Source organism: Nelumbo lutea, chromosome 8 (genome assembly GCF_056320005.1).
Source record: "Nelumbo lutea isolate HS-2025 chromosome 8, American lotus-T2T, whole genome shotgun sequence".
NCBI lineage: Eukaryota > Viridiplantae > Streptophyta > Magnoliopsida > Proteales > Nelumbonaceae > Nelumbo > Nelumbo lutea.
The window spans coordinates 14390719-14457973 of record NC_142691.1 but is presented as its reverse complement, the minus strand read 5'-3'; the positions used below and the strand labels follow the sequence as shown (position 1 = coordinate 14457973).

Genomic DNA, 67255 nt, shown 5'->3' with positions numbered 1-67255 from the left:
AGCCATTCTCGCAATAAACAGCGGTAAGGCGATTGCAGGCTGTCACCGGTATTGAATTCTGATGTAACCGTTTTCGTCCACGTACCAATGTTTTGTGATGTAAAATTTTTTGGCTAAGTACCTCGTTATTTGACCCAGTGGCGGCGTGCCTTAGTGATGAGTTACTTGGTAGTGAACTGCCTACTAGCGAACTGCTCGGTGGAGAACTGCCTGGGGGCGAACTGCCTGGTGACAAACTGCCCGATGGCAAACTGCCTGGTGGCGAACTGCCTGGTGGCGAACTGCCTGGTGGCGAACTGCTTGGTGGCGAACTGCCTGGTGGCAAACTGCTTGGTGATGAACTGCCTGGTGGCGTACTGCCTGGTGGCGAACTGCCTGGGGGCGAGCTGCCTGGTGGCGAGCTGCCTGGTGGCGAACTGCTTGGTGGTGAACTGCCTGGTGGCAAACTGCTTGGTGATGAACTTCCTGGTGGCGTACTGCCTGGTGGCGAACTGCCCGGTGGTGAGCTGCTCGGTGGCAAACTGCCTGGTGGCGAACTGCCCGATGGCGAGCTGCTCGGTGGCGAACTGTCTACTAGGCGGCCAATGACTTAGAGAATGCTGGAGCTCCCTGGTGCGGCGCAATCCGACTGCCCTCAGCATGAGGTGGTCTTCTTTCCTTTGTAGGCTGCGGGAGCTGAGGACCTGCGAGAATTTCATCTTTTCCTCCTCTTTGTAGGTGGCGGGAGCTGAGAGACCTACGAGAACTCCATCTTTTTCTTCTCTTTGTAGGTGGCGGGAGCTGAAAGACCTACGAGAACTGAATCAGAGGTCCCGGGGGTATTTTCTCGATGGGGGCTCTCCGACGCTTAAGTTAGCACTCTTATTGTAGAGAGCTTTGAAGATAATATGAGAGAGCTAGAGAGTAGGGGTTACTTCCCTTTTTTCATCCCCCTCCCCTTTGCGGGGTGAGGTCTTTATATACCGGAGTCCTCGCGGGTTAGGTGGGTGAAAAGCCTCCAAACGGTAAGACTCTTCGCATCCTGTCAGAACCGGGGTACGGTGGTGAACTCCTCGAGGTCGTTAGGCTGGCGCTTGTGTCAGGCGGCCAGGTCGGCGCCTGGGCCGGGTTGTCAGAGGGGCGCCTGCGTCAGTTGGCGGGTCAGTGTGTCTAGGCCAGGTCGTCAGGTTGGTGCCTGGGTCAGTCGGCGTGTCAGTGTCTAGACCAGGTCGTCAAGATGGCGCCTGTGTCAGTCGGCGGGTCAGTGTCTAGCCAGGTTTGTCGGTGGGCGCCTTATGGGCGGCTTGGCCGGATCATGCACTAGGTTGGTCCAGGTCGGCCAGGTAGCGCAGGCCGCACGCCGCACGTGCAGGCCGTGTGCAGTTCACGCAAGGTCGCGCCAGGCCGCGTGCGGGTCGCGCCAGGCCGACCCGACTGGTGCCCGGGTGGGTCACCAACTTCGTAAGTTTGTTGGCTGGGTATTTTCCTAGTTGTCACGAGGTGCCACGTGTCACAATTTCACTAGAGGGCCAAATCTACCTTCATCAATAGCCCCCCACTCCCGAGCTGATAGTAACTCAGCGAAGGGAGTAGATTTCTTTTGGCCCGTAAGTCGATGAGCTAGTAAGTGCTGATTCAATTACTAGTGTGGCCTGTAGGCTTTAGGAGCGACTTGTAGTCTACTCTTCTTTGACTTTTTCCCGTGCTGGAGAGGCGACCGGGTCTTTAGTAGTAATGTGGCCCGTAGGCTTTGGGAGTGACCAGTGGTCTACTCTTTTCTAACTTTGCTCGTGCCGGAGAGGCGACCGGGTCTTAAGTAGTAATGTGGCCCGTAGGCTTGGCCTGCATCAACTTCGTAATGCCGGTCACCTACTCCTACAAGAAGCTACTAAGGGCTCGACCTTCGGGGGCAACACTACTAACTTTAGGTTGCCAGCTCACACGGGAGCTTTTCAAGGCTCGACCAGTAAGGGCGCCTATGTAGTCAGTTGGCCGCCATTCCTCGAAATCATTTCTTCTTATAGGCAAGCCATGCTCGCAATAAACAGCGGTAAGGCGATTGCAGGCCATCACCGGTATTGACTTCCATACAATTACTCTCAACTGTAGCTTGTTGTGGAGATCAATGTTGCAATATTTGAAACTGTTCACAAAGCGTTGTAAGGTGCTTTCTTGGTCGAGATGGTTGCATGCCAAAGAGGCCGAGTTTTGGAGATTGGAACGAATTTGTCATTTTTTCTACAAGAAGACAAGAGTTGACATTTACTGCTTCAGGTTACCGCTTCAGATTCGTTCTCTTTGGTCATTGGCGTCTCTTCCGTGCCGTTCTTGTACCCGTGGGTGCTCTCAGGCACAGCAGCTCGGTTGATCAAGAACTTCTATAATTCATCTTTCTTTAGAAAATCACCCAAGTCCAATCCATCTCCTTTGAAAATCCTCTTGGTGCATCACTTTCAGCTTTCCCCTGCTTCTATGGGAAGATGACTATTCTAAGCCACTAGTTCTGGGGAGAATAGCGTTCCTTACTTTGTTGGATCTCTTCCCTTCAGTGTCCTCCTGTTGGATTTTAATCTCATAAGAGATTAAATCCAATGGGTTTGATTAGTCAATTACATGAGAAATTGCACCTGCACAATTGGTTGAAAAATCAGTTTTCTCTTACAAAAAAAACCCAGTTTTGAACTTGTCCCACATTGGATAATTACAAAGTTTGTTTTCAGTATTTCAATAGGAGTTGATTTACACTCCTTAGAATTAGTAGTGGAGAGTATGGGGATTTGATACTGTGTAACGCGCGCGCACGCGTGTGCAGGCGTGTGTGGCGCAATGAGGCGCTTTAGAGGCGCACTTTGTGCGCATCCGCGTGGCTCGCGATGGGTGGCTCTGGTTTTGGTGCGTTGATGACCGTTGATCACCGTTGATGAGATCAATGGTCACGATTCGATTGGGTGTGATCAAGAGGCACAATTCAAAGTTAACAGTCACCAACTATTAACAACTTTTTTAAACAATCACAATATTTGAAATTGTGACTATTCAAAGTGCCTTCTCTAAACCAGCACCTACCTTTTCCTCATACCTCTTCACAAATTATTTAAGGAACATGAATCAGACTCCAAAACACATAATTTCAAAATTCACTATCTCTCTCTCTCTAAGTCCGATCTACTACAGTCTCACATAAGGTTTCTTTAGAGACTCTTCAACTTTTCTGGTTGCAGATTCTCGCCCAAGGCTCTGTTGTATCCTGGGAATGAATTTGCCTGTAACCCAACAGCAAACTCAATAAAACTGAGTGAGAGCAAATAACGTTCTAAAAACAGTGTCTTCAAACGCGCCTCCTGAACCCACTAACAAAGACTCTGAGAAACTAAAGAAGGAAAGAGCAAAACGGGAAGAGGACTCATTTCGGTGCCGATGACACATACTGAATGCCTTATCAGACTGGCTCTACAACTTCTACAAGGAACTTACATCTCCAAAAGAAATCTGGAAGGCCCTGGAATTCAAATACAAGGTGCAAGAAGCAGGTACGGATAAGTATCTTGTTGCAAAATACTTTGACTTCACCATGAACGACCATAAACCTATACTGGAGCAAGTTCATGAACTACAGGTAATAGTCAATAAAATTCGATCCCTTAACATCATCCTTCCAGAATCTTTCCAAGTGGGAGCAATCATTGCCAAACTTCCACCCTCTTGGAAGGATTATAGGAAGAAGCTTCTGCACAAGGCTGAAGAACTTACCTTGGAGCAAATTCAGCAACACCTTCGTATTGAAGAAGAGTCTCGAATTAGAGACAGTAGGGATAAGTCCCTGACCGGTATGCTGAATTCTAAGGTAAATTTTGTGAAAAACGGATCGAAAAAGACTAACCCTGCATTACAAGTAAAGAAGAAGGATGAGAACTTCAAAAAGAGCAACAATAAGAAAGGATCCTACTATGTTCATGGAAAGAAGGGGCATTATGCCCGAGTCTGCCGACATCGGAAAGGCAAAACCAAGTCTGCAAACATGATAGAAGACAATCTCGTGGCCATGATTACTGAAGTCAACATGGCAGAATCGTCTTCTGGATGGTGGTTTGATTCAGGTGCCACAGTCCATGTTTGTAAGGACAAGTCCTTATTCAGGACATATGAAGAAGTGACTGATGCCATGAGGTACAGATGGGAAACCAAACATGTGCCAAAGTTGTTGGAAAAGGCAGCGTAGAGTTGAACTTCACCTCCGGAAAAACACTGACTCTCCTAAATGTTCTCCATGTTCCTGACATTAGAAAGAACTTGGTCTCAGTAAATCTTGTTTGTAAGAGGGGATTCAAAGTTGTATTTGAATCCGATAAACTAATCATATCCAAGAATGGGATGTTTGTTGAAAAGGGATATGGTTGTAATGGTATGTTCAAATTAAGTATTAATGAAAGAAAAGTTTCTACTTATATTGTTGATTCTTTCTCTTTATGGCATGCTAAATTAGCACAATTGAATTTTAAATCCATAAAGAACATGAGCAAACTAGGTATAATTGCTTACAGTAATGAATCAACTGAAAAATGTGAAATATGTGTAAAATCTAAAATGGCTAAGAAACCTTTCCCTAGTGTTGAGAGAAATTCTCAACTTCTAGAACTAATCCATTATGACTTCTGTGAACTCAATGGTGTATTAATTAGAAAGGCAAGAGATACTTCATAACATTTATAGATGACTTTTCTAGGTACACCTATGTTTACCTTATGAGAATTAAGGATGAAGCATTTAACATGTTTAAACTATATAAGACTGAAGTTGAAAATCAACTAAAAAGGAAAATTAAAATCCTTAGAAGTGATAGGGGTGTTGAATACTTTAAAAATGAGTTTAATTCTTTCTGTGAAAAATTTGGAATAATACATCAGTGTTCTACTCCCTGTACCCCTCAGCAGAATGGCCTGGCTGAAAGGAAAAATAGAATACTTACAGAAATGATAAACTGTATGTTGTTAAAAGCTAATGCACCCTTAAACCTGTGGGGGGAAGCGCTCCTAACAGCCTGTCATTTACATAACAGAATTGTTTCTAGAGTTCATAACAAATGCCCATATGAATTATGGACATGAAGAAAACATAATTTAGCATTTCTAAAAGTGTGAGGGTGCTTAGCATATTATAGAGTTCCAGATCCTAAAAGAACCAAATTATAACTTAGAGCTAAGAAAAGTATGTTTGTTGGATATGCAGAACATAGCAAGGCCTATAGGCTTCTAGACTTAGAGTCCAACATAATAATTGAAACTAGAGATGTTGAATTCCTTGAAAATAAACTGTGTTATGAACCTATAGAAAATGAATCCACAAAAAATGACAGAGAAATTCAGATCTCAATACCTGTTGATAATAATGAGACTGAAAGAAGAAATGACACAACTATAACACCTACAATATGACTTAGAAGAAGTCAAAGACAAAGAACAGAGAAACATTTAGGTTCAGATTTTATCTCTACTCAGTTAATTGTATTTTTGGTTGAGGCTGATAGAGAGAAGAATTTAAATAAAATACCCATTGTCCTAAACATTGAAAATGATCCAAAAACCTATAGTGAGGCCATGACCTCTAGAGATGCTGCCTTTTGGAATGAAGCTATAAATGATGAAATGGATTTAATAATGTCAAATAACACATGGGTACTAATAGATCTGCCTCTAAGATCAAAACAAATAAAATGTAAATGGGTGTTTAGAAGAAAATACAACACTGATGGAACTATACAAACTTTTAATGTTAGATTGGTAGCCAAATGATTTAGTCAAAAGGAAGGGATTGATTACTTTGACACCTATGCACCAGTGGCTAGAACAACTTCTATTAAAACACTTATAGCATTAGCATCCATTTATCACTTATCTGTTCACCAAATGGATGTTAAAACTGCTTTCTTAAATGGTGATTTAAATGAAGAAGTTTACATGGAACAACCAGAAGGATTTGTTCTTCCTGGAAACGAGAAGAAAGTTTGTAAACTGGTTAAATCACCATATGGATTAAAACAAGCACCTAAACAGTGGCATGAGAAATTTGATTCTTGCATTCTAGCTTTTGGTTTTAAACATAATAGTGCTGATAGATGCATCTACTCAAAATTCACTGAAAATTATGGAGTAATTGTGTCTTTATGTGGATGATATACTTATTGTGGGTACAAATATGGTTGGCATAAATGAAACTAAAAACTACTTATCCTCTGTTTTCAAGATGAAAGATTTAGGAGAAATAGATACCATCTTGGGAATAAAAGTTAAAAAGCATAGTAGAGGCTATGCATTAAGCCAATTACATTATATTGAGAAAGTACTTGAGAAATTTAAGCATTTAGGGTTTACAGAATATAGCACGCCATATGATTCTAGTATAAAGCTAGTAGAAAATACTGGTAGAGCAATTGCACAACTTGAGTATGCTAGTGTAGTAGGGAGCTTGATGTATGCTATGCTTTGTACCAGTCCTAATATTGCATTTGCAGTAAGTAAACTCAGTCGGTTTACAAGTAATCCCGGTGTAGAGCACTGAAAGGTAGTTGGGAGAGTTCTTGGGTATCTCAAGAGAACCTTGGAACTTGGCTTGTTTTATTGTGATTATCCAGTTGTATTAGAAGGGTACACTGATGCAAGTTGGATTACCGGTAATGGAGATAACAAGTCCACATCTAGATGGATTTTTGTCCTTGGTGGGGGTGCGATCTCTTGGGCATCCAAGAGACAAACTTAATGTATCTCACTCGACCATGGAATCTGAATTCATAGCCTTAGCGGCTGCTGGAAAAGAGGCTGAATGGATTAGGAATTTATTATTGAATATAAAACTTTGGCCTAGTCCTATGCCTCCAATTTCCATTTACTGTGATAGTGAGACAATTCTGTCAAGGGCCTACAATGGTATTTACAATGGTAAGTCCAGACATATAAGTCTGAAACATGAATTTGTTAGGCAACTGATTCAAGATTGAGTCATCACTATAATCTATGTGAGGTCAAGTAAAAATATGGCCGATCCTCTTACCAGGGGTTTAGCAAGAGAATTGGTAAGAATGACAACCAAAGAGATGAGATTAAAACCTTTTACTTAGTCACCTGTAATGGTAACCTAACCTGAACTGAAAAACCATCAGTATTGGGTTTAATGGGTAACAACAAGTTACAACAATGTGACTGTTAGCACTGACATTGAGAAATTTCCCATCACAACATAAACAGTGATGTCCGTTATGATGAGAGGTTGAGATAAATTCTTAATGAAGTTCTGAAATGTGTCAAATAATGGAGCACATAGTGGAACTTCACCTATATGAACATAGAAGTGGTGCCGCTTCTCATGAGGGTTTGGGTTTGCTCTCAGGATTGTTCATGAAACCAGGAAAGAAGCACATGACCATAACAGTGCTGAGCAAAATTTGAAACTCTTATAGAGACTGAACATTTTTATGTGTATAGGTGTCTCCGGTCTGTCTTGAGAGTAGTTGGTTTAAGGTCTTACCACCAATAACTTTGACAAGGCTCTGAGATAATTATACTAACAAGAGGTTTAAGTTGATAAACACCTTTTGTATGCATAACTGTGTCATAGTAGTTTGGATTGAGAGAGAACTATGTAATTGATCAATCAATGTGGGGGGATTGTTGGATTTTAATATCATAAGAGAATAAATCCAATGGGTTTGATTGGTCAATTAAATGAGAAATTGCACCTGCACACTTGGTTGAAAAATCAATTTTCTCTTACAAAAAAAAACCCAGTTTTGAACTTGTCCCACATTGGATAATTACAAGGTTTGTTTTCAATATTTCAATAGGAGCTGATTTACACTCCTTAGAATTAGTAGAGGAGAGTATGGGGATTCGATACTACGCAATGCGCGCGCACGCGTGTGTGTGTGGCGCAATGAGGCGCTTTAGAGGTGCACTTTGCGCGCACCCGCGTGGCTCGCGATGGGCGGCTTTGGTTTTGGTGCATTGATGACCGTTGATGAAATCAACGGTCACGATTTGATCAGGTGTGATCAAGAGACACAATTCAAAGTTAACAGTCACCAACTGTTAACAACTTTTTTAAACAGTCACAATATTTGAAATTGTGATTGTTCAAGGTGCCTTCTCTAAACCAGCACCTACCTTTTTCTCATACCTCTTCACAAATTATTTAAGGAGCATGAATCAGACTCCAAAACACACAATTTTGAAATTCACTATCTCTTTCTCTCTCAGATCTGCTACAGTCTCACAGAAGGTTTCTTTGGAGACTCTTCAACTTTATTGGTTGCAGATTCTCGCCCAAGGCTCTGTTGTATCCTGAGAACGAATTTGCCTGTAACCCAACAGCAAACTCAGTAAAACTGAGTGGGGGCAAATAACGTTCTAAAGACAGTATCTTCAGACGCGCCTCAGAGCTTCTCCTCTAAAGTTACAGTGACCCCATCTTCCCCAACACCTCCCAACACTTCCACACACAGAAAAAGAAGAAATCTGACTCCTCGCCATTTTCTCAACAATTGATTCATGTGGAGATATCATTTCATCGTCATAAAACTCAATTCATGCCACTGCGAGGTGTGTGTTTCCATTTCTTTTTCAAAGGATTGGCGTTATTGGCACGAATGCTTCTTTTTGGACTAGATGATTTGATTATAACAGAATGCTTTTATTTATTTCATCAATTCATTTTTGTCTGTTTTTTCAAATTTATCTTCTATTTTTAATGAAAAACTATTCATGTATAATAGGTAATGTTCTTCTTTTGAAAAACAACTTGAATTTGAGCTTCAATACATCTTAAGTGTCTCTACAAAAATTGCTTTCTCTTGTTGCGGAGAGATTAATCAATTCTAATAGTAATGTGGAGTAAATAAGAGGCACTTCGTTCACCATTGATCTTGCAGCGAACTTTATCAGTAAAAATCATTATTAATATTGACTTCAGACAAGGATGTTGGGTATGTTGAAAATCAGCAACAGATAATATAAGGGTAGAAGTTTTTCACGGAGAGAGAGAGAGAGAGAGCACGAATGTGAAAGCTGCTATTTGATTAAAAATTGGTTTGGATCAGGCATATATCGGGACCGCTGCAACTTCCAACAGAAAATCGGGGCCTCGTTGAAAAGCCCCGGTGATAGTTGATATCAAGTAAAGCTTTGAAAAAACTTGGAAACCAGGGGTTTATTATCAATTGGGTTTTATTTTGAAAAATTGACAAATACTAAAGGGTAAATTCAATATTTCTTTCCTTTCATTAGCATTTAACGACGATGACAATTGTCAGAAAATTTAAAGGTACCGCAAGACAATAGCTAAATAGTAAGGGTATCGTGCATCAATACACTAAACAGTAGGAGTAATTTAAGAGATTTACCCTTAAATTAATTTTTGATGGCACTAGTATTGATAGCCCAGGGTCGTCCGGAAATGAGGGAGTCTTTAGAAATGTTGAAGGTTAGATTGTAGCTTTATTTTCTAGTCTTATTGGCGAGGGCCGAGGGATACTCAATTAATGTAAAAGTCCAAGTTGTACTAAAAGGAGTAGAGATTGCAAAGGACCTAGATGTGGGACATTTGATAATTGAAGGTGACTCTAAGTTGGTTATTAGGTTGTTGAAAGAGCTGAAAACTGTATCTTGGTCCTATAGGGGGATATGAGAAGATTCAAATGGTTAACTACAAATATAACAATCAGAGTTCAATAGGAAAGAATATCAGCAAATGGAATGGCAAATTTTCTAGTCATACAAGGGGTACATGGGAATCAGTTCTTTTGGGCTCAATTGTAAGCTTTGTAGTTTAGTTTAGAGACTGCACCTCGCGCCTCATTGTGGGAAGTTAGTTGTATGCATCCTTTGATTTGTGATTTTTAATTAATAAAATTTTTATTATCTAATTTGGGATGGTTTAATTTGAGCCTTGGTTTATAGTAAATTGTCATTTGTTTTGTTAATTTTGATTTGCCCATGACAAGATGTGGAAAGATATACTAATATTGAAATGTGTTCTCATATATTTGCTCTATAGGGCTTTTTGACATGTTATTCCTAATACTCCTAGTTGCTGTTATTACTGAATCTAAGAAGGTTACTTTTGAAAATTCTGGAACTTTATGAGTTGTTCTCCCTGTACCCATACTATCTTGGGAAGTTTTTGAAGTTACAGAGTTAATGGTATATATAGTTTCATTTTCACCAAGTATCACTCTTTTTGCAGCTCATTCTTGTGTTGTTGGATAGTTTATCCATATCAAGTGTGGATATTCTTGACAAAGATCTGACCTATAACCTCTTGTTGGTCATATCCAGGATCATGATGGATGAGAATGGTGAGGTGGTTGCATGTGTACTCGAATGTATGGCCTATTTCCTACTTTAAGGTGTATGATATTTATTAATAGTTAGTCTTACTTACAATTTCCTTGTACAAGTTTTGACATTAAGAAAACATTGTCAGTGAAACAACATAATGGATATCTTGTAAATTATGTAGTGAGGTCCTTCTAATCGAATAATATTTTATATATGTTAGTGAGCTATGCAAAGGTGCGGGCTCACATTTCCCAATGAAAGAAGTGTAAACCAATGGGCTTTTTTTAACCCTTTTCTTTTGATCTTTTACATTCAAGAGTCAATTTCATGTGGAAATCATAGGTCCTCTTCTAGTTCTTGGTAGTAGCATTGGTTGAGTAATTTCCTTCTTGTCAATTATGAATGATACCGATTATGTATGTATCAACTTCAAATTTTGGATCTTGTTCATATATAACACCCAAATGAAAAAGAGGGTATTAGTATACCTTTGGGGAAAAAGGGTACTATTGCAAGAAAAAGAGAACTTTCTTGTTATCTGGTTTTGATGCCTTCTTCATTGTTATTTAGTGATGTCTTGACTTCTGACATTTTTCTTGATGTTATGAATCATTTCAGGAGTTCCCCTCTATCAGGTTTTACATCTCTTGTGGCCCTCATCTTTACCTGGGTGAGGTGGCAAAGGTGTTTCAACACCTTTCTATTGCTTAGTAATATACCTCTAAGTTGCAATGGATTATGTTGTGCAAAAGGAAAATGTGTAATGTTCTCGAAAAAAAGTTACATGTGAAATATGTTCTAAAGTTGGAAAAGCAATTATGTTCTTAATGTAATTTAATTTGGAATAGTTCTCTTGGCTTAGATAAACTTTATAAGGATTGTTAAACTTTGTTAGTGAAAGCTTCTTTGATGATTGAATTGCAACTCTTGATGGTATCTTACATGTCTTTTAGGATATCTTGGAAAATAACATGCTTTTTCTTAAGTAGTTTTTTTTTTTCAAATTAGGTGTTTGCTTTTAATACATAAACATTAACACACATACAAAATGTTTAAATGATCCAAGAAATTAATTGAAACTTGGAAGCAAAGCCCTAAAGTTTTTGGTTTTCTTCTGTCAAATTAATTGAATAAATGGGTGCATTCTGGAAAATGTAGGACAATTCATGTTTCCATGCTAAAGAGCTTTTGGGTTTTCACCCATAGGGGATAGAAAGTACCTGAATCGTCTAAGACCCAAAGGAAGGTCCACAACAACATTTGGAACTCCAATAACTATAGGCATGAAAAAGATCCTGCTTTTTTCATAGGGTTGAGCTCCAAATGCTAACTGGGTGATGGAAGAAACTTTACCCAAGAGTTGCTCAAATGCTCAATGAGTATGTGAAGTTGAAATTGTGCTCCATCCTAACTGGTTCAGTAGAAAAGCCTCTAAACTCTCCCTCACAATGCCCTCTTCTCTCCTTGGCAACAATGGTTTAATTTGAGCTTATTAGCTTATTGTGTCTTACTTGTTAGTTATAATTGTTGCAATACATTTATGAGATTCAAAATTTGAAGCAAGAAAATAAATTGATTACAAAACAATATCTTTAGACTCTCAAGCATGTCATGGCTTAGCTTTCTCCATAAAACAATAATACAAATTACAAAATCAGCATTTTTATATCAAAGTTCAATTCTTGAGCCTTATGTTATTTGAGATGTAAATATACAAACACACCATTCATGTATCATATAAATAAATAAAACAATGTTTTTCAATAATTATTTTAATAAAAATTAGATATATGCTAAATAGCATAGAATATACCTTGCTTTCTATTTCAAATCAGCAATCTGGAAGTGAGAAAGTCTACTTGTTCCATACTTTTATCTACTTGTATGAAGATTTCTTTGAATTGAAAACAAAACCACGGCAAAAAATCCTCTTAGTCCTGAACTCACAAGTAGTGGGCATCTCTAATCTCTCACACACTTAAGCTGTGTTTGGCTTGAAAAAAAAAAGTAGGGAAAGGAAGGGAAAGGTAGGAAATCCTTTACAAACCTTGTACAAGTTTTTCTGCCTTTCCATTCCTTTCCTACCTTTTCCTTCAAACCAAACATAGCCTTACTAAAAGTAAGTCCCTTGTAGTATCAATCCCTTCAATGGAGAGTATCCATTGCAGCCAAAAAAATAAATAAATAAAGAAAGAAAGAAAGAAAGCAAAAAATGTTTTAGACTATTGTTATTTTTGCATGCATGGAATATGTTAACGCCCTATCAACATGATCCAACTCCACACATCTCAATGATCTCATACATGGTTGGTCCCACTTATATGATGGGTCCCAATCTCATAATGAGATATGCAATGTCAATGTCAGATCTTGTTGGTAGGGTGTTAAAATATGTTTAATTTGAGGAGATTCCAATTGGCATGCATGATGCATTCTCATTTATAGAAATACGATGTGATTACAATCCACATTTATTGGTCTACTACCAACAAAATGCCACCAACCCTGTCCCAATAGGCCTTACATTGGGAACATTTCTCTTGTCATTCATAAAAGAGTTCTGATCTGTTTTTCACAGAGTGCTTCTAACACTGACCTCACAGCATGTTCGTAATAGATTGTGAGATGTGGCTATGAGATCGATTTGAGGAGCGCTATGAAAAGATTCAATTCTTTATTGTGAGATTCTCCTGATGAGTTCGGCTTCAGTCTAGGCATGCTGTGTCCACGCAACGTGCGCGCATTCGGAGGACGCGCCAAGCGTTTGATCAAGGATCTCATCATTATACAGTCTCTTGAAGTTATGACAAGGCCCTATTCCCGAGATCCCATATTTCAATTGAGAGAAACCTTAAACACATGTACCAGATGCCCTGAATTTCTTCCTTTCGATATTTTTGGGTTCAAAGGTAATTTGCTTTTAACACTATCCTCTTTCACCATTCCATCCTTGCTTCAGACCTCCTCTTACCCAATTCTCTGCCCAATCTCCCTTCTACAATTTCAACAAAACTCCCTTAGTAAAAAAAAATCCTCACCCTCAACGAGATTCTTACCCAATCCTCATCCAATCTCCCTTCTACAGATGTTGCAGCTTACCAATGTTTATTGATTCCTTCTTTACTCCCAAATGAACCAGCTAAATCTAGTAGCCTTCCTGATTGCATATTACTATTATTTTTTTTTATAATTGAGATTCTGATTGCGTAATATTTTTTAATTGAACTTTCCAACCAGATGATATCTTAGCACAACCATCACCGTAGGTGATTTTTTTTTGTCTTTGTTTTAAAAGAGATGCAAAAAAATACAATACCTAAGGTTGATCCTGCCGCCGGTGATGGGTGTGCAGTCGACGCCTGGCGGATGGAAAGATAGAGCGTGAGGTTCGTCTGCGATAGGAGAGGAGAGGAGAGGAGAGGAGGAGAAAAACTCGCATTTTTCTTAACCTAGACTAACGGTTTTCCTCCGAATGCGCGCATTTTGCCTGGACACAGTGTGCCTGGACTTAAGTCGAACTCGCTTCTAATGTACGCCTGCAAGACCGGTTGGGATGTTGTTGGCACTGTGTATTGGTAGCTGATCCGAACTCTAATTGCTGAGTCACTGACCTTGCTTGAATTACGAAATTTTCATTGGGTGAAGCCCATGTAAATTGAGATCGACTTCTATCAGAGTAAATATGTGTCCACACCATTCTAATAACCTTTTGTAATCTTGCATTGAGAATATCTCCTCATGAAATAAAGCAAACAAGTACGAAGATCTTTTCAATGCAAGGCGGTAAAAGCTGTCCGTATGGTTTTTGCCTTGATTGAAGCCGAACTCCCTATCTCACGAGTCTGAATTTGCTCCCAATCACAGAGTGTGCCTCACACCAACTCCACAACATATCCTAACCGCTCATTGGGAGCATCTCTCACATCTAATATATATATAATATATATATATATATATATATATATATATATATATATATAAAGTAATGAAACCAGGCCAAAAGTCTTCCCTAGTGAGACATGTGGCTCATAGACACTTGTCATTCCAAATATTTAAATAAAATGGACACATGTCAAATTCTTCTTAATGGTAGTTCAAGAACAGAGCCCACTAGACATGTGTCAAATTCTTATTAGTGGCAGTTCAAGAAAAGAGCCCACTAACATGCAGAGTTGAACCCACCACCATGCAGAATTGTGAGAAGTGGGAAGCTCCCACTTTAAACCTAAAAAAAGGGAAACTATGCTATTAATTACTGTTAACTACTTCTAATTAATTAATTATAGCTATTAATTACTAATAATAATAATAATTAATTATTAATTAATTAAATCTAGTTATTAATTACTAAAATTAATTACTGAAAATAATTTCTTATAATAATTATTGTTATTACTTAATTGTTGATAATAATTAATTAGTGATAATATTGCTCATTATTAATTCAAAAAATAATTTCTTATAATAATTACTGTTAATACTTCGAAATGATAATTAATAAATATTTTCATAATGGTAATTAATAATTTGGAAATAATCATTTTATATTTATATTAACTCATATTAATCATTTTGAAAATAAATATTTAATGCTAATTATTTATATTATAATTATTATCATAAATTATAATTCATACATTTATATGAAATAATTAATTATATTATTATAAGTAATTATAATTAATAGTATTATATTAATTAATATAATTATATTATTATTATCAATAATTACAATTAATTATTACTAATAATAATGCATTATGATAAAAATTAATTAATGATTATAATTACTTACTGATAAATAATTCCTTAATTATAACAATGATAATTATTACTTTAGAATATTAATTAATTAATGATTATTAATAAGTATTTTAATAATGTTAATTTTTAATTGGGATATAATCATTTTATATTTTTATTAATTCATATTAATTATTTTATAAATAAACAATTAGTGTTACCTATTATTATTATTATTTTGTTATTATTATTATTATTATTATTATAAGTAATTATAATTAATACTATTATTATTCTCCAATAAATATTTCATTTAGTGAAAGTTAAATTATAAACTTTTAATTATTCATTATTGTTAAACTAAAATAATTATAAAAGCAATTACTGTTTTAGAAATTAACTAAAATTTGTAATTATAACAAATTAATTACTTTATAATAAAAATAAAAATAAAAATAAATAATAATAATAATAATAATAATAATAATAATAGTAATAATTTAATATTATGTATTTCAAAATCAATACACACATAATAAGAATATAATATTAGTAACTAATAGTAATAGTAATATACTTAATATTATACTAATTTCATAATTATTAATATATTATTAATCTATATTACTCAATAAAGACATGAAATAAAAAAATGTTCAATTTACCACTAAATGAATGAACTAAAAATCTAGGAATATTCTAATTGACTTGATATTGACACATCAACATGCCCAAAGTTATAATTTCAACCTACTTTTGCTATTTCTATCTCCCAATTCCCATAATTCAAACATACCATTATGTTATGTATAAATTCTAGTCAATCTACGTGCACCATGGGGAGCTTAGACTTAAAATCCATAACCATGATTAGACTTGTACATGGGTCGGGCCAGGTCGGGCTCGGGCTAGGCTTTCGCTCTGTATTAATAGAATTTTCTAAGGCTCGAGCCCAAGCTCGGTCCTCATTAAAAGCCCGAAGCCCGGGCCTGGGCCCGAGCCCAAACTGTTAGCGGCTGAATAGAGAGAGAGAGAGAGAGAGAGAGAGAGAGAGAGAGAGAGAGAGATTATAAAGAAAAGAATAAAAAATGTATATATATTAAATTATAAATATATATTTTAATAATATTGTATTATTTATATATTTTATATAATATATAAAATACATATTATATATTTTATAAAATATATAATGTTGAGTCGGGCTAGGCCGGGCTTTTTTGACAAGTCCCGAGCCCGGCCCGAAACACAGATGAGCTTATTGTGTTAGGCCCGAGGTTAGGCCCGTGGGCCTAATTACATGACCAAACCCGACTGGGGTGCAGGTCGGGCCATCGGGCTACCTGGCCCATGAACAGGTCTAACCATGATTGACTAAAAGAAGTGTTGCCACCTAACTTGGAGGTGACTTTCATACTTAGGATGGTCCCATTATTCTCCTTTCTTTCATGTTTCTTTTGTTGGATGTGCTTTGGAGTCCTGAATATATTATCAGTTGATTGTAGTCATACATGATGATGATTTGATTGTAGTAATATATTTTTCATCTCTTACTTCAGAGGAAGAATGCATTTGTAAATGTTGTTTGGCATGGATTATTTTTCTTAGCAGCTCTTTGAATGATTTTCTTCCTTCTTTGTCTTTTTGAATGTATATCATTTAAATGCTTTTTATCCATTCATATGTCCCTAAATATTAACCAGTATCGGTGATATTGTTGTAAACATCCATCTAATTTTACTATTTTATAAATAGATTAATGATTTCTAAGTTATTGATACTTTTTTTGGGGGTGGATTGTTCAACAAGACATTGGTTTTTTATTGTTAAATAGTAAGTTTCAAATTAAATCATACTGTAGTTGCCCCTTACTACTATGGGGTCATTGTCTAGATAAAACACGTTAAGTCTCTTAAATCAAATAAAGAGCCTCCCCTAAATGCCTATTATAAATAATTAAAAATAAAATAATTCAAATTAAATCAAATAATTACTTGCTAAAAATTACTAGATTAAGTAAATAATAATAGCAATCAATTATTTATAGAGATAATTAATAATAATAACAATCATCAAGTACTTAATTAAGTAAATAATAAAAAATGAAATAACAATCATCACTTATCATTAATGTTTATTCAAAGCATGCCTCATAATAACTATCAAATATATTAATTAAACCTTAAATAAGAATCAATATTTATTAACAGTCATTAAAATTGTTAAGCCAAATCATTAATGTTTATTCTTAAATTCAAAATATGAATTAACAAATCTATTATGTAATAATTATACTCGGTTGAAAAAAAATTACTTTTAAATTTAGTTATTATTATTACTATATAACAAATATTTTAAATTAAATATTAAAATAAATTAATAATAATAATAAGAATGATTAAATTAAAGTAATAAACGGTTGAAATTGAATTTAATGACCCGTATAATTTATTGGTTTTACATATGAGGGTCAATTTATATAAACGCGGAGACTTTACGAATGTCTTAAAAAATGGCAATTTATAAATTGTAATAAAAATTGATAATAAAAATCATTAATGTTTATATATATATATATTTAACTTCCCGATTACAGGGTCATTCACTAGTTTATATTTATTATTCATATGAGAGAATAAGAGAGATCCCAAATGGCCAAATCCCAACTCCCGACTCAAATGTTCCAGCACTAACGGAATTACGGAATCTCCAAAAGCTTAGCTTCGCTTAATTTCGTGAAGCCGTGAAGGGGAGAGAGAGATCAAGGCAAGGAAGACGGGAGAAAATGGGAGCAGTAAAGATCTGGAACGGCATGGAAGGAGCAGGGGAAAATGGAGAAACTTGCTGCTCAGATACGCCATCTTCGTCTCTCACTGTGGATACATCTCTCCCTCTGCCTCAACTGAAACCTCGAATTATGTTCGTTATTACTGATCCCTGCTTGTTTCTGTCTTGTTCTCTTTGTCAGATGTATTTTTTTTTAGAAGCGCTGTTTTGATGTCCTTAGCTTGGCAGCTAACTGGAATCGGCGGTTTTCTTTCTTTCTTTCTTCTTCTTTTTCTTCTTCTTCTTCTTTTTTATTTTTATTTATTTTATCTGTTTCGAATCTGTTGTTCTATTATATATAAATTTTCTGTTTCCACGGTTCCTATAACATTTCATTGACTGCCGGAATTAACGCTTCTGTTCTGCTATTGTCATGTTCTCTCTCTTTCTCTTTCTCTCTCTCTCTCTCTCTCTCTCTCTCTCTCTCTCTCCCTGTATGTATGTATATAGATGCAACAACATGCTACATGCTTTTGTTGTTTGGCCTTGATTATATATAAAAGGATTTTTTTTATTTGTTCTAGTCATTATTGTTTATGGAGAACATTTTCATTTTAGCCTTTTCAAGAGAGTTCTTAACGATTTTTGTCTGGTTTGCTTTCGATAGAGGGTTGTGTAAAGATCTATTCAAGAAGTGGTCGCACTTAGATGAGTCTCGTTTTTCAGTTGAGACAGTTTCTGGTGGCATAACGAATCTCCGTAAGTGAATTTCACACAAAAGTTTACTTTGTAGGAAAAAGGAAACTTGATCAGTGTACTGGGTTGAATTACATCCTGGCTACCTTTTGTTTCTGGTTCCGAATGTGCATTTTTTTAGTTCTCCTCGTGTAGTTTTTGATTGTTCTGAATATTAATTTTTAATCAAGAGAGTGAAGATATGCCACTTTGTTTTCCCGCTTCCAGTTTCCCTTTCAGTGGAAGAGGAGTAACCCTGCTTTTTGATACCTATTTGCCCTTTTCTATTAGCTTCGTTTATTTCCATATGAAAGGAGCTAAGTTACCTGAATATGGCAAGGACATGGGTGGATGTAGTATCGGATACAAAATTACACAAAAAATTTAAGTATCTGACACTACCCTTGTACAGGTATCCGGGTATCTTAGTCTTAAGAAAGAGGTTGAAAACATAATTTCTGTAAAAGGGGGCAGATATAAATGAAATTTTCAGATCGAAAAACCCTGCCCTTTAAAGTGAAATAAATGGAGCCACTATATATATATATATATAAATTGTGGCTGTTTATTATTAAATGTGTTTGTGTCATCTTTTCAGTTGATGCAGAATTTAAACAAAGTTTATTATTCATCCTTGCAGTGCTCAAGATATCTGTGAGAGAAGACAACGGAAGTGATGTTCCTCTGACAGTTCGCCTATATGGTCCAAATACTGAGTATGTGATTGATCGTGAGCGGGAACTACAGGTGAATTTCCTTGTTCTTGGTGGTCGTAATTGCCAAAGTGTTATAACATGGATCCTGCAAGTGTAGTTTAATTAATTTTCAATCAGATTTATTCCAAATCTTCAGGCTCTTTGAAGCTAACAATCTGTAGCTCTGTTGTGTTCCTATTGTTGCTACCTATATTTGTGGAACATATAAGTCAAATATATTTTGTACTAGTAGTATAAGCTGAAAAGCTATTTGTTTAATCAGAACTTCCAAGAAAATGAGCCCATTGCTTAGTTTAATAGTAAAATCTTGGGATGACAAGTGTGAGAACATGGGTTCAAGTCTGAAAATAGCCACTTTGGGTAATGGCCTCTTAGATAGAACTGCAAAGAAAATGATGTAATTAGACATGCCCTTATCAACACTTTCAGTAGTATAATTTACCATTCATGTTCCAACACTGTCATTCAATTATGAAAATCTAAATTATTTTAGACTATGTTTGTTCTAAAACTTAGGATGAGTTTCTACTTTCTACTAATGCTTGTCTCCTAGTTATTTCTTTTTCTATTTGCAGTCTTTGTGTCCTTTTAACTTAATTTGCTTCTCATGTTTAATTGATTATCTTTTATCATTCTTAGGCAATTGGGTATCTCTCGGCTGCAGGATTTGGTGCTAAGTTGCATGGAGTGTTTGGAAATGGCATGGTGCAATCTTTCATCAATGCTCGTACTCTTTCACCATCAGGTAAACATTGAAAAGTTCCTAGATCCACATATGGGAAATGATGGAGTTTTTCCGGAAATGAAGGATTTATTTAAAGCCAACCTCGTAATTTACTTTAGATGCTAGTTATAGACTCTATTGATGGATCTTAGTAGATGTTTTCCAATATGTTCTTTACACTAAATTTTCTAGTAGTATTGGAGCAAACACACCACCCATGCAGAGGGAGGAAGAGAGGGAGTTTTTTCTTTGAGTCATCTAGAATTTATTAATTCTTGTTGGAAGTTTTTTCTCTTAGTGATTCTTCTGGTCCTTTTTGACACTCCAACTAGCTGTTGGTTGTTCTTGATACTTCTATTCACCTTTGATGCTAGGAGTTTATGTTATTATGTAATATCTAAGTTTTATGCTAAGGGCTCATCTTGATTTTCTCTAAAAAATCTTACCACACTATCTCATTTTGATTTTTTTTTTCATAAAACAAGGAAGTGCCTGCTTTTTTCTCTTTTTTTTTTTTTGATTTTTTATTCCATGTCATTTTTACAAACAACTAACATATGCTCCAATTCCCCTATATTCTCTCCTCCTACCATATCTCCAAAAAACAGACTCATTTTTCTCTCCTAAATTATCTCTAATTCCTATTTATCCTCTCCCTTCACTAGAGCCCCACCCATTTAGACTCCTGGTTTATAGGAACTTCTAAATTATCTCAAACTCCTCTCTATTCTCTCCACTTTTCTGTAAAAATTGGGCCCTATTTAGTAAAATTTGATTTGGCTAACACGAAGGTCAACCCAACTAACTGATATGCTATCTATAGTTCTATACATTATTTCCATTTTAGGTTAATATTTACCCATTTAACGACAAATGAGGGCCAACCCAATCACCCATACAAGTTACTTTTTGACTATTTTTAAGGTATTAAACTACTTAGTTAATTAATGATAACATAATTAAGTCTTTAACTACATAATTCTTCAATTAGTTAACTTAAAAAAATAAATAAGTTTTAACTCAATTTATTTCATTGACTTAAAGTGATTACTTTAATTAATTAACTTCATTACCTTAATTAAATTAAATTAATTAGTTATTAGTTAACTTTGTGTATGCCTAACTTGTATATGGTTATTTAATTAGTTACTTTTATTAGTTAAAGTAGGAAAATATTAATTAAGTTTCTTAATTACATTAATTAAATTAACAGATTTAGTTAACTTAGAAAATGATTATATAATTTTAGTTTCAAAATTAAATCTTATAATTTGATATCCATTTAAATTTCATTTAAAAAATAAAATGATACTACATTTTTTGATAAAATAAAAAAATAACAAAGTTATTAGTTTTAATCTTAATTATTATTAATTTTAAATCCCCTAATCCAGTTAAAAATAACAAAAATTAATACTAAATAAAAATTTAGTAAAAGTTAAAACAATTTAATAAAAAGTAAAAACTGATACAACTAGGAATGTCACAATGCTCCTTCTTGGGGTGCAACTTCGGTGGGTTGAGTCAGGTTGAGAGTCAACCCAAGCCCAGCCCTAAGTCTTAAATCTTGAGCTCAGGCTTGGCCCAACTCAAGGTTAAGCCCAAGTTTACCAACCCAGGCCCAACCTGAGCTTGACCCAACATCTTGGGCTGGTCTTGGGCTTGGGCGTGTTGAGCTTTGTAGCCCAATTTACAAGTAGAATAGATTGATAATATGTAGATATGTATATCATTTTGGCAGGCTCAAATTGGGTCAGGATGGGCTCAGGCTACTCAAGACCTCAACACATGCCCAACCTGAGTTTGAGTTAGGCCTGAGTTTTTTGGCCAAAGCCCAACTTGAAGTTCAAAAGCTCAAGCCCAACCTGTGCAAAATCTTTGGTTGAGCCAGGTTGGGCCCACCCAAGTTGCACTCCTAGCTTCTTTTGCCTCAAATTCTTTTAACAAAGCCCGTGCAGCACACGGGTCCCTGCTAGTATATTCATAAGTTGTTTCTTTTCCTGCTTTATTTATGAAGCACTTGTTTCAGGCTTCAACTCAGTCCTTCTATAACAAAGGTTAACATGATGAACTATTAATCCTAGTAAATATTCTGATTTTTTCCAGCTATTGCATTTCAGTCTATGTTACTATGAATGAGGAGTGGTTTCCAACTAGGATAAAAGAGCAATAAAACATATTGAACATTCAAGGTACTTTTTTCCCCCTACCTGATGGCCAAATGGTATTGCCTTCAGTGATCAGCCAGTACTAGGCAGAAGGTGGTGGTTGTGCAATAATCCGACAAAGAACTTTTTTTTTTAACAATTAAGCATATGCCATTCTACAATCTTCTTATAGGTACCCCACCTGTTTATTGACGTGAATTTTTTCTATTATTTATTTGCAGATATGAGGAAACCAAAGTTGGCTGCTGAAATTTCAAGGCAGCTTCGTAAGTTCCACGAGGTGGAGATTCCAGGCTCTAAAGAACCTCAACTGTGGAATGACATCTTCAAGTTTTTTGAGAAAGGTCCTTCATTGATTAGTCCTATTCCTAGCATATTTCAGTCCGAATGTTGTTCATTTTACATGTATACTTGGATGGGCTTTGTAGACAAATTAGCACAGGGATATGCAGGACCTTGAAACCTTAATGAGTAAATTTAGGTGGCAGTCCAAAAGGGCTCCAGTGATCGCCACATCATTCTCTCTTCATGTGGAAACTTTCAGCAAAATAGCATCCTGCAATGTGGCCAAAGAATGCCCCTTGTTGGTCTTTCTTTGTTTGAAGAAATTTGGAACTTCAATGTCTGACACTGCTTGGGGGAGAGTCTTAAATGTTTAGGAAATAGAGCTGAAATGACATGTGACAAATCTAGAGGGTTTCTTTCTGCTAATAAGTATTCCTGAAAAATCTGTATTGGCTTCTGTATCATATTTCCTTCCATGTGGCTGAAGGGAGGGGGGGAGGTGAGGATAGCAATTGCATCTAGACACCACCTTTAGAAAACCCATTTCTCTTCAAGCAAATACATAGTTATGTCTCTTAGTCAACACATGGGGTAGGGAGGAAAAAATATCTGGAAGACACATTCAGATAAGTTCCATTATATGTATGTGCATATTTCATTCATTTCTTACCTTCCTTGAATTGGCAAATTGACTTCTTTAATTTTGACCTTTATCATTTAAACATTGTAGAAAAGTGTTGTTATGCATTTCATGCTCTTATTTCCACTTTATTTTTGCAGCTTCCGTCCTTAAATTTGATGATATTGAGAAGCAGAGACAATATGATACGATTTCATTCAAGGAAGTTCATGATGCGATTGTTGAGCTCAAGGTGGTAATTCTTGTGCTGGAATTACGTGCATGTATATTGTGATTATTATTAACAGCTTTTTGGTCATTTTATTTGAAGGTCAAACATCTTTAGACTAGAATGGTAAGAGACCATCCTTTGTCCAGCTTACATATTATGCATCCAGAACATGGGCCTGGAAAGTTTTAATTTTTGCCTAGAATTTCTTTTAATAAGATCCATCAACTAGTGGGGGTCCTAAAATGTGCTTATTATGTTCCACATGCAAAAGAGGCAGGTGGAAATTTCGTTTCCATGCTTGTATCTAGATTAGATATCCATCAAGAAATGGAATGTCATAAAATTTATGTATTGTGTTACTCATTGAAAATGTGAATCAATCAAGTTCTTTTTAATTTTTTTATAGCTGTTAAAAAGTAATTCTGCCTTTTGTGGTAACCATTTTTGTTCAGAATGGTGGCGCTTATTTTTCCATACTTATGCTAGTAGCTGATGAAATATGAATGCAACAAATAGTTCATGTCATGTTTTCTGCAGACTCTGCAGAGACCATGGTTTTGAAAAAGTAGTCCACATGGTAGATGGGATGAATCACTGATCAATTTTCCAACTTCAACAGTTCTTAGGACAGGAAGCAACAGCATGGAAACATGCTTTTATCCAATTTTAATTTATGTATCTTCAGTAGGTAACCATGTAAAGAAAATGTTGATAATGAAATTTAAACTCGATTGCCTACAAAACATTTATCTTCAGTAGTCAACCTCTTTCTAGATAACTTTTATAGTCTGAAACTCTCAGGCATATATAGGTGATACAGGTAATTGAATCAGAATTATTCATTTTTTTTCCTTTTTCAAAATAATTGGTTATATTAGATGGTTTAATTGGTAGGTCTCTTCCAACAAATGCTTAAATAACTCAAGCCTATCTGCTGTTTGGTGACCTACATTTGTGATTATCCCTATGCAATTTTATTTATCTTGACTCATATGTTCATAGGGATGTATCCCTTGATAGCGTAGAGTGGTGAAACAGGATTCATGTAGCTGATTTGAGATAAGGCTTTGTTGAGTAACTTCTTATGTTCATATTTTGGTACCATGATTTGTGATACCATCATTATCATCAAGGCCTTGCGGCAACAATTTGTGGTTGGAACCTGAATCTTGTTCATATGTTATCTCACTAATCTGACCCACATCCTTCTAGCATTCTCTTTAGACTTGTGAATCTTCAGTGTCCACCTGGATGATTATTTTCAGTGTTATTTTTTTGGTAAATGATTAATACTTTATTGACATCAAGAGCTTAAATCAGTACTAGCATCCCTTTGAGAGGTGCGAGTTGTGATCTCCCCCAAATCTAGAACAAAAAGAAAGAGATTAAAAGCAAATTACAGCTGAGCCCAGTATGAAGTATCCTTGTTTGTCCCTTGTTTGGCAAGACAATCAATCAAAGAATTTGCTAATCTTCTGAGCCAGTGTACTCTTACATTCATGTCCCTTGTATGCCATTTAAATTTCTTGATTTCATCTCTATAATACCAGGGAACAGAATCCCGGTTTTGCAGCCATCCACCACCACCTTGGGATCTCCTTCTATTATCAAACTTACTAGGCTAAGCTAATTATAAAAAAGAAAAAACTAGGCTAAGTTGGTGAGTAATCTGAATTCCTTGTAGTGCAGCAAGCAATTCCGCCCTAGTAGAATCTCCTTCCCCCACTGGTCTCGAGAAAGGTGCCAAGATGTTCCCATCCTTGTTTCTCACCACCCCACCTACACCAGACCGGCCTGGATTTGCTTGACTGCTGACATCGAAATTCAGTTTTAAGCACTCTTCTGGAGGTGGTGTCCAATCTAAATGTGTTCTAACCTTCTGAGAACTGCTGTTTGCCACCTCCCTCCAGTTTCTCCAAAAATCATCAAAGGAAAACTGATGAAAGTAGTCCATGGTTTTTAACCAATATATCACCCTGGCCATCACAAACTCCTTGATTTCTTGTATGCTTCTTTCCTTTTCCTGAAAAATTTTTGTATTTCTATCTTCCCAAATAGACCAAATCAAAGCTGCTCTTGTAAACCTCCACATTATTCTTCCTCCTTTTTTGGTCGACACAAAAGTAGATGGGTTAAATAACAAATGTAACTCTGAAGGGAGATTCCACCTCCACATTATTCTTCCTATTTTCAGTGTTAAAAATCAGTTTTTCTTTGCATATCATCTATAATGGATATTACTTTCTGATGGATTACTGTTTTGTCTTTTTAAGTCTTGTCCTTGATCCATTTTAACATACTTATCTATTTCATCAACTTGTTTTCCATTGATGCTCAATATTCTAGTTTTATAGCATGGCTGGTTTTAATTTTGTCCTATTATATTTATATTTTAGTGACCGTAGGCATTGGTCATGTGACATTCTAAAAGCATATCTGTAATTCAACCCCATTGTATGGTTACATGGAAACATCCTTTCTCTCTCTCTCTCTCTCCCCCTCTTCATCCTCTCTCTGCAATATCAATCAAACCAAAATAACGGAAATGGTCTCTTTGAACAGTTTCTTACCATTGATCTCAACTAGGATCTCATCCGTTTGTGTTGGTTATCAAATGCTAATTTAATTATGGATTGTTGGTTCTAAGAGCTATATACCTATTGAAGGAAAAATGATGCATGATTATTCAACAGGGTCTAACAGATGTTATAGATGCTCCTGTGGTATTTGCTCATAATGACCTGCTGTCTGGAAATTTGATGCTTAATGATGATGAAGGTAAATGAAATTATCCTTTCTCCATCAGCTGCAATTTTGCGTTGGTCAAGAATTTAGTTCCCCTAATTTTCTACCACAGCTTCAACTAAGGGTCCATTTGATTATACCTGAAGTGGCTGAACTTAATTGCTTATTGCTTTATCTTTTAGTTAGAAGTCATTAAGTAGGTTATGAACTCCTTAATGGCTGAATGGCATGTTGTATTGATTACTACATCCTTAAATATTTTATCATATTATTATTTTATCCACTCAAAGATATTTTTTATTGATCAATAACATCCACTAAAAGATAATGCAACAAGTCATTGAGCTCAGCCACTACAGCCAATTATCTCCTTAAGTATATAATCATTGTTACACTTCAGTCTTCATGCATCTTAATGAGCTACTAAGCAAGTTAAACTATATTATCAGTTTATGCTTTTTTCCCCTTAATTATCATATGTAACTATAAATAAGCAACAGTAAGGTATGCATTGTAACTAAGAATGATATATTATCAAAGTCATGCGTACAGATGGTGCGCAGGGTTGAGATCCTATTAGTCAATGGGTCCTGCCTGATTTTCTCCCTTTGCAGACAATGGTTGAATGAGATGATTTGTCTGTTCTATTTGGTTCCTCAATATTTCAAAAAAAGAGGTATGACAAAAAGACCACAATGAAGCTACAAGAAGGATAATGAATCAGATGCTTAATCTTAATCAAGTATTAGGCGTCAGTGAAGCAGGTGTCCAAGGTATGAACTATCTAATGGTGGATTTAATGATAATCATGTCCTTGATGTGATCCAACACTAAAAAATATCCTTGTAAGCTATATCTTATGGTACCTTAGATTCCTCTATTACCTGATGTGGTTTGCACAATGTATCAGGTTTCCTTGCATTAGTATTTTTTGGTTAGAAAGATATTTCTTCTGTTTCTGACTTCAATGTTAATGGGCTTCCAGAAAAACTTTACTTCATTGATTTTGAGTACGGATCTTACAGCTATAGAGGCTATGATATTGGGAATCACTTCAATGAATATGCAGGCTTTGATTGTGACTACAACTTGTATGCTTTTTTCTCCCCCTCCTTACTGGGCTTCATTTTCCTTTCAAAATTAGATTAGATGTATAGTTATATAAGATGGGTCTTATTATAAAAATTATATAAAAAGGTGTTGGATTCCAATGTAGGTATCCAGATAAGGATGAACAGTATCATTTCTTTCGGCATTATTTACAACCCGAAAACCCTGAGGAGGTAGGCAACTTGTATAGAAACTCTATTGGAAGTAGTCTTTAAATTATATAATGCTTATGTGTTGCTAGCTGGATTTCTTGTGTGAGGTCTTTCCTTTTTTCATCTGAGATAATGTTGTACCGAGGAAATGACTCGGCCTAAGTTGTAAGATCACTGCAGTCCATAAACAAGTCCAAGATTCTACCATAATGCCAAGCAGTTACACCTATACTGCAGACTATAATTACCATTTTATTTGGTGAAAAACGTTGGCAGATTCTAAGCATATATGGTTTTCTGTTTGTTGTTGCTTAGACACATTAGCTGAAGTGGTTATATAAGACTAATCTGTTGTTTTACGTTTAACCTGCTACTTGCAGTCTCTTGACAATTTAATCCAATTTTTGTAGCAGTAATTAATAGTGTAGAGGCATTTTGTTGTTGTGGTAGTGGCTGTAGTTGTCTGTGGGCTTAAGCTGCTGTTGCTGTTCTATGTTCTCTTGCTTGTTTATCCGTTTCTTTCAAGCTTTAAAGTTTTTTTTTTTTGTTTTTTTTTTCACTACTAATTTCAAGCTTAAAAGTTGATATGTGTATTCATTTCCACACATTGAACCCACATCATAACAATGGCTTTCAATTAATTATTCCATTTTGTATAGGAATTTACCTTGTTCAGTAGACATAAGTTTAGTTAGAAGCATATACAACTGAACATTCTCTGCATACCAGGTATCAGTCAAATATCTTGAAGTTTTATATGTTGAGACCACTTCTTTTGCGTTAGCTTCACACTTGTATTGGGCTCTATGGGCATTGATACAGGTAATGTCCAGTTCTTGCTCTTTTGCTGCTACACAGGCCCAGGAAGGTAGAATATGACATCCATTTTCAATTCAAACTTATTCTGTTGTTGAAATTGATTGCAGGCAAAGGTTTCTCCCGTTGATTTTGATTATCTTGGCTACTTCTTCCTGCGCTACAATGAATACAAAAAGCAGAAGGAGAAATGCTTCTCACTAGCAAGATCTTATCTTGCAGGATCCAAGACTGAGTGAATTTTCCATCTTACAAGCTGTGTTTCTTCATTGTTGATGTAAACTTCTGTTGTAGTATTCGTAAAGAGAGCTCATTTAGTGATCTAGATCTTCTGTTGAGCTTTTCTTGTAAAGTATCTAAATCTTTGTAGCTGTAATCTGTAACTGAGAAGGTTATGGGGCTTCTGATTCTTTTTTTTTGTAGTTCTGAATGATGATGATGCTGAAGTTACTGCTTTTGCTAACGTGGCTGTTGTTTTTGTTTTAAGAACAAAACCATATATATTGGCGAAGACTCCTTTGACTTCCCATAATTCCATACTTGTGCATGTTTTATGCAGTTAAAAAGAGTTGCCTTCATGTCTTCACCAAATAAAGGAAAGGAAAAAAAAAAAAAAACCCTATCATACAAAATGACTTGTAAGTTATAGCAACTGAGATGGTGTTCCCTATCGATGTAACTTTTCAGAGAAACGGTGCCAGCTCAGTATCATAGACGTGTTTAACAAAAAAAAAAATAAAAAAAAAACAGCCAAAAAAGTTATTTGGTTGAGCCGTTTATCAGCATCATAAGGGCTCTCAAAAATCATGAGAGCTGTTTATAAAATAAAGCGCCAAATCTGATGTTTTTTCATTTTCAAGACTTTTTTTTTACTGTTTGGCTTATATAATGTTGCCTAATGGTGCTGGGGTGTAAAAAAATTGTCTCGTTTTTTAAAACAATCATACAGAACATTTATTTTATAAACAGCATTGATACCAAACAACCGCCGAATGAGGGTGTTCTTCTATTTGTTTATTCCCTTTCTGACAACCCTTTTTGACCATTCTTTCCATGATGGACAAATTCCAAGGTAGTCAACTTTATTTTCTTTTGAGTGCATAATGCAGTTACATGTTGCATGTAAAATGGACCAAGCTCTTCTGATATCATGCATTATTTCTTTACTCACCAATTACTCAACAAGTTGGCATGATATATCATTGGGCCATGGCCATTACTACGGAGGACACTGGTTTGATCTCGTGCCTCTTATTTGGAGGGGTGGTGCCAAGCGACCTTCTCCATTAATGGGTCATTGGTCATGTTCTCAAAGAACGAGCACCAATTTTTCCCTGGTGCTATAGAGTCATATCTCGCTGAAGTAGAATCCATATATTCCTCAGCTACTGAAATTTAAGAATATAATTCTTTTTATCTAATGAATATCATCTTGTAAGGAAATCATTCATTTTCTTTTATTTTACTATCTGCAAGTGCAAGTGGTCCTCATAAAGTCATAATTCTTTGAATGGCCAATGGGGCCTTCACATGCACATAATTCCACAAAAGTTTGAAATGCCTTTCTGAAAAGTCAGCCATAGAAATATCAAATCTCAATAGTCAACCACAAAAGTCTATTGTAAGATATATAACTTCAAAATATTGATACTCGCCTTTTTACAGGGTGCTCTTTTTTTTTAGTTACTTCCATTCAACAAGCAAACCAACAAGCTACAAGGAAACACACTACACTAAAAACACAGAAAACCAACTACAGCAAAAGCTAAAAGAGCAGCAGTATGGTCTAAACTCTAAAGGCACCAGTCAACACTTCCCCCACCCACTGAGGGCAGGAGTTAAAAACACAACCATTACTAATTAAACTCCGTTGAGCTGAGCTTTATTACCCTCTTCACATGGAAAAAAAGAAATAATTAACCAACAGAGGCTTCAAGAGGAGAGAACAGTTTCAGTCCTCACAAGACCGTGTTCACAGCCACTTGCAACCGTGTATTGGAAAGACCCCCGTATTTTGTATGTTTTTATTTATAGGGAGATATTTCCAATGCACATCTACAAGTGGCTGTGAGGATGGTGTGAAAACGTCTTACAGTACATTCCAAACATGTCTTGGGAACATCTCCTAATGACAAGTACGGAAAATGTTCTCAATGCACGCTGAAATGTGTATGTGGGGCGATTTTGGGGCACGTTCTGTGGGGGGCAGATGTGAACACGTCTTTGACTAGAAACATTATTTCCACATGCAATCCTTTCCCTGGCTAAGCAAACCATCAATAATAGATTTTAATTATCAATTTCAATAACCAAAGGCGAAATACCCAGAACTGAGACCACCTTCAAGGCTTCAAAAATGGCACGAGCTTCTGCCTGAAGAGCAGAAGAGGCCTTGCAATTTTCAAAGCTCACAGCAACAAATCTACCTTGCCTGTTTTAAAAGCCCCATCCCCTTTAAATTTGATAAAAATCATAAAATCACTGCTGGGGGGTTTCCAAAAGGAGATTGAGTCTGAGACTCTGAGGAGATCTCAGGGCCTGTTTGGTTCACGGGAAAATGGATCTGGATTCGGAACTGGAGGGGCCCATTCCGATTCCAACTGTTTGATTGGATGGAATCAGAATCTCATTCTTAATCTTGGTGGAATGACATTCTCCCATTTGAGGGAATGGTCATTCCCTCCCCTTCCCTTGGGAGTGAAATCTCATTTCAGCTGATTTTAATTCTTATTCTGATTCATGTCTGAACCAAACAGGTTATGGGAATAAACTATTTTGATTCTGATTCCAACTATGAACCAAGCAGACCCTCACCCTATGAATTAAAAGACAATGAATTGGGACTAGAATCCAAGAAGAAAGAAAGCATTTTTTGGAAAAGCCTAATATTCCACGACATGATGACAACAAACATCATAAACTCAGTCCTTATATGCTCTTGCAACCTGCATATATTAATCCAAGCCGAAAACCAATCCTTAAAAAGAAGCATTTGCAGGCACATAGAAATTGAGACCTAGCTCGCACCCAAACCATGCGCTCCTAGCACGGTCACATTTGATCAATGTATAAAGTATGGCTCTCTCCACGACACATTTCCAGCACTGTTAATGTGGCATGGAGTTCATATGATATGAATTACCGTCTCACGCAGGAAGAGAAAAAGCATTGTTGGCGTCGGAATCCATTAGTGTTGTGAGCACTGAGCAGAGAAGATACAATTATGATGCCAGAAAAATGCTTTTAGGGCTTGTTTGGTTTGTGAGAATAGGGGTCTGGAATCGGCCATTCCAATTCCAACTGTTTGGTTGGCTGGAATTGGAATCTCATTTTCGTTCCTGGTAGAATGGCATTCTCCCAAGGAGAATAGGCCATTCCCTCCCCCTCTCTTGGGAATTAAATCCCATTCCAGCAGATTCCAATTCCCATTCTGATTCCTCCATGAACCAAACAAACTATGATGGTAGACCATTCCAATTCTGATTCAGATTCCAACTGTAAAGCAAACGGACCCTTACTGTTTTTCTCTCCCATAAGAAATATGATGGTACCAAAATTTTGGTTGTTAACATTGGAAAATTAATTTTCTCTACCAGATTACCAATCCGGTGGTTATAAATTGGAGAACCTAGTAGATTATAAACATCATAATGCATAGGTTGCTTCAAACTTCTGTAAACAGAAAAACAGTTGGCTCATAGACATTCACGCTAGAGCAAACAGGAAAAAATGGTGTTGGGACCGATAAGCTATAATTAACAGCTTTATTTTGCTTCAAATCAAATTTGGATTCATTGATTATTTCCCATTATTGGAAGGGTCCAACCTACCCAACAGATGGCTTACACAAAAAACCAGCATGATTAGATCCATTTGAACCACCTGATTGATGCATCATTTGTTTTTTAGCTTCGAAGACACATTCTGGTTAAGAATTTAACCTGATCTTTGGTCCAGTTGATCTTCAAGGCAGTACACGTTGAATGGTGTGTCTGATGATCCTAATCTAGGATAGGTGATGACAATTCAGCTTAACAGGTCTTTGATCTTTGGGTGTGTTTACATGGATTGAGGTGATGGTTTAAAACACTTCATTAGGCATTAGCCTTCCACCTCTGACAAGTAGCCCATTGACTCAGTCACCGGGACTCTTGGTTTAGCCGGCCAATGACGGGTGAAGATCCATCCATTAATGGAGCAAAGTAAGGTTGCAGATGGTCGCATCTACGATCTACCCTTGTTATCAACATGATATTTCTCGTAGATTGTACAAGAGAAGAGGGGAAAAAAGGGACTATAATTTCTTCAATTTTCTACCATGTAAGGCTATGGGTATAATATTGTAGTATAATATAACAAACTCAGAACGAAAAACAGGCGTCATCCATAAAGCACCTTGCTTCTACAGATGATCATAGCTTCAAACAATTGCACTGCTATCGGTTTATTCTCCTACTTGATTTTCTTTTCTCATCTCCCGTGCCCAGTTTCATCGGATCAAGAGATATCAAGTCTGGACTGTGTTGATATCTCGGGTGTTCTAAGCTTGAAGAACCTGACAGTGAAGAATATGGCTTTTCAGGCGGCTACGGCCGGCGATGCTTGACCAGAGGTTTGTCACGAAGGTCTTGAACTGCCCCTTGCCCGCAATTGTCTCCCACAGATGTTCTGTAGCAGCCCCATTTGCATCATCAGCCTTTGAAACGTCCACCATGGATATACTCATGTTGTTACGGATGATGCACAGCTTCCCATTCAGAGGGACAAGTGCAGCTGCTTCCAAGGCTCGGGAACTCCCCAGGTGCATTTTACTGTCAATGTGCTTGCTCCAAGAATCACTGGCCTCATCAAAGACCCTCAGCTTGCAACCATCCTTGCAATCCAAGGCATAGAGCTGCCCATTGAGAGCAGCACTAGGGTTTCGCCAGCCTGCAACCATACCATTATAGACTGGGTACCAACTATCAGTCTCAGGGTGGTAGACCTCGCTCAAAACCTGGCGGTGAGGTCCCAGGCCCTTCAGGAACCACCTTCCCTCATAGACAGCTCCAATGAATGGCACCATTGCAGTACTCATATCTGCAATGAAGGACCACCTGTTCTTGTTTGGATCATATACCTCTGCTGACCTCAGGGATCTATGGGCTCCCTCGCTCTCCCCCCCAGCAACATACAAGCAGTTGTTTATGACGCAGGAACCAAAAAAATGCCGCCGTCGTAGCATATCTGGTGCTCGGTGCCATTTATTTGTTCTGGCGCTGTAAAAGATGACTCGTCTCATTGATCCTTTGATTGGGTCTTTTCCACCAAACAGGTAAAGGTGACATCCACTGAGAACAGCACATCCAAACCCAAGGGCTTCAGCATACTCTCCAGGAACAGGAGGCAGGGGCTGCCAGAGCTGGTATATGGGGTCAAAGGCATGCCATGAGATCTTCCCATCCCGGTCTCTCTTTATCACGTAAATCCATTCTTCTGCAATACCAAGGTTCTTCCGGAGGGAATAAAAGAAGTTCCCTGCTAGGAGGCGGTACCACCTCTTGCAGACTAGCCTTAGCTTCCTGTGCTCAACCCGTGGGACCCTGATCAAGCAAGCAATAGCCAGATCATCAGGGAGTCCAGGGAGTAGAGGAGATTGGTTCCGAACCCTTTCACCACGAGCTGCCTTCTGCCTAGTGGGGTGAATAGATGGTCTGATGTCGGGCTGAATGCAGATCTTTGTTCCTGGAACAAATTTCTTTGCCCCAGCAACAGTTTTCAGGCCTGCATCTACTCTACAGAAACATGCGGTGGTATCAACCTGTAGAACTTCTCCTCTTTAATTCTCTTGATTTTTCTAGAATAGCAATTCAATAAAAATACAAACTTGGTACCAACAACCAAAAATAGAAAGAACATCCATTTAGACACCAACAATTTAGGAGTATATCTCGGATACATCATTTCAGTTCAGGTAATTTTTGATGCAGGAAAGTTATGAGATATTGCCTCAAATTAGTATGAAATAACAGAAAGCATCAACTTTCAGATGGGTAAATTGTGAGTTTTCTGTTAACAAACCACTGTTCCCAGGTTGAGATGTGGCTATCAAGGGCGGGAAACATGAATACATGTAATTTATTTTTATTTTTTCAAAATTCTCAATTCCGAAACCAATCATTAACTCAACCAGATTAGGAACCGTGTTTCTAACAGGTTAACCATCCTATTCCTACCAACTTTATTTTTTTATCAAAATCTTTTGATCGATTCATCTTTTATCAGTTTGTTTGTAATTCTGAAAAGAAAAAGAAAAAGGGGAAAAGTGAAAGGCAGATGAAAGAAATGTAACAAACAAGTAAATGCAGAAAATGAATAAAAGAAGGGTCTGAGCTCTGAGACAAGTGACATACAAAGGCATTTCCAGCGCTGAATTCAAAAAAAGAAAAAAAGAAAAAGAAAAAAATCAAAGTAGATTAAGTAATCAACTTACCAGCGGAGGTTGAATTCCTCTCTCCATTTTTCCACATTCAAAAGCTTACCAATCCGAACTAATTAACATCTCCCTATCTTCAAAACCCACTTCAAGATCAAGTAAGTTACTTTCAAACAATGGAAAAGAATAGACCGATCAGAACATGTCACCAATGATAGAAAAAACTGAACAGTTACCGTCTCTTCAATTCTTCATCTCCAAAACCCACCTTCAAAATCAAAAACCCATCACAGGAAGAAGCTAATAGAATCCCTCAACTAGCTTTTTACAGCAGCAACAGGGAAATTCCTAGGCTCGTCCACTGATCAGGCGCCGAAAGTAGGGAAATATCCCTCTCCTTGGCAGCCCACCTTATCAGAAAGGCTCAATGGACAATCCATAAAGCCCAAATGGACCTTGTTGTTCAGAAACCGAGTCTCACTCACCATATGTCCATCTCCCAAAGCGAGAGTAAAAAAAACATGACAAAATGACACTCCGCGTTCCTTGTTCCTCGCAGAGAAAACTGCAAACCCTAATCTATACCATCAGTCACAAACAGAACAAGGACATCTCTCCAAGGCTCCAACTCCGAAACCCACAACCAAAATCAAACAGCTATCTCGAAACTCCTAAAAGAACCCTTTGCCGCGTCTTTTACGAAGGAAACAAGAAAGACCACAAACTCCACGCTCCCTTCCTCCTCAGAAACCCACAACACTAAAGCAAAAGATGCAAGCACTGAAAGAGGAGAGAGGGGTCTCACTTACATTAATCCTCGGTGAAGAAAGGGGCCCATCACCCCAACGGCGCAACCTAACAAACGCTAGACGTGTTTAAGAAGAAGCGATAGGTAACCCACAAAGAGGCAAAAGAGAACCTAAATCGTTAAGACAGAGAGAGAGAGAGAGGGGGGGGGGGGGGATGGAGGGGAAGAGATATAACTGACACTTTTTCTAGTCGTCTTCTTCTGCAGTGAGGAACAAAACGGCAAATTGATTGGATGATAGTTGTTGTTGCCTTTTGGAGTTGGGTTTTCTTGAGAGAGAGAGAGAGAGAGAGAACTGCAGCGACCCACATGTGTGGAAAATAATAAAACGAGAAATAGAAAGGTCAAGATGAGGGGTTGAGACTTCTTAAAAATTGTAAGAAAAACAGAAAAAGAGTATGGACAAAGATACAAAAATATCATTAAGCTTCCCCACAACTCCACCAAATACTTTGCTTTTGGTTTAATTTCCTTTTTTCTAAGTCATGGACCCCACTTTTTTATACTTTGCCCATTCCACATAATGGTATTCTAGTCATTCAAGAACTTGGGTCCCACCCCTGGCCCTGGTATTGAGATCTGAGTGCATGACAAAGCACATCTGATTAACATGGTGCCCTTGAGGAGATTGGGGGTTGGAATCCAAGCCATTGGATTCTAATAACAAATGCACATCTCAAACTCACTACTTTCTTTTGCCCAGATTGGATGGTTGTGATCATTTGATCTTTAGGTGAGACTTCTTTGGCAGCATCAGGAAAGTAGGTTCTTGCTGTGGTGCCTAGACTGCCATTACAATGTATAGAAGACTAATAATTTAGCATTCATTTGCATGGGATAAGAAGGCCTATTGGTCATCCAAATTGATGATACACTCTTTTTGAGAAACAAACTGTATTTTAATCATTCACTAGTCTAGAGTCTAAGTCCCACTCCCACACTCCTACCACAACTCTCTCTCTCTCTCTCAATCAAGTGGATCATGGTGCAATTATTTGTTCAAGAGAAAAGGGATAAGAGAATAATCATTCTAAAATATCAAACAATAATAATAAATGGAAATTATAGGCAGCTTACACTTAGCAGCAATTCACCCTTGGTTCAGCTCTCCTTTGATGGTAGGAAATGGGAAATCCTTCAAATCATCCAGTTTACAAACTGGTTCCAATTTAAGGGTGTTTGGGCATTTGGGGTTTGTTATATTTTGCCTTACTTTTGTTTGTTCAGCAGAAAATTTCTCATGCTTCAGCCTATGGAAGAACCTTAATCAACTAGAGGACCCTGTGGACTAGCTGGTGTTTTGGTAGCCCCTCCACGCTAGAGCTCTATTTCCCACCTTGAATTGGACTCATCTCAAGCAATACCCACCACTAACTTTCCTCGTGGCTAGAGGATGATGTTGTGTGTGTGGTGGACCTGGTGGTAGAGAAGTGGGTGGGCCATGTGGCCTCTATAACTCGCCATCTGTCTCATGTATTGAGCACTGGGGCCTAGAATGAGGAATGGGGCACTCCAAGAATTATCCAATGGGGGGTCCTGAGTCTGGAAACATGGGACAGGTTTATTGGGGCAAGCAGACCCATCTACAGACTACAGATACAAGCCCCCAGAACACACAAGATGTCAAGATTCTCCATTTGTGTTTGTCCTGGCACCACCAGTATAATTTAATATTAGGCTCTTTCTACAAGTTGAGAGAGTAAATTCCAATCCATCCAGACCATCCAGTAAATGGATCTCACTTACAATCTCTCCAGGATACCAGAAACCAGTCCAACTGGACCAGCTTACCATCTAACTAGTCAACTCATGTGGGTGGTGAAAAAGCAATAAAGCAAGCCCAGAAAACCCTTTCAGTTGGGTGGTCAAGATCATGATCATCAGACCAAGCTGAGTTTACCTGCAAGTGGCTCCCTTTTTGGGTCATACAAAGTGGAGGACTTGTGTTGCACCATCACAATCATGGACACCATTCCTGTTCTTACAAAAAGTAAAAAAAGAAACACCACTTCACTTCTGTAACGCAATTTGCGGCATCAGAGGTGCTCAATTGCATTAGTAAATGATAAAAGCTAGCTACCAATTCAATTTTTTTTTTCTTTTTGCAATTAATAGAATTTAGGTCATGAAACCAGTCTGATCCAATAATCAGGTTCCATATCCCATTTTGGATTTAATCTGGGTCGAGCTCTCCAGGGCCACCCCATTAAATGAATCTGGGTTCAATTATGAATCAATTAAAGTGATTCAAAATCTTGATGTGACGAATTCCCCTAATTGGATTCCAATGAAAAAGCCAGAAAGCAAACGCGGCATGAAGGTGCAACCTCAAGGGACGTCCAGCAATCAGGTGGATTGAAAATGGTACCAACCTGGTCTACCAATTGCATGTGAAAGCACAAGTTCATGGTCTGAAAAGGAAAACACATTCGCACATCATCCTTCTCCTTTTTTCTCTTAAAATATCAGAATTTGGACATTGTGGGTTCATTCAAATTCTCTATTGAAAACTAAACAGAGGTGATTTCGTTTTCCCCGTGAAATCCAAAACCCACCATTGGCTTGTCACCACTTGGTACAAACACACCATCAGCCTGTCAATCAATTCTGATGTTCTTGACCGCGTAAATCAGTTGGCCTGTTCGATTTCATCTTATCATCTTCTTGGAAGTCATCAGAATATCACTTTCATCCTTTCTTCATCTGGCTTAAGCCAATATAAACTGTAATTGACCGACGTTTGATCTGAATTAGAATCCTATTGGCCACCATTTCTACTGTTGGTATACTCTGATGGGGTCTAGAAAGGGAAAGGTCATTCCTATCCGATTCTTGCCTGGAATTTTCAAACCACTCATTCTCTTTCATATTAGTGAAATTTGTATGCAAGTGAAGTGATGCCATATTATATTAGTGTTGGGGCATTTACTAAGGGAGATGTTGAATATGTCTTTCTCAAACTGGGCACAAGTCATGGCTGTCGTTTCTGCAGGAAATGGGGTTCGTTCACATCAAACTGACCACCAAAGCTTCATTATGCAACAGTTACAGAGCTTGCAGTCCATTTGGTTTGTGGAAAACCCACAAAAAATTGAAAAAAGAGATAGGTAATTTTTCAATGACCGCATTCAAAGTTGTCTGGTTTTTTTCTCCACCTGCCACCTGAGTTGCCCAATGCAAGAGTTTTGTGTTTTCTAGGAATTGTTTTACCATTGTTTATTCTGTCAATGCCATAATCCAAAAGTTGATATCCAATGTCCAATGCCATATACAAATGGTGTCGTTTATTAATTTGAGATGTCGTTTGTGCTTTATCTGTTTCTTCCTCTGTGGATGAGACAACATCTCCAGGACAAGAGGCTAGGTGGGAATTGATAAACCATCCTATTCATGAATCTTATTATAGGTATGGCAAGCATCCCATGACATGGCCATGGATGCAAAAGGAGCACATTTCTCCATATGACATGCGATGTATGCATCATGACATGATTATGTCGGGAAAGAATATTGAGAAGCTCATGCTCAGCCCTGTTACAGCATGTTCACCCCTATGTGCCGTGCATCATAAGCTGGTCCTACATGTTGCATATGTCTATAATGGTGAGCCAGTAGTGCAATGTCTATGTGAGATGGAAACATAGGATGCAACCCCAAGAATATTAAATATATGGACACACATGGGGTGTTCGTGTCCCAGTACTCCCAATTCCACCATATCTTTGATGATTCCAACTAACACCATAGAAGTATCCATTTGTCAAATATCCGCAGTGTGTAACTTGATAGACCAGTAAGATTCTCTACCACCAAATATAGGCTAATCTGAAAATTTTCATTTACACCCAAACAGTTATCAGGTTAGAATATAATTTAGGGGAATGGAAGAATGGCATTTTCATACTGTTCTGAGGCAATGTGGATGATTCTATGCACTATGCCTAAACACGGAAGAGAAACTATGCTATCTAAATGTTCAAAATATCAGTATCTATAAGGCAATTTTAAGACATTACCAAGATGTGCTTTGGTACATATGGATATATTGTGGAATGATTGGCATATGCATATATGTGTTTGGAAAACTAGTAAATCCTAAAGTGTATCAATAACACTACATCAAATGTTTGAATGGCCATGGATTATGTATAAGCACATATTTTAATAATTTGTATGAAAACCATTGGAACTCACTTTATAGAAGAATGGTTGAAAAAGTGAATTATGCATACGTATACATACATACAAATTGGGATCTGCATACCCGCCTCACAGCCACATCTCACCCCGTATTGGGAACATCTCCCCATGAATAATAAATACAAGTATGAAACATGTTCCCGATGTACAGCCAGGACATGCTGTGAGGTTGTTGTGAGGCATGCAGTGTAAGGAGCTGATCCGGATTCCACACATACATACATAAACCAATATAAATTTTTATTTTTTATATTTTCAACTTTCTGGTTTAACATTCATATATATGGCTTTAGAAAGAAAAAAAAAACAAAAAAAAAATCATATATAACGCTATGGACTACAAGCTCTCCAACTCAGACTAAAATCTATTGTTGTTTTCGGACTCACAAAGCAGGGTGTCCTGTTTCTACGATCGATGCAGCAGAAGACTGGACTATTAAACCTATCAAAGATCAAAGGGGAAATTCCAAATTAGTACCTTGTACTTTGAGTCTAGTGTCACTTTAGTCCTTGAACTTTAAAATACGACAATTTAATACCCAAACTTTCAAAACGTGCCAATCTAGTACCTGCCACTAACCAGCCCGTTAACTAGCCGTTAAGTACCATTTGAAAAGATGCAAATACCCTTCGAGTGTCATCTAATTCTCTTTATCAACCATCTAAATATTGACAAAAAATAAACAATTCCAAATCCTTGCCTCTTCTATTCAAGAAAGTTGGGGTTATCAGAATGTCCACTGAGATATAACCCCAACTTTCTTGAATAGAAGAGGCAAGGATTTGAGACTGTTCATTTTTATCATGTGGATGATTGATAAAAAGAATTAGATGACACTTAAAAGGCATCTATGTCTTTTCAAATGTCACTTAACGGCTGATTAATAGATTGATTAACAATAGGTACTTGATTGACACATTTTGAAAGTTTAGGTACTGAATTGTCACGTTTTAAAGTCCAGGGACCAAAGTGACACTAGGCCCAAAGCACAAAGTACTAATCGGGAATTTTCCCAAGATCAAATTATCCAATTGTTAACGTTTCTTGATATTGTATGTATTAACTATATTAGTCGAACTCTAAATTGGGCTGCTCATAGACCTGGCAAAAAGTTGACTCAACCCGCGAGCCCGACCTGACCCAAAAAAATAGGGCAAGGGCCTCATATTTTAGTTACTCGAATGTGAAAATGACCCGACCCGAAAAACTGGGTTGGGTCATGGGTCAACCCGCTAACCCGATTGTCAAGTCTAATTGGGATTATTTATGCATTGTTAGAAGTTTCCACTCTTTAATTTTTTCTATCTAGTCTTTACTTTTTATTGTTTACTCTTTAAATTGTTAAATGTTCAAATTTTTTATTTCATATTTGGAATTTCAAAGTTAATTCTTTAATTTTGACATTTTTCATGTAAATTTTCTTTATTTTTTAAATTCCAATTATTTTGTGGGATGACCCGAATTGACCCATGGGTCAACCCTAACTCGAACATTTAGGATTAGGATATAGCATTTATCAACCCAACCCGAAAATCAACCCGACCCGAAATCAACCCAAAGTACCTTGCCCCAACTCGAACCCGACCCAACCGACCCAATTGCCAGATCTAGCTGCTCATGACCTAGTTTACCAGGCGTGTAAATATAACAAGACACTAACCATACAGGGCAGCCACTAGCCTGCTATAAAAAAAATTTGAATAGTGCCTACAAGTTTAATCTTTAAAGCATATGTTATTTTGACTATAGATATCACTGTAAGAAGGCTTAGTGATAAGTAATAACATCTTTAATATGAAAGACATAAGTATATAATTCTTGCTAATGGCATTAAAATTTTCAAATTTGTGTTTGATAAGGAAAGAGATTAACGCCATGTTTCGAATCAATGCCGTTCCTTGAGGTGTTTTTTTGAGAAAACGATGTCATTTTTTTCATAAAATGTTTTTTTTTTCTATTTTTATTGTTTGGGACCATTGCTGCTGCCACATAGGCATTTGTCAATACCCTGTCAGCATACTGAGAAAATGTTTTCTCAAACCACACGTTTTTTTAAGAAAAGTTGTGATCTGAAAAAGCATTTTTTGGAAAAATGCATAACCAAACATCTCGCGTAATATGAAAAATGGATTTCAGACGTAGTACTGATGTGGCACTGTTTCTTAAGAAAATGGCATTGGTTCCAAACACATGCTAAATGTTGGGATTTGAGAAGCTAGTGGGATTTAATGGATTAAATGAAAATTAATGAATACAACTAAAATTTAAAATCTAAAGGGAAATTGTTTAAAACTCACCATGAGTTTTCAACATTTCCCTTAAACTCACCACAACTTTTCAAAATGTCTAAAGCTCACCATATCAGTAAGTTTTTATTTTCCAAAACTCACATTTCGTTAGTGCACCGTTAATGTGTCTTAACAGAGGTGCCCATGTCAGCATAAATAACAATTTTCATAACCAAATTACCCTTGAATGGCGAGTTAGAGAAAAAATGGTCCTTTTAAGTTTTCAATTTTCTTGTTTTTTTTTGCATTTTTAGTATTGTATTATAATTTCCAATGTTTTTATAATTTCTGTTTTTTTACATTTTCTATTTTCTACAATCTATAATATTTCCTGTATTTTTTGTTATTTATTTGTAATTTATGTGTTTTTCTATAACTTTTGGTGTTTTTTCCATAATTTTTATTTTCTGATTTTGTTTTTCAATTTCTATAGTTTCTATAATTTGAAAACAATTTTTTATTTTGTTTGCAATTTCTATAATTTTTTATATTTTTTGTAATTTTTATGTTTTTATGTATTTTATATTTGAAAATTTCCTTTTTTTTTCATGTCTAAATATTAAAATGGTAATATATTAACACTCCTTGATTTATTTTGTATATATTTTATATTTTTCTATGAAGGTTAAAATGATAATATATTAACACCCGTTAGTTTGTTTAACGTCAACTTAGTGACATGTTGAGTTTTAGACATTTTGAAAAGTTGTGGTGAGTTTAAGAGAAATGCTAAAAATTTATGGTGAATTTTGGACAATTTCCCAAATTTAAAAGAATATGGTCTATTTTGACTACTACCAACCGATACAAATGCAACACATGCCATTCCACCCTGCTAGATGTCAATCCCCTGTATAATTGATATGGTATGCTTGTATTGGATGTATATTTTAAACCTTGCAGCTACCCTATTAATGATTTTGATGGTAATTGATGGCAACAAACTAGCTTTTCTTGCTTATCTAGTCAACTAAGAAGAATCAAATATGAAGAGTTTCTCCTTGAAATAGAAAATGTGATTTATTATTACTTTTCACTTCATTCAATTTCCTCTAATTAAACTTTATATTTTAAGTATAAGCTCATACTTTGTTTCATTAAACCTTACATTTAAAGTATTAACTCATATTCTCTCTCATTAAATACTATATTTAGAGCATTTTATTTCTCACTACTAAATTCTCCTAATTATCTATAATTCTATATTCAATACTTTTGTTAATATAAAACCCATGTTTTTAAAATCTATCAAAAAAAACAAAACTGTTCTTCCATCCAAGTGAGCGGGTAATCCATTTAACCATCTAAGTCAAATGGATCAATACAAGGTGTCATAGTTAAATAATAAAATTTTTAAAATAAAAACAATACAAAACGTATAAGAAAACATGGGCACATGTCTAATATTCTATATTAATCATATTAAAGAAAAATAAGTGTGACAAACGTGAATTACTTTTGTTGATGATGGAAATGAAATACAAAATGTAATATCAACCCAAAAATAAAATTCTTTTTTTTTGTTAAGTAGAGGGCCAACACTTCAACTTTTTTAGTCAAATGTGTTGACCTTGATATCATAATTTATTAATAAAAAAATAAAAAAATAAAAAATTCATAAATGATGTAGAAAACATTTGGATAAGGTTTTAAATTTTGTAACGTATACAGGCTAGTACGTATCGTTTCAGAAGAGTTTCGATACATGGAACATGTATAATTAGATGGTTTCGTATTTTTTAGTCTGCATCGGACTAATACGGATCCGTATCAGCCTCGTATCAAACCGTTTTGGGCATGTATCGGCCGATACAACCTGAAATGGTCCAATACATATTATGTATCAGCCTAATTTAATTTCCCTCTCCTTTTTAACTTTAATTTATCTCTTCTCTCTCTCTCTCTCTCTCATTAATATCAATTTTAATTAAGCCTTAAAATTTGAGACATCATTAAATGCTAATATAATTTAATTAAATGCTCATTTAAGTTACCTTTAATTATAGCATTTAATATTTTATTAAATGATATTTAAGTTAAATAACTTGTTAAAAATGACAAAGTCATTTTCTTACAACAATAATTAATTAACCATTATGCCAACCATAATTACTTATTAAAACAACATGTTTTTTTTATACTTAAAGTAATTTTTCTTGCCTTGGTGGATGTTTCCCAACAAATGCTATAAATTTGATTATTAATATTTATATAATAATAAGATGAATACAAGTTATATTTATTTATTAAAAATTAAGGTATATATTAACTTATATACATAATAAATATTATCTAAATCTACATAATAAAAATTAACTAATATTAAAGAATGATTTTAATGTTTAAATAAATTAGTTATAATCACATAAAATTCATTTTTATCATTGTTCATATTTTTAAGAATTTTTTTTGGATTTTCTAGTGTATCAATGCGTATCTTGGTTTTTCGTCCGTGTCTATTGTTTCCAAAGTGTATCTCGATACGTCTCTTAAAATTACCTTTATGATACACCTTGCATTTCCGATACTTTGAACCTTGCATTTGGACACACATCTAATTATATATTGATCTATATTAAACAAAAACAAGTATGATAAATAAAAAGCATGTTTTATGCATAGAAATATAAAAAATGTAAAAAAAAAACACTTTTATGCACATAAAAATATAGAAAATGTAAAAAAAAAAACTGAACACATTATTATTATTGTTATGATTTTTATCACCATCATTATCTATAATTACTTCATGCAAAATATAGAAAATGTAAAAAAAAAAACTGAACACATCTACTAGTAATTAAAAAGTATACAATGTATCTAATTAAATATATTAAACCAACTCTATATGAGTTCTACCTCTTGTAAGAAAGTACTGTTTGTGATGTTTTGAGTTTCTAATTTAGGCTTACCAAAAAGCGTGCACACACACACACACACACATTTCAACAAGAACCTGCCCTTGTTCACGCAATAGCTCTTTGCAATAAACATAATTCTATCTAGTCAAAATTGTGCTTCACTTTTGGAGTTTATAGTACAGTCTTTGCCCATATGAACACTGATATCCTTGGTTGCTACCGTGCATTTCTGGTCAACAGTTTCTTAAAGTTTGGACCTGCCATGCTACAAACAGGAGGCTAAGAACTAGAGGAAATAAGCAATAAGTATCACATTAGGAAGCAGCACTATGGCAGATGATTTTTTCTGCTAAACTGTATGTCTGTATCATCAATATTGCTATGAAATTGCTTAATGCCAATGGATTAAAAGATGATCGAATCATGCAATAGTTACAACTTGAAAGCTGATATTTCTTTATTGAAGATTTGACATATTTAAAAAAAATGTTTCTTTATTTTGATAAGTAATATGTTACTTCCAAGATTAACATCAATACTACATCACCACTGAAATTTATGCCTCGAGCATGTTCTTTCGCATATTTAATAACTCAGTTCCCTAGGTTTATAATTGCTCCTGATAGTTCCTCTATCAATGATTTGTCCTAAAATTTTTTGATAGACCTTTTAATGTTTTCTCTGAGATGGATCTTCTGAGCATTGGACTCAAGTTGGTAAAATCTCAACATCATGGTCCATTCCCACTTTATCATGGGAGCAAAAGTAAGTCATATTGATACTCTTGATTAAGTAGACAGACAAGAAAAAGGAGCTCGTTTTCATAACTGTAGGAACCCTCAAGATAAATTCAACTCTTGACATGAGAAGACACTGCATCAGATGATACGGATGGAGCATGGTGTGCAAAACTGGTCGTCCAAAAACCTCCACATGTATGCATGACTAAATCACCATTCCATTCCCCATAAAAAAATTGTATCACTTTGGTGCTCTTGAAATTTGGGTATAGAACTAACAGAAACCCAAAGATGTACCTTCAAAAGTCTAATCAGCAGCAGGTTGTTAGCAATTATTTTGGGTGAAAAGTTTGGATTTAAACAAACCAGTACAGCTCTGGTAATCATGGCAATGCAAGCACCAATATAGAGAACGACTCTTTTAATCATGGATCTGAATTGCAGAGACAATCTCTCTACATATGTGGATACCACCACAGGATCTGAATTGCAATCAGAAGACTTAATCTGTACGAAGCACACAGGTTTGTTGCTTGAATCCTCCAATTGTCAAATAGGGCGATATGACTACACAAGCCATATACAAGGTGAACTGCAACAAGCAGCAATATAGTTGGATTCCAGAAATATTGAATAGTGTACATGCATCAAGTATAATCAAGCAAAAGCAGGTGGGACATACCAAAAGAGGGAGGGTCAAGAAACTCCAAATTGGCCATAAAGCAAAAGACAACCTGCAAAAAAAAGGAGTTCAGAAATAATAATAAAAAACCTGGGAAGAAAGAAAAGAGAAAAAAACTAATGTATTTACTTCTTTCTTTCATTTTGAGAGGGATGGGGGGCTGGGAGAAGCATTTTACTCCACAACATAATTGTGTTGCAAGAAAGAATACAAATAGAAACATAAAAATGCTTTCTCTTACAAGCAAAACGAGGAGAGTCCAAGTATAGCAACAAAAGGAGCAGCTGTTGGAGTCATCACTTCCCATTTGTCTTCAGATTTCTTGATGCCCCATGCTGAAAGACTTGCATAAACGAAAACCCCAAAATTCAAAAAAATGCATGCCAACCCAAGGTACAAGGGTATCCTGCAAGAAGAAAACCAGAAATTAAAAAGTTTCATTCTCTTCTTTTGATGGTTTGCAATAGGTTTAATGGTTAGTTATCAATACAGGTGAAGAGAGAGCTTAAACCCAAGTCTAGGATAAAAAATCCCACAAACTTAACCAGATAAGAAAGTTGACACCTTCCTCCACCAAGGTAGAAATGCAGTAGAGGGAGAAATACCCTCCAAAATGGTTTTAACATGTGCAACAGCCATCAAAACCATCCTGACAAACTGGACCAATAGAATCCTAAAGATGATTTTTTTTTTTTAATTTTTTACCAGCAAGAATCATGTACATCTACAATATAAAGGACACAATGATAAAGGTCTGCTATGCCATGTCTAACTTTCCCAAGAGAAGGAAAAGAGAAGCAGCAGAATTAACTTACAACTATTTGATTTTTTTTATCCTTTAGGATCATTTATTCAGTTATAAGCCTTAGTTCAGATTACCAATTTCAAGAACAACATTCATTAGGTGGCCCACTCTGTGTGTATGTGTGATTAGGTCCCAATAGACCATATAGAACTCTGTCATTATATTCAAAGCTAATAGGACATTAACTCTGTGCAAGGTGATGATCAAGTCTTGAATATTTAGACAAGTCCTTTATAAAATGGGGACAAATGTTTGGAACAGTCAATGGGACTTGGCATTTACATTATATGATGAAGTTAAACATGATATTGCTGAATTTGACAATGAGCCATTGCTTAGTGCAATGACAAGCATGAGAGCACGGGTTCAAGTCTGAGAGCAGCCACTTTGTGAAAAAACAAAAAACAAAAAAACACCCTCTCAAGACTGGATAGTTTGGGACACCATTGGGTAATGACCCCATTATTGCTGAATTTGACACTATTTCAGTTGCATTTGTTAGTTTTATATGTACCAGGAGAGTTATTTCTACCTCTTCAGCATTGTGGAATAAGTGTAACAGTTTAATTTATCTGCTAATCAAGTAACTAGTAACTACTTCATAGGTCCTTTTTTCTTGATAAGTTACTTGGTAGGTTCATTTAGATATGCTTATTTCTCAAGTTTAATAGTTCAATCATGTGATATCTGATTTCCTGTGCAACTAAAAACTCTAATTTGCTAGGCCATACAAACTCTACATGAATGCAACAGAGTTGTTTCTCATGATCATGTTGATTCTGCTTCAGTCTCTTGGTAGAAAGCAACCTTCCTCCTCTTCAACTCTACGGAAGATTGGAAGGTAAAAAGCAACCTCCAACCAGGGCTATTTCATTAATTGGTTGCAAGATGAAATAAAACATTCATCACATAGAAAAAGAATCAAGCTTCAACAAGGCACTAAACATCCATCCACCAAAGAAATAAACTTTGGAACCAATACCATCCCAAAGTTACTAAACTAAAAGAGTATAATCAATTAACTAAAGCTTCACTGAAGAAAAGGACAGATAGCATGCTAATGCCACACAAACTTGATATTCAATGACAGAATCAATATTTTCCATAGACAGACTGTAGTCAAATAAACAGAGCATAAATAGCAGCCAGGTAACATGCTCTCCTTATGATAGCCAATGGTCCAATAGTACAAAGCTAACCAGGAAACACTCGTTCATAATCTCACCAGCAATTACCGCATTCCATAAACTTATGATAAGATCGAAAGCAAAGAAATATCTGAGATTGTTAAGAATTTTCATACCTCTTGATCCTATCATCTCTCCACAACAGGTATATTAGATTGAATTCCCGATCACCAAAATAGACAATAAAAGCCGCAGAGGCAATCCAAAGAACATTCTCTAGAACTTCAACCCACGTCCGAGCCGTTGGAAGTGGAGTTGAAGATGGTGTTCTTGAGCATGCATCATCCTCAAGGTCATCACCACTGGAAGCATACCCTTGACTGTGTCGCCTCAATAATCCACTCGAAACTGGTGTTCCGCTCGACATTTTCAGAGAAAAGATAACCAAACAAACAACATGTAACAGAAAAGTCCCACTCAGAATCAACCAACTTTTTCCGTTCCAAATCCCGCTTTGAAAATCCAATCCTCTCCTCAAAACTTCTTTGATGGTTTGCTTCTTATCAGCTACTTCTAAACCCTAATCAAATAATTCCCTATAACCGAGATCAGGAAAAAGAGTGAATAATAAAGCGTATCTAAGAATCAATAAGATCCTTTGAAAAATTAATACAAACACCATCAATTCAATGCATTACAAAGCCCAAGTCGCCACCTTGAACATTCTCGCCAACCTAAATCACCAATTGCCAAATCCCATCGCCAGCCGTCAGGGAAAAAAATATCATTTCAAGAGCAACGAAATCTCTGCAACTCCAAAACCCACATGCAATTGTAATTTTCTCAGAAAACCCATATCATGCAATGCGCAATGAAAGGGAATCTTAGATCCATTATGAAAATTCTTCAACAAGTCCATATCGCGAGTTGTGAAACCTCTCCAACCTCAATACCTCCGCCCCCTTGAAATGAAACCCACCTTCAGATTGAATGTCTCTTGGATACCCACATCGCAGCTTCCTCTGTTTTTCTTAGATTCCAGATTTCAACCCCAAGAAATCATAACGAACTGCCAATCAAAAATCAAAACCCAACAAAAGCTACGTGAAGACAAAAAGAATGTGATGTGAAGACAAGAAAAGTCTCGTTTCTAGTACTGGGACTGCGGTGGTGCGACTATATGTGTTTTCTTGGTAGGGGAGGAAAGGGATCGCCGTAGGCGTAGAGTGATTAATAAGAGTTGCAGAACTTTGGCGGGATTCGTTTAGTGATCGATGTTCGTGTTCCAAACAATAAACAATTACATAGGAATTTTGGAGTTCATGAAAATATTATTTCCTTTCTAACAAGATTAACAATATTGTGATAATTTAATAAGGTCAATTTCTATGAATTTTCAATTATAATATAACAAATATTTTTTGTTGAATAATAGTTCAATTATTAAATAAACAGAAACAAGAGTCAAGAGATTACAGATGCATGAAAAACCATATTTGTTTCCTTTTTTGGGTAGGTCATGATTCATTTATACCCAATTTTACTGTTAATATCTATTTTTCATGGAAGCTGCAAGTCTGCGACATCGACGCGCCAAAAGTGCAAGCATTAAAACGAAAAAAGGGAATGGGCTATTTCATTCCAACTATTTAGTGGGCAAAATTGAAATCTTATTCTCATTTTTAGTGGAACTGTATTTTTTTATTTGAGGGAATGGTCTTTCCTTACTCTTCATTTCTATTATTGTCTGAACTAAATAGATTATAAGAATAGACCATTTCAGTTCTGATTCCAACTTCAAACCACATGAACCTTAAATTGATTTTGGTGGTCTGATGTTGGATCTATTACAATGTATGGCAAATTATTCCTACATGGAATTATGAATCATGAGGGAATTTTACATATAAAATGAATATTTTTCTTAAGGGTCATTTATTTAAATACCACTCAGTGGTTTCAAATCTATCCTATAGGTGGTGTTTCACTAAAAACACCACCTATAATTTGCAACCCATTTAGTTAATCAATCTGTCTATATTGCTGTTAGGAAATGGCCATGTGATTACCTAAATCAAATGAGAAATGTTTTAAGTTCATGGGCTCATGGTTATTTATTCTTAAAGTATCCCCTCGCAATGACTGAATAAAATGGTTATCCACGTTTTAGCAAAGAATGACATTATGATCTATCTAAACTGTCATTTTCTATCAACCGAGGGGTGGCTTAGCTGGTTTGCTTTAGTATTACATGGAATTGAATCCCGCAACCACAGATTTAGGAAAAGGGGTTACTAGTGGTGCACCGTGCGTGGCACTAAATACCCAAAAAAAAACTGTCATTTTCTAATTCAAGCTATATTGGAAGTGTTTTAGTAATTTTGATGAATACCAACTTGATTGGCCACCATCCATTTCTTTTTCTTCATTATCTTTTCCATATTGATGATTGATGAATGAAAATAACGCAATGCTGTAATTCTGCAGTCTCCATAATCTTGATTGGTTAGAGGGGGGCAACCGGCCAAGCTAGTTTCCAAGCTTTAAAAGCAACGTCGATTGGTAGGGTCCAACTGTGGCCCTACAAACATATATGGCATATCACGTACCCTGATCCAAGTGGCAAAGTAAGAACTTAAAGGTAGCGCTGTCAATGGGTCGAGTCTAGACCTGTTAACAGGTCGGGCTTTGCCTCTACATTAATAGAATATGTTCAGGTCCGAGCCCGAATCCGAGCCCGACCCAATCATTGGGCCTAAGTCTTGAGCCTAAGCTCAATCCTCGTATAAACACCGAAGCCCAGGTCCAAATCCGAGCCCGGTTAGAAATTTGGAAAAAAAAGATTTTTTTCCTTTTTAATTCAATTAAAAGCTGTTTTATTTATACTAAAAGACCTCAAAACCTAAAAAAAATAATGAGAAGTCTTATTATTACTTGAAAAAAGAGAAGAAAAATAAATAAAAATATTATATATATGTTTTTTATTATATAAAATATATTTTTATTAATATAATACATTATCAAGTTGGACTTGGGTCGGGCCAGACTTTTTTAAGAAGGCCCGAACCAGGCCCAAAAAAAGTTAGACCCGATATTTTAGGCCTGAGTCCACGGGCCTGAAATCTTGTCCAAACCCGACTTACATCGAGCTGGGCTGGGCCAGTCCGTCAGGCTACCCAGTCCATGAAAAGGTCTAGTCGAGTCTAGGTAGGATAGATTGCGAACTGATTAATCAAACTAAAATAATGGCCCCAAAACCATCCCGATTAATAGTTGGGTCCTATTAAGTCCTACCTCATAGATCTGATTATTCTGAAAATATATATATTTATTTAAATAGTAATTTAAAACATAAGTTTTGATAATATGATCTTAATAAAAATGATGATAAAATATTAAATTATTTATATGTTAATAAACTAAATAATTTTAGCTAATAATATCATATATATATTATCTATCAATTTATTATTACATAAGCAAAATTAAAAAATAGTATATATATTTAATAAAATAATTCGCTTTATATCTTAATTGATGGACAAGCAAGAACTAAAACCGACCCGATTGTTAATTGGAACAAAATCGTAGAACCAACTACTGGTATCATTGTATCAAGTCTAGCAATTGGAACTCTAGGCCATGGTCCAAGCGCTTATAAATTCGGGCCCACGTCTACTAATCAAACACACAGGAACTTATTTGACAGTGGGCCTCTAACCCACTTGAACGGGAAAAGTGATTTGGTTTCAACTTTCAGCTTCTTTATTAAAAGCTTTTTTTCAGATAAGTACACTGCACTCTACCTAAGAATTTTGAATTTCATTGCAATCTACGATAATTCAAAATGTGAAATACTTCCACCTTAAACACCAATACTCGCCCATGTATTGGCATCAATTCCGAACTGACACCTGTACCTAAGAATTTTGGGGTTGGCATCAATTCCGAATTGACACCTGTACCTAAGAATTTTGGGGTTGGACTGAACAGTCATTCTTCCAACTTCTTTTTTAGTATTTTGTATCATACACCATTCAAAACTTCACACATTGCTTTTCTTTTTGATGGACTTCTAAAAAGCACATGTCTCTTGAACCATGGAAGAAAAGAAGGATAGAGCTTCCAACCTTACTTGGCTAGTTGCTTTCTTCCCTCAGAAGTTTTGTGAGTCTGAGTCCGGCTCAAGAGTTGGGCCCAGCTCCAAACTCCAAAGGAGAAGTGGTTCATTGCAAGAAATTTTGAAGACCAAAGCAATTAGTAAAGATTTTTAGTCAATTTTTTTTGGCTATAAATGAACAGGTTGACCTAAAAAGAAGAGAGGCCTTTAGCCCCCATCAGTCCTTCCATCACTAAGAAAATCTACGGTTGTTATAAAATTGAGGTGACCAAGTGCTGTTCTAAAGTTGTTTCCATTTCATTCGTCCTTGTCTGCTTTTACTCTGGTGATAATCCACCTCCTGATACTGATAAGTTTGTTATGAGATGGCTAGATATCCTGCTTTCAGAACATGACAATAGCATAACCACAACTTATGGATATGAAAAGAATAGGTGCCTGCTATAAACTGATCGACAAACAAAATAGACAGATTGGTGGGGGAAAGAAGAACGAGTGAAAAAAGGAATTCTTTTTTAGAGTAAAAATTTCACATGGTCTACAAGCAATGTTGTTGACCATAACAAATTCGGGAAAAAACACTTTTCACCAACGAGTAAACCGAAAAATGTGGGTGAGAGATCTGACAAACCAATGGCTCCCACCACTATTGCACAAGGTGACCAAATCCACCATTGTTGAATATAACCCTTCCAAAGACAAATGTCCTCCTAATAATCTCCTGGTTTCTGGAACCATCGTTGGAGATATCAATGCGAACACCTGAAATCTCACATAGTTCTAACTCGAAAGACAAGCATAGAAGTCCTAGCTAGCCTTCAGTCGTACTAAAAGAGCTTCCTCATGGAGCAGTAACCTACCCGACTTTCAACCTATTACAGGAGAGGAGAGTGTTAATAAATATTTCTAACAGATACAAAATTTTCAGGAAAATTTTATTCCATCAAAACATGAATATTTTGAACCTAAGGGTCTTTGAGCACAAAAGAAACATGTGGAGAAGGTTATAGGCAGGCAAGATTGAAAGGCTCGTCTTTCTTGGGTGTATATTTTGGCTGATTTTCAGGGTTTCTCTTCTCTTTTTTCTAATTTTGCTAACTAATGGCTTAATATTTTTCCATCAAATGAAGCTGTATAGATTGTATATCAGTCAATGGTCTCAAGGAATCACTCAACCTAAAATTTAAGCTATTATATTAGATCCCTGAATAGGTTTGATTCTCCAACATGCCCTCTCATGCAAATGGTTTCTTGAGATGGTATAAGAGCCTGTTTGACCAAGTAGTCTAGTGTTCAATCATCATTGCCCCTATTGTTATTCATTAAATTTCAGCACAAGGTATGGATGGGCCTGTGCTTGTCCACGCTTCAAGCCCAATGGGTTTTTGTTTGAAGGGGCATGTTAGAGAATAAAAACCTATTCAGGGACCTTGCCTAAAAGCTTAGGCTTTTAGGTTAAACGGTTCCTTGACCAATGAAATTGTCAGGTCCTTCTTAAACCTATTATTATAATAGACATATGCATATTTGTAAAACATGTTTCAAATAAGAAATAGGAACTACATGACATTCACATTCACATATGAATAAAAATAGAATCTGATTAAACCCATCAAGATGCAGACTCTAATAAATCTGAGGTACTTGTTCTTACTGGTGCTAAGGCCCAAGATTATGAAACAGTGGTGCATCAATTTGTTGGCTATAGTGTGACCACTCTGCTAACATGATTTGGCGGCGTCAAAATGTGGAGATTGGCAAACTACATAAATGAGATAAAAGAAATCTTGGCCAACGTTTCAACTCAGACTAGATGGATTATTTGGATCTTAAATTCAGTGATAGACAAGCTCACTAAACCTGGAGAAGGTCTTTCTCCTGTTGTTGATAGCTCTTTAATTCCTTAATTTTTGGTAGGGTCATAATGTGGAGTATGGTCTATGGGGAGTGGAAAACTACTTAACCAAGATTAGACATGTCATATATATTATTTTCAATAAGATTAAATGGTTTCAACTTGAACTGCCTATAAAATTTGCAAGTAATGCTAGTTTCCTAGGCAGGCAACAGTGGGGCCCTAGTTAAATAGTCACCTAAATGGGGGCTAGGTGACATCTAGGCAACAAGGAATTTATAAAATAAGAAACTAAATTTTGGTTAGTTCTCTAGATGAGTACCTAGATGACACCTTGGCAACTATGCACTTATGTATTTTATTTGCTATTACTCCTGAATGAAATTTACCCCAAGACCCACTGAGGGCAACTCAAGTTGGATAACATGGGTTGAAATTCAGGCTCAGTTGGGTTAAGGCTTGAGTGTTCAGCTTTTCAGATTGACCTCTAATATGAGCTACCCTTGCACTATTTGTACTGCAACCTTAGGGTGCCAAAGGCAGGTCAAATGAGAACACTCACTGATCATTGTTTTCTGGGCTTGACATTAGGAGACATGGTACAGATTTTATCCATCTTAACCACCAAAATATGGGATCCTTCATAATCCTTGGTTATGTGAAGCATGGAGCGTATAAGGCCACCAAGTGGATGGCAAGTCTGCCATGTCACATGCACCTATGCTATGACAACAATGAATGACCAGCTTGATATCAAGCCTAGATTTAGGATTTCAAAAGCATTTATTGTCAATGCTTTGTTTCCCTTGCTATTTTTGATGGCACAGTGAAACTATTTCCACATGTAGTTACATCTCACCATTCCAACAATGAAAAAGGCTTTCGTGGAAATAACCAACAAGATTAACAAAGCTATCACTTAATACCTATTGGAAAACTTTCATTTTGTCATTTCATGTTCTATTTCCTATGGACCATTAAGTACATTATTTGAAATTTAGACTCACAAGACTCTTTTTTCCCCTTTAGGTCCAAAAGACTCGATACCAAGTATCATAAGAAAAAAATAATACCTACTACGCTAGTAAGTATCATGAGATCTGACAAAGTACAGTTGTAATTGTTCATGGAGCAGATATCCACTGCACTACTCTTAAACTGCCCAACAATATCAAGCACACCCTTGCCCTTTATATTACAATTCATCCCCCAGACTTGGCATTCTCCAATGAAAAGCCTACCTTGTCACACTAGATTTTGCAAGACTGTTTGTCAAAGAATTGGTTGGCTTATGTATCCATGTGAACTAGCAGTTGAAGCTTCTATTCAAAGCTTTAGCTTCTCTAACAGAGAATCAAAATGACCAAGAAGGCTCTTCATTTGTACATAACCATGATAAACAACTTGGTAGTCCCCTTCTACTAACACATTATTCCAGTTCTGATATGCCACCACTTCTAGGCCTTGAGTTGCAGTTACTCATTTCAGTTTTTAATAAATTATTAAACCCTATTGGCCCAAAAAAATAGTATTCTTCCACTGCCATCCCTTACCACCCTGCATACCAGATTCACTCGGGTTACTCAAACTACATCCATCAATATTTAATTTACCTTTTTGAGAGGAGGGAGTCCAATTCAGAGTCCTTGATTGAAGTTGGCCTAAATGACCAGCCACAATGTTCCAGACTCTAATAATATTATTAATTGAGACACCTTTGATCAGCTCAATGAACTATTCTTTACCTTTAATCAGCTCAATCAAGGGCTTCACACTAACACCCAATGGTGATTAAATATTGGTGTTGTTCTTGTAAATTAGGGGAATGGTGTTTAGAAGAGGCAAATAAGCATATCTTTGCCTTCTAATTGACATGTATTACTAGAAATTCCAGCTCTTTCAGAACTTTGTTTGCACAGACTTTATGATTTAGAGTCATATATTATAGGCTGACCAGATGCCCGAGTTTTACAAGAAGAACGGAGTCTATCCCTTTCTCTAAAAATCATATTTTCATGGAGAATCTATTGAAGATAAATTTCATAACTGATTGGGTTAGGAAACCCTAATTTCGTTTAAAGGGTGTCGTGCTTCTTTTTCTGCTATCTTCACCCCAAATTCTTGCTATCTGCATTGTTGACTACTAGATACAAGTGATAGATACACAGAAGCTCTTGACCTGTTCTCAGCTTTCTTTTAAGATAAATTTCTCTTAGTGACATTAACTCATGGAGGTGGGTTAAATGCTTCATGATTCACCAAATCAAATACTTAGAATAGAAAGCTATTCAGGAAAGAAAAAGGAAAAGAAAGTGGAAAAAACAAGACATAAGGGTACGAAGTAATGAACCTACCTGCTAATTAAATATTGCAGGTGGGAGAGAAGTGCTTCTTTAGCACATTTTTAGTTTGCTAGAATACCTAGTTTTATAAATAGACTGGCCATCAAAAAACCCAAAATGAGGAAAGTGGCACAGATTTGGACAGAACTACAAGTAATTTGAGGATATCCTAAGATGATTGCTAAATTCATAGGAATTGCAGTAGTCCAAGCACCACCTGTGCAGTCCAGTTCCACCATTTTCAGAAAGATGTATGGATGCAGTGAAGTACTACAGCATTAAGGCATTGAAATACTAAGAACTAGGGCACCAGGAACCATAGTTGTCATGGTGCCACGGTGAGGCTAGGCGACAAGGGGGGCTCCTTGTCACCTAGTTGCCTAGGCGATAAGGGAGGCTCCTTGTTGCCTAGTTGCCTAGGCGGGCCCCTAGATGATGGATTTTTTTAAGTAAATACATGTATCCTAGTGTAGTTCCCTAGGTTCCATAATCATATTTCCTTAATAAATATCCATAATTTTCATAAGAAAAGTATACACTTCATGTTAAAGTATAGAAAATCAACATATTCCAACATATTCATGAGAAGAAAAAGAAGAAAGAAAAGAAAATTCAAAAAATATAGGGGTTGAACCCCTATTTCTGTTATAGGAAAAAAAGAAAAGAAAAGGTTGAAGAAGAAGAAGAAGAAATTAGTATATAAACACACAAAATTAGTAAAGAAAAAGAAGAAAATGTGTTGATTGGACAACATTTTATGTTCTTCCTTAATTATTGGTTCAGGTTCTGAAGTCTTTGAGGGTTCAATACAGCATTTAGCAATGTTTGTGTTGATTAAACCCTAACAAATAAGAAAATAATAAAGGGGATAGGGGATTGGGGACTAGTTTTGTCAAGTATGGTGTGGATTGGGGAAATTGGAAAACTCTTGATCCCCTTTCATTTGGGGTAGCTCTCTCTGGGTTGGTATTTCTAAGGTCGATACTCTTTTCATAAACGGGGTCAAGTTTAAAGTAGGAAAAGGGGATAGAATTAAGTTTTGGAAGGATTCCTGGTGTGAGGAAGGCCCCTTGGCTGATGCTTTTCCCCGACTGTTCCAAATTGCAGTGAATCAAGATTCTTCAGTTGCTGATAACATTAGTACCTCTAGGGGCTCCTTTACTTGGACTCCCCTATGTAGGAGGAATTTGCTAGACTGGGAAGTGGAGGAGTATGTAGGTCTGTTGGGGCAGATTCAAAATCAGAGAATTGATGAGTATGGAAGATGAATGGACTTGGAAGTGGAATGCAGATGGTAGATTCAAAGTTAAATCCCTTTTCCTTAAGATGTGCAGCTCAGGTTAGGAGAACTTCTCGGATGGGTAGATTTGGAACCTCACCTATCCCTCCAAGGTTAATTTCCTGGTTTGGACAATGGTTTTGAATAAATGTTTAACTAGGGTCAACTTGGAGAGAAGGGGTGTTCAGATTCCTGATCCCTCCTGTGTTTTATGCGGCATGAGTGTTGAATCTATAGATCATTTGTGCATTCATTGTCCAATTTCCTCTTAAATATGGGGACATTTCTTCAAGAAACTAGAGGTGTGTTGGGCTATGCCTAAGTTTGTGAAGGAGCTGTTTATGAGTTGGAGATTGGAGGGTTTTAGCAAGAAAGGCAGGCTTGTTTGGAATACTATTCCGCATGCTGTTCTTTGGTCCATTTGGATGGAAAGAAACAATAGAATTTTCTGTAATCAATCAAAAAGTCCAGATGAGATTGTGCAGAAAGTGGTGGGGAAGATTTGCTCCTGGGTGTTGGCGAATGAGGAGTTTAAAAGTCAGAATGTTTCTCTCCTTCTTTATACTGAATCATGGATGTTCTTGTAATAAGTTTTGGGCCCAAGAAGATCTAGTTGGCCTGAGTCTTGTTGTAATTTGCTTTCTCATTGAATAAAATTACTTTACCTTTTTCCAAAGAAAAAAGAAAATAATAAAAAGAAATTAGTATATAAACACACAAAATGAATATTTTAGCTTAAAAATGTCTATTTTATAATTATAAACTAAAAAAATTAAGAATATAAAAGTTTTTTATAACACACTATAGAAAACTGCTTGGCGATAGGCGAGGCAAGCCTCCAAGGGTGCCTTGTCACCTAGACATCGCCTTGACAACTATGCCAGGCACTCACTAAAAGTACAAACTAATGGTGACTATGCATCACCTAGGCATTGAGACAGCTAACTACAAAACCAGTTGCTAGAAGTCCATTTGCAGAATGATAACAAAAGTCAACAAGGCCTCATCACCAACTATGTGGGGTTGGCAACGCAATCATGTCTTGTAACTCCACTACATTTAGGACTATGTCATCTATTAAGCTCTAACTCATTAACCCTTTTATTTTCACTCAATTTAAAACATACTAGTATCAAATTACAAGATCCTTATTGGCACAGTCCATTCCATTTAGGGCCATATATGTCAAGACTGCTGGAACAGACCAATAGAAGGCAGTTAAGCAGTTTTACAAGAGGAGGCCACGTTAGCGCAACTAACCACCCACTTGTAATAACTTCCTTGTAACTGTAACAATCAAGATTGTAAAACTATAAGTAGTAGAGCAGGAAAGGGAATAGGATATTGATTGTTTCAGCATTAAACTCTCTCTCTCTCTCTCTCTCTCTCTCTCTTTTCCTTTCTCTTCTTCCAAAAATTCAAGAGGTTGGCCCCTTGAAGAGCCCTGAGTTAGGCAGGTTCCTAACAATTTGGTATCAAAGCCAGCATGACCAACACAAGAAACACGTTAGTAGACCCGAATGGATCAGATGGAGGTAGAGATCCATCGAATGTCTTCAGATCTCAAAGAAATGAAGGAAGGCTTCACTGCTCTCCTCCTTCGACCGGAGCAGGGGGCAACGAACATTGACAGAGGAAGCCAAGAAGAGTGCAGTAATGAAAACAGCCGCAAAATAGGGGCGACAACAAGAATAGCCAAAATTGACTTCCCCATCTTCTCAGGCGGCAACCCAACTCCCTGGATTCTCAAAGCCGAAAGGTATTTCGATTACCATGAAACACCGGGGCAAGATAGGATAGCTCTGGCTTCTGCACATCTTGAAGGGGAAGCTACCCTCTGGTTTCAATGGTATAGAAGGGGGCACCCTCGTCAAACCTGGGCAGACTTCACGGACGCCATGACTACCCGTTTTGGATCATTTAGGTTCGAAGATTTTTATGAAAATTTGGCAAAGCTACAGAAAGTGGGATCGGTAAAGGAATACTAGATGAAGTTCGAAAGGCTAGCCGTGAGAGTTCAAGGGTGGACGGAGAAGGCATTGGTGGGAAGCTTCGTCGACGGCCTAAAAGAGGAACTGCGACTGGAAGTGAAAGGGATGCAGCCCACTTCGATCATCAATGTGGCAGCACTAGCCAGATTGTATGAGGACAAGTTCAGTCGAGCAAGAAAGGTGCAGTGACCATGGGTTTCGGAGTAAGAAGGGAGCAAGAAAGGACGACAACGCCAGACAAGGAGGAAGGAGTACTGGGCCCAGGCCCACTAGTTCCTTTCAAATGGCTGACCTGGGCAAAGATGCAAGCCCATAGAGACAAAGGTCTATGATACAACTACGAAGATAAATTTGGGTCGGGACACCGTTGCAAGAAACAACAAGCGTTTCTCCTCCAAACAGATGCCGAAGAAGAAGACGACATCACCGGTTGCGGAGAGTCTAACCCAGGGTGGGAAATACAATCCAATGGCACACCTGAAATATCCTTACAAGCCCATATGGGACTTGCGTCCCCTCAGACAATGAGAGTTGTAGGGCTGATCCTAGGACGCCAAGTGTCAATCCTCATAGACAGTGGTAGCTCCCTTAACTTCATAACTCAAGCCTTGGTGGATAATATGGGACTTCCGATTCAACCCACAATAGCCTTTACGATTCATGTGGCCAACGGTAATAGCCTATCTTGCAATAGCATTTGCATGGGCCTACCACTAAAGATTCAAGGTCATCAGTTTGCGGTGGACCTATATCCTCTCCATCTCAGTGGAGTGGACGTGGTGCTAGGCATTCAATGGTTAAGACAACTAGGACCCGTGGTCTGCGATTGAGCCCGTCTCACCATGGACTTCGCATCAGGAAACTCTACAGTCCATCTACAAGGGCAAACATACAAGGGCCCAAGGCATATCAATCTTGCAACACTAACAAAGCAAAGAGGAGATCCAGGTCAACCCATATTCATGCACATGGACTCAAATTGGACCAGGCCATCCTTAGCTAACAGCAGCCCAGATGGGCCTAGAGACTTCCAAAGCCGCCTACAACAACTCCTTCAGCACTATGGCAACGTGTTCAAAGAACCCCAAGGACTACCACCACGTTGGGAGCATGACCATCGCATCCTCCTCATGCCGGGATCAGCCCCGACCAATGTAAGACCCTATCGATACCCTTACTTCCAGAAATCTGAAATCGAGAAGCAAGTTCAAGATATGCTTAAGCAAGGGATAATATAGCCCAGTCACAGCCCATTCTCGTCACCGGTACTACTAGTCAAGAAAAAGGATGGGACGTGGCGGTTTTGTATTGTTTACAGAGCCCTTAACAACATCACCATTAAAAACCAATTCCCGATACCAGTCATTGATGAGCTGCTTGATGAACTCAGTCAAGCCACCATATTCTCATAACTGGATTTACGAGCTGGGTATCATCAAATAAGGGTACATAGGGAGGATGTTCACAAAATGGCTTTCAGGACACATGATGGCCACTATGAGTTTCGGGTCATGCCATTTGGGCTGACCAATGCTCCAGCCACATTTCAAGCCTTGATGAATGACATATTCCGGCCATATTTATGTAAGTTCATCCTTGTTTTCTTTGACGAAATATTGGTCTGTAGCCCCAATTGGGAGGAACATTTGAACCATCTACAGGTCGCCCTTGCAACACTTGAGGCCCACCAGCTATTCGCTAAAGAGTCCAAGTGCTCCTTTGGACAAAACCAAGTTCACTACTTGGGACATGTTGTAGAAAAGGGGACTGTAGCGGCTGACCCAGATAAAATCTCCAGTATACTGGGATGGCCGCAACCCAAATGTGTGAAAGAATTGAGGGCTTTCTTGGGACTGTTTGGGTTCTACCACCGCTTCATAAAAAACTATGGCCTAATAGCTACCCCATTGACCCAATTGCTGAAACAAAAAGCTTTTTACTGGTCAAACCAGGCCCAACAAGCTTTTGAGCAATTGAAACAGCCAATTGCGAGCCCGATTTCACAAAAGATTTCATCATTGAGTGTGATGCCTCGGGTCAAGGTGTTGGGGCTGTTCTCATGTAAGAGGGGCAACCACTAGCCTTTTTCAGCAAGGCCTTAACATCACAAAAGTGGGCCAAATCAGTTTATGAGCGAGAATTAATGGCAATAGTCTTAGCAGTCCAACGTTGGCGATCCTACTTGATCGGTAGACGATTCACAGTTCAGACCAACCATCAATCTGAAGTTCTTATTGGGTCAATCAGTTCTATCCCTGGAACAACAACACTGGATATCCAAGCTACTAGGGTACGACTACAGAATTGAATACAAAGCAAGGACTGTTAACCGAGTGGCAGATGCCCTCTCACGGCACCCACAATCATTTCAGTTACTAGTATCTTCCCCAACTTCTCCACTCCTGGATCTACTACAAAAAAGAAGCCCAATCCCATAAGGAGTTACAACAGTTGAAGGCCCAGGTATTGGCAAATCCCTCACTGCACCCCGGGTACACAATTAAGAATGATCTACTCTTCTTCAAAGGACACTTGGAAATCCCGACAGCATATGCTCATCTCTAAAAGCTCCTTGAATTATTCCATGCCTCACCCACGGGTGGCCACTCCGGCATCTTATGAACATAAAAGCGCATCGCCACACAATTTCATTGGAAAGGCATGCGTACATCTATCCAGAACATCATAGCCGAGTGTGCAGTATGCCAACAAAACAAGTCAGCCACTACAACACCAGTAGGCCTCTTGCAACCACTCCTAATACCAACCCAAGTCTGGGATGATATATCAATGGATTTCATCACGGGATTGTCCGTTTCTACCGGCAAAATAGTTATCCTTGTGGTAGTAGATAGACTGACAAAATACAATCATTTCCTACCTCTATCACACCCATTTACAGCAACCACAATTGCTGAATTATTCCTTCGGAAATTGTGCGCCTACATGGGCTCCCCAGCTCAATTGTATCAGACAGGGACCCTATCTTTATGAGCCGCTTCTGGGCTGACCTTTTCCGCCTACACAAAGTTAAACTATTCAAGCTAACTAGCTACCACCCCCAATCTGATGGACAGACAGAGGCGGTTAACAAGAGTCTTGAAACATATCTGAGATGCTCCACGGGAGATCAACCAAGACAATGGGTGAAGTGGATCCACTGGGCCGAATGGTGGCACAACACCACTTTCCATAGTGACACGAGGATGACACCCTTTAGAGCTTTATATGGTTGGGACCCTCCCCCTCTACTTCCTTATGAAAAAGGAACCACCATGGTAGAAGCCGTTGAAGAACAGCTAACGCAACGGGATGAGGTGCTAAGGGAATTGAGACATCATCTCTTACAGGCACAGCAATGGATGAAGCATACCTATGGTAAACACCACAAGAATGTCCAATATGAAGTAGGTGATTGGGTGTTTCTCAAATTACAACCCTTCAGGCAGATTTCGGTTGCAAGCCAACAGTAGAACAAACTCAGCCTGCTATTTTGAACCATTTAAAATCATGGAGAGGATAGGATCAGTAGCCTACAAACTGGACCTTCCGGCAACATCCAAACTGCACCCTGTATTCCATATCTCCTTACTGAAGAAGGGGCTGAAGTCAGGAGTCATTACAAGTGCGACCCTTCCCATATTTTCAGAAGGACAAGTGCAAACTGAGCCAACCCGCATCATTGGTTTCAGATGGGTGCGCCGGGGAGGCAGAGTCATACCAGAGTCATTAGTTGTTTGGTCTAACCTTCTGGAAGAGGATGCAACCTGGGAATCCTACTTAGATCTACAATCTAAGTTTCCTACATTAGACCTTGAGGGCAAGGTTGCTCTAAAGGAAGGGGGGATTGTCAAGACTGCTGGAACAGACCAACAGAAGGCATTTAAGCAGTTTTACAACATCCTTTTTGTCCCTTGTCCAATTAGACCATTATAACTTGTAAGGTACCAAATCCTTACTGATATGATCATTCATCCCCTTTTAGTTTGTATGATCAAACCACTTCAATCAACTTGGCTTCATAATATCAACTAATGGGGAAAATAAAGGTTCCCGATATGACTTTATTTATGAATTTATCACTGTTTTTAAAAGTAACATGTTGTTAAATTAGACCATAATTTGATCATTGTTAGTAATCTCTGTTTTTCAAAAGTAGCATGACACACACACACACACACACACACACACACACTCATGTATATGACATTTTAGGTGTAAAAAGATAGAAAGTTAAAAACAAATTTGTGCTAGATAAACAAGAAAACAATAAATTTGTAAAGATGATGGTTGAAATTATGAGTGGTTTAACAGACATTTTAGTGTGTTAGATAAAAAGCAAACGTCACATGTCATTATGAGCAAATGCCGGTGTCAATGGTATTTGAAAATTTGATTTTGAATTCGAGATTTGATATAATCGAATTGAATTCAGATAATTCAGATATCTAATTGGTCAAATTTGGATATCTTATTCATATTGATTAGTTGATCGGATTCGAATTTGGATATGACCTAACTCAATTTGCTAAATATCTGAATTCAACTGATTATTTAATTTTTATATATAATATTTAAATATTTTATATAATTTATATATATTTATATATTTTATATAAATAAAATATTTATTTTATATATTTGTTAATTATCTAAAAAAATTAATTGGTTGAATTCAAATTGAATCGAATATTCGAATATCTAATCCAATTCAAATTCAAATATTAATTTCAAATATCCATTGGATATCGAATTGAATTCGGATATCAAATTTTCTAATCGGATTTGAATTCAGATATTGCCCAATTTGATTCGAATTCGATCCGTTTACACCCCTAGCCACAAGAGCATCTAATATGACTAGGGCACTGTAAAATTTGTCTTCGTGAGAAACCTTATGTTCCATATCTTTGGCAGACTGCTTAAAATAAATACCATCCAAGATGTTAAAAACAAAAAACATGACAAAAGCAACATCAGTGTAAGAGAAGAATTATTTTGGGTCTTGGAGAGTGTCTGCTACGTTTTCTATCTTTTTTTGGTAGACATATATGAATATATTAATAACCAAAAACAAGATAAAGGACAGAATTATCAGAAAAAAAAAAAAAAAGATAATAGACAAACCCCCACCCCTATACAAAAACAAGTAGGTATACTCTTTCAGCCCATTTGCACCATTTATGGGTTTTCTCCCATTCCAGAATCAAAGATGATTGATTCCCAGTTGTTACAAAAATGAGAAAAGGAACTTATATAAAAGAAATACCATTACCCAATGATGTTCCTGGAAATCCCAAGTCTTGGGAGTGGTAAACTGGATATGGAACTTAACCTTTTACATTTTTGGCACAAAGTGGTCACTCACATACTCAAACCTGTTTTCTCACTCTTGTCAACCTGATGTTTTACTATAGAACCAAGTAAAGGCTCCTACAGTTGTCAAAGTCTGCTAATATTGGTGACCAGAAAAACATGGTCGGCTCTAGCATGGTGTATTATCCCTGTATTTTGGTTCAAGGCATCTCCAAGAAAGGGAAGGCCTGTCAGGAAGCTGTGCCTTTTGCAGCGCTTTGAATCATATCGACATAGAGGAATTGCAGAATCATTGAGCATAAGGCAAATCCAGAGGATGTGGTGATTACTTTTGCAGTTAAAGTGATTAGAACAGGATTTTGTTTCATCGTTTTTGAAAATAAACTTTTTTTGGGAATCCTCATGGTGTGTATACTGTACAGAACCTTTTTCAAAAAAATAAAAATAAAAATAAAAAGAATAAAAACACAGTTGGATCTAGTATAGTTTTACCCAACAGTATCTCACAAGTCTTGCCTTTTAAAATCCTTGTTCCTTTTCTTCCAAATCCGCCAGCAGAGCATATCTACAAGATATATGAATAATAGGATTTTAGACCTTATATGGAGACTCCATAGGGAAATCACTACAGAAGAGTGCAGACAATCAAGGAAAAAGCAACAGTTCAGAAAGGGAATTTGGTGTTCCATAGGGATTTCTCTGCAACTCTTGATGTAGGTTATCTGAATTTGATTAAATATAAATGTCTGAAGAACTGTCCAACAATTAACCATCCATGTGATTGTTTTGTCACTACAATTGTACTCTCAGCCAATGGTGTTTTATATCCAAAGAAAAGGAACAAGTGAATGCTGAAGTCTTTTCTTCATTGTACATAACTATAGAAAAACTATTGAAAGATTAACATTACCCGGAAGCACTGCAGCTTAGTTGCTGCAGAAACAGAAAGGACTGACAGAACTTATAAGGTAATTGCTTTGGTCTGATTATTCCAGCTACTGTTACTGCATCATTAGTCTCCACCTACAGAGATTAAAAAGAAAGATAGTTTTAAACCACGGAAAAAAGAGAACTGTAAGTCATCAAAACTTATCCTTACGATCAACATTATTTTATTGTCAGTTCGATTATGTCTAAATCTGTTGGGCTATTAGAAGCTTGACTTTATGCTTGTAGTAGCAATTTAGCAGAAAACGATTCAGAATAACGTTCAAGACCCAGAATTTCTATAAAATAATGTTGATCGTTCAGAGAAACAAGCAAAATTCAAACACTAAACGGGAAAACTCGAAATTGTAACCTGAAACTATTGCCATAGAACACAAAGAATAGACACATAATAGCATTTGATAGGCTTGAAAAAGAAAAACTGCAAACCTAAGCGCTAGACTAGTATAGTTGTACCGTTTCTCCACGATTATTATCCAAAGAAATTCCAACTTAGCTGTGTTAATCAGATCAATGATGATAAACAGTTCTTGATGAACTTGATGAGCCACAAAGCTATGCTATAGCCATTGCGTCGTCATCTCCTTCCAGCTTGCCTGCCTTGTCGTATCTTTCTCCACTGCCCAAGCGAAATCGATACGACGCCGAATTAGGGTAACCCACTTCTCGTCATGACCAATATCACTGCTACGAAATACAAAACTGGAATCAATTGAAATATACAAGAAACTAAACCTTTCCTTTGGTTTAAGAGGGAAGAATCTTCAATACCATCCAAACGCTTGATTACGAGCTTATCGATCAAAATATCTAGGTTTCCGCCAATCTACCGGTCTTCTTCGAGAGAAACCTCAGAGAGAAAAACCTAAATTAGGCTGGTGTTCAACAGTCTGGGGATTATAAGCTTAAATAAGAAGTCCAATCTCCCCCTATACTCAGTCAGAATCGAAGGCCAGGCTTAGTAGTAGCTTCGTAGATCTACATGGGCAAAAGAGTAAAACGAGCCTATGACAACTCGCCGGCGCCTCTGCGATTTCCTCCACTCCCTCCATTAACGCCGGGTTCTATTCATATTTCCGCGGGAAGAGAATGATACAATAGTTTGGCTAAAGTCCACATACGCCCCCCCCCCCCCCCCCTAATTTGGGTGTTTGTCACTTAACACCTGAATTATGTTTTTTTTTTAACATATTTCCCCATCTTTCATTAGATTATTACACAACCACTTTGTTATGATGAAAATCCCTTTCCTAAACAAATTACTTTGAGTTCGAGTTCAAGTTTGTTTTGAAATATTCAATGAGTTTGAATTCAGCTCGAAAGTTTAAAAATAAATATCTTTTATATTTTATAAATATATAT

General features: G+C 36.9%; 3 protein-coding genes across 5 annotated transcripts; 1 reads left to right on the top strand and 2 right to left on the bottom strand.

Moving 5' to 3' along the window:
• The first annotated feature begins 17641 nt into the window (after nt 1-17641).
• LOC148842899 (putative ethanolamine kinase) lies at nt 17642-28578 on the top strand. 2 transcript variants are annotated; one of them, XM_088957648.1, is made up of 11 exons: nt 17642-17966; nt 18481-18572; nt 19189-19295; nt 19904-20009; nt 22378-22500; nt 23222-23313; nt 25986-26070; nt 27023-27128; nt 27254-27320; nt 28029-28121; nt 28226-28578. In XM_088957648.1, exons 1-11 carry the CDS (start codon nt 17833-17835, stop codon nt 28352-28354), a joined length of 1134 nt encoding a protein of 377 aa, XP_088813774.1. In that variant the 5' UTR covers nt 17642-17832; the 3' UTR covers nt 28355-28578. The 2 variants fall into 2 exon arrangements, with proteins under 2 accessions (XP_088813774.1, XP_088813775.1); XM_088957649.1 differs by lacking the exon at nt 17642-17966 and having other exon boundaries at nt 18395-18572.
• Nucleotides 28579-32396: 3818 nt separating this feature from the next.
• Nucleotides 32397-35686, bottom strand: LOC148842898 (F-box/kelch-repeat protein At1g55270-like). 2 transcript variants are annotated; one of them, XM_088957645.1, is made up of 2 exons: nt 34588-35686; nt 32397-33915 (listed from the first exon to the last, which is right to left on the bottom strand). In XM_088957645.1, exons 1-2 carry the CDS (start codon nt 34612-34614, stop codon nt 32656-32658), a joined length of 1287 nt encoding a protein of 428 aa, XP_088813771.1. In that variant the 5' UTR covers nt 34615-35686; the 3' UTR covers nt 32397-32655. The 2 variants fall into 2 exon arrangements, with proteins under 2 accessions (XP_088813771.1, XP_088813773.1); XM_088957647.1 differs by having other exon boundaries at nt 32397-33884; nt 34588-35480.
• A 9478-nt stretch (nt 35687-45164) lies between these two features.
• Nucleotides 45165-49766, bottom strand: LOC148842897 (uncharacterized). The gene is made up of 5 exons (XM_088956845.1): nt 48758-49766; nt 48219-48638; nt 46352-46516; nt 46111-46162; nt 45165-46020 (listed from the first exon to the last, which is right to left on the bottom strand). The coding sequence occupies exons 2-5, from the start codon at nt 48467-48469 to the stop codon at nt 45931-45933; spliced, it is 558 nt and encodes a 185-aa protein (XP_088812971.1). The 5' UTR covers nt 48470-48638; nt 48758-49766; the 3' UTR covers nt 45165-45930.
• Between the last annotated feature and the right edge of the window lie 17489 nt (nt 49767-67255).

Excerpts from the sequence above, each read along its gene's own strand:
- LOC148842899 (XM_088957648.1), top strand. The coding sequence starts at position 17,833 with ATGGGAGCAGTAAAGATCTGGAACGGCATGGAAGGAGCAGGGGAAAAT. Across the intron at positions 17,967-18,480 it reads CAACTGAAACCTCGAATTAT|AGGGTTGTGTAAAGATCTAT; the intron begins GTTCGTTATTAC and ends TGCTTTCGATAG. Across the intron at positions 19,296-19,903 it reads ATCGTGAGCGGGAACTACAG|GCAATTGGGTATCTCTCGGC; the intron begins GTGAATTTCCTT and ends TATCATTCTTAG.
- LOC148842898 (XM_088957645.1), bottom strand. The coding sequence starts at position 34,614 with ATGGAGAGAGGAATTCAACCTCCGCTG. Across the intron at positions 33,916-34,587 it reads GAGGAATTCAACCTCCGCTG|GTTGATACCACCGCATGTTT; the intron begins GTAAGTTGATTA and ends GAAGTTCTACAG.
- LOC148842897 (XM_088956845.1), bottom strand. The coding sequence starts at position 48,469 with ATGTCGAGCGGAACACCAGTTTCGAGTGGATTATTGAGGCGACACAGT. Across the intron at positions 46,517-48,218 it reads AGAGATGATAGGATCAAGAG|GATACCCTTGTACCTTGGGT; the intron begins GTATGAAAATTC and ends TTCTTCTTGCAG. Across the intron at positions 46,163-46,351 it reads GGACTCTCCTCGTTTTGCTT|GTTGTCTTTTGCTTTATGGC; the intron begins GTAAGAGAAAGC and ends TTTTTTTTGCAG.